This window comes from Citrus sinensis, chromosome 1 (genome assembly GCF_022201045.2).
Source record: "Citrus sinensis cultivar Valencia sweet orange chromosome 1, DVS_A1.0, whole genome shotgun sequence".
Classification (NCBI taxonomy): Eukaryota; Viridiplantae; Streptophyta; class Magnoliopsida; order Sapindales; family Rutaceae; genus Citrus; species Citrus sinensis.
Window position 1 is genome coordinate 1056476 of NC_068556.1, and position 56158 is coordinate 1112633.

The following is a 56158-nucleotide window of genomic DNA, read 5'->3' on the forward strand; positions in this document are numbered from 1 at the left end:
TAATTACATTATAAGATATTCACAAAATCATATCATTTTAATGAAACAATGGATGAGCCAAGTGATCCTGTTAGTGAACGTATAAGCAATACTGCATCTCATGAAGAAAGTTATGATACAGATGATAACACAGTTTAAGATATAATAATTTTAAGAGATGACATTTCTGCAAGTTTAATTGAGGCATGAAAATGGAAAAAAAATTGTAAGAATTTTGTAATTAATTTCATTTAAGTTTTGATCATGTTATGTTACATGAACTTTATTAGACATATTTGGTATAATTTATTTCTTCAATCAACGTGTAAAATTAGAATGTATTTATTTTCATTTTGTATTATTTTGTTATATAAACTATTTATTACAACTTGTGCGGAAAAAATAAATTTGATTAGTTAAATATTAACTTGATTTGTCAAATTGATAAACATAATCATATGTTAATCAACACTAAAATTAAATGAAATATAGAAAAATAATAATTCAAAGTAGGAAAAATAATTTAATTGGTTAACAATTAAGAAATAATATTATTTAAAATTAATCATTATCAATATTTATCAAACACGATAAGCTTTTACTCTAACTGTGACTGCAGTTTAAAAATTATAATACCTCACTACTAAACGCACCTATAATTGGATTTTTGGTAAGCTGGTTTCATCATCCTAAAGCCAGTGATAATTCATTCGACAACCAAACCCATTTAATCATAAAATAATAATGATGTTTAATTTTTTTGTTGGATTTAATTGCCTTTGTGAGTGAGAGAATCAAAGGATTAATTATATTCAATAATTTTCGTTCGTTGGAGCCTAATAACAATAATAAATATTATGGTTGACTTTTATGTAAAAAAGCAGTTAATTATAACTATACTATAAAAATTAAAAAAAGTAGTTAATTTAAAGCGCAGGGACTCTGATTTTAATTTAAGAATGCCATGTTGCTAAATCACAACCAAAAAGGGTAACTTAGTCAAATACTTTATACATCTTAGTCAAATACTTATTACACAACTTTCAAAAACTGGGCTGGATCAGAGTCTTAAGTATATCTGATGGGCTGGATTTGAAGCGTGGTTCGACATGGGCAGATATTTTAGACACTCCAATTTGATTCTCATTACACCTCTTTTCACGTGCACATATTATAACATCCTGAGTTGGGTACGAGCGAGCGAGGACGACGTCCCTGTTCTCTCTGGCCCTTGATTAACCAGAGAGCATCATCAACACTGCAGGAGAAAGAAGAAGAAGAAGAAGAGAGAATGGACGAGCTGCAAGTAGTGGAATTCGTAGCAACGTACTTGAAGAAGAAAGGATTCAGTGAAGCCGAAAACGCATTGCAAGCTGAAATTCAACGAAACAAGAGCAGTAACAACACCAATCCAATCGACATCCTCAACGACCCCGAACTCTCCAAGTTCTTTCGCACCTTCTCCGAGTACACGCCTCTCTTCTCTTTCTCTCTGCTAATGAGTTTTTTTATTTTTTATTTTTTGGGACTGAATTTTGTTTATTACTGAATTTTGTTAATTATTGAAGTTACATTAATTGTATGGGTTTTAGGTTTTAGGAATTTTAGGACCGAAATAGTTTTGAATTTTTAAGCTACGGGAGATTTTTTTTATTGTATAGGTTTTAATTATCTGAAACTAATTGCTACTGAGCATTTATGAAGCCCTAAATTTTACTTGTGAAAGTTTGCAACTTCAGTCTGCTTTTGGTTGTATTGAGGCTTGTTTCTATTAGCTGAGCTAGTATCTCTATGAATAAGCTGAACTGATGTCATAGAAATGGGAACCACAAAAAGAATTCCCCCCCCCCCCCCCTCCCACTTTTTTGGCTTTTTCTTAACCACAAGCCTCTTTCCTTCATTGATCGACTTGATTCTAGTGTTAAAGTCTCTTGATTTTGGATTAAGGGATATTGCCAACTTTCTGTTTGGTTAGTTTGAAAAAGTATGTTTTTTTCTAAGAGAGTGAGAGAGTGCATTCACCTTAGTTGGTTGATATGGAAATACATTGTGAAATCACTTAACTTTCTTCCTAAAAAAGAGGATTGAAAGTTACTTTTGGTTTACTTGTATTGTTGTTGTTAGAGTATTTAATTTTGTTCTTAATGAATTGTCTTGTTTTCCAGATCAGAAGATGGTCCAGCTCGTTACCAGGATGAATATAGCAAGCTTAGGTCATGGACTTATAGCTCCCTGGATCTCTATAAGGTAACTGGTTATTGAGTTGCCTTTAGTGATGATATTGTTGTAGGTTACTTCTATAGTAATGCAACTTCTCTTGCTACCATGCAGCATGAGTTGCTTCATGTGCTTTATCCAGTCTTCATCCATTGTTTCATGGATCTGGTGGCAAAAGGCCACATCCAAGAGGGTATAATTTAAAACTCTTTATCCTTGTCTTTTCACCTGAAATTTCTGACTTTCTGTTTATAAGGGCAACAATCCTTATGCATCTCCAATTTTATTGTTATTCAACCAGCTAGAACATTTTTCAATAACTTTCGTGAAGACCATGAAATGATGCACTTACGAGATCTTCAGAAGTTGGAAGGTGTTCTTTCGCCCTCTCATCTGGAGGTTTGTGACCATCCAAATTCTTATTATCCATGGTTAAATCTCTGTATAAAAATTCTGAAAATTTTTCATTAATCAGGAGATGGAATTTGCTCATTCTTTAAGGCACAGCAAAGTCAACATTAAGATATGTCAGGTACTGTATTTGTTCTTGTTCACTTCGTTACATCAAAATACTTATATAGTTAAGAAAAGTAACCATTGTCAATCTTTTTACCAGTATTCATATGAGCTTCTGCTTCAGTATCTACACAAGACACAATCCACAAAAATGCTTGGGATTATCAATGAACGCATTAACTTCCAAGGTAAAACAATTTAAGTTAATTTAAACTATATTTTGAACTATGGTAATATTTTCTGTACTTCTGGTTGACGCCTTTACCCCACTTGTCGGCAGTTTCTCCTGGACAGCCCAGCTCAATTTCTGATGATGCTGAAATTGTTACCCTTATTGGAAGCAATCAAGATGCAGCCAACCAGATAAATCAGAAAGAAGTACATTGGGGGGTGAGTTATGGGAGTTGATACTTCATAAGCTACTGTTCTTTCATGTCTTGTATGCACTTTCATCTTCATGTGATTTTTTATCCTGTTTTTGAGTACTGGAAACAATTAACTGTTTCATTTAGAAGTTGCAAGAATGATCTCTTGACTTAGACAATATTTTGTATGTATTTCTGAAGCATTAATTCCACACCCTCCTTTGTTCTAAAAGTTCGAGAATTCATCTGATTGATTATTTAAGGTGGTTATGGTCATTATTATCAAAGCTTGCTGTTTAGTTGTTCTTTTTTCTGTGAAGTAGAAAATTATTGACCATATTTCACTGTATCTTATGAAATCTTATAATCCCTGGTCAGAATTATCTATATCAGCTCAAATACATCTCATTTGAACTTAGCACATGTCTGAGATTGGCGAGCTGGTTATAAATAGTTGCTTTCCTTTACATTTATGCTACCTATGAAGCCATTAATTTATCATTAAATGTAGTTTACAAATGTTAGATGTCATAATGGCCGTAGAGTTATATATCTGATGTTTGTTTGAATTTTGAACTGTTGTTATATATCTGTTACAGTTGCTTGAAGATTCTTTAGAAAATCGCTTGGAGAAGACAGGTTTAATCTCAGATTCTGAAAAAGCAGAGGGAGAAAACAAAGAAGCAGAAATAGATGAGAATAAGGTGCATATATTCCTCAATGCTTGTAATTTGATACAATGTATACCATTTTCTTTGGCAACTATAACAAACTAAGTTGAATTAATTGCAGAGGTATTACTGGTTTCATGTTTTATGTATGATTCTTTTGCCCTCTCTAATCGTAAAGAATTTTTTTCTTTCATGATAAAATGCTCTCCCTCTCTGAAAACTAATTCCGTGCTATGTGTTTCCTCTTTAGAAAAGACCAGTAGAAGGTGGAAAGCAAGGTGCTTCAATTAAAAAGTTGAAAAAGGACAAAGCTATCAATGCAACAGCAAAAACTTCGCGTCTAGAGGCCAACACTGTGTCTACAGCACCACGAGTCAAACCAGATCTTGCTCTCCCCGTAATGTATTTTCAAGAACCTCTGCATTTTTTCCTCATTATATTTCACATTCAACGTTGAGCTGAAATTTTATATATATATATACAATGTGTGTGTTTGTGTGTGTGCGTGTGTGTGGGTGTGGGGAATAGGATAATGAATATTTATGAGGTCAGTTTAACCATTTTATCACATTTTAACTTGGGGTCATCTATTGTGATTCTTTTTTTCAAAAAAAAAAAAAAAAACCGAAAGACTGCTTATATTTTATAGAATGAGACAAACACACAACAATCCACCTATCATTATTCAACTGTTTAAAGAGTTACAGAGCCGCATGTTAATTTCTTCTGTTATTATTAGTTTCTTGAAGATGTATGAATTATTAGTTTCATGAAGTTGTACCCTAGGATCACGCTAGTACATTATTTTATGAATTGATTGTTTCAGGCCAACTGAGGTGGAGCAATCTATATTAGAAGACTTGAGAAATCGTGTACATTTGAGTAGTGCTGCTCTGCCATCTGTCAGCTTCTATACATTTATCAACACACACAATGGGTAACAACTCTGATTTTGTTGGTTTATTTGTCAACTTTGAATGAGCATTTTTTGTATATCTTTTACAATCACTTATTTTATAATATAATCTTTCCCAGATTAAATTGTGCATCAATATCCCAAGATGGATCTTTGGTTGCTGGTGGATTCTCAGACTCATCATTGAAGGTTTTATCTTGTCTCAATTATCAATATACATCTGGCTGCTTTTTTGGTTGTTAATTTTAAACCTTACCTCCACAGGTTTGGGATATGGCAAAGCTTGGGCAACAAGCTGTCAGTTGTAAGTTTACTCGAACAAGTTTCACTTTGCTTGTGATATTCTTTCTCTTAGCTTTCATCATTGCTTTATATATTTATTAGGTCTGCAGTCTAAAGTGTATACACCTGTACTTGAGGTGTAGGTCATCTCTCTTCTGATTAGATAGTGTTAACATGCCTATAAATAAGTTTGTTTATGCTCAGTTATTCTAATAGAGAGATTGTGTTGTTAAACATTATTGTTGTCAGCTGGTTTGCAGGGTGAAAATGATACTACTCCAAGAGAAGATATTATAGGGCCAAACGGTAGAAAAAGATCTTATACTTTATATCAGGGTCATTCAGGGCCAGTATATTCTGCCAGTTTTAGTCCGCTTGGTGATTTTATTCTCTCCTCCTCAGCAGACACAACAAGTATGTAATGCCAGGCTTAATTTGATTGCTACTCTCTCTCTCTCTTATTTAAATAAAATAGAATTGTTGTGCTGCAGTTAGATTATGGAGCACAAAGCTGAATGCAAATCTTGTTTGCTATAAGGGTCATAACTATCCTGTTTGGGACGTTCAGGTTTGTTTTCAATCTTCAGAACAGATTTTAAATTATCCACCTTGTGAAGCATTAGACATCAAGTTTTCTAATGTGTCTGGGCTATTTGGTTTTAATTTTGCTGGTTAATATTTTCTGCCTATTACACATTCTATTTCCCTTCTTTATCTATCTTTCCTTTGTTTATCCATACTCTTGTTTGTTCATAGCTATGGATTTGGTTCTTAAGAGTTGAATGTTGCTTGCAATAATTTTTAACTTGCTGTGCTGTGCTTCTATGTCAACTTCAGTTTACAATCTCTGAAATTTGTTATCACTTGGTGCAGTTTAATCCTCAAGGGCATTATTTTGCTAGTTCTTCCCATGATCGGACAGCAAGAATTTGGTCTATGGATAGAATACAGCCTTTAAGAATAATGGCAGGACACCTCTCCGATGTTGATGTGAGTAACTTTGGTTCTTTTGCATTTCTTTGTTTCATATTGAAATTCATAATTTTTAACTTGAATATTTGATATTAATTTGGAAACCCTTATTCTGGCAAGAAGTCAAAACATTCTTCTTGGTTAATTTTTTTTTTCCAAGTTATCTGATCCATTGTATTGATCTTAGAAGTAAATATTCATTTTCAGTGTGTGCGATGGCATATTAATTGCAACTACATCGCCACTGGTTCTAGCGACAAAACAGTTCGGTTATGGGATGTATCAAGTGGGGAGTGTGTCCGGATTTTTATTGGACATAGGAGTATGATTTTGTCATTAGCAATGTCACCCGATGGTCGGTACATGGCATCTGGTGATGAAGATGGCACGATCATGATGTGGGATCTTGCTAGTGGTCGTTGTGTCACCCCTTTGATGGGTCACACCTCATGCGTGTGGACACTAGCCTACAGGTTTCTTCTACTGGTTACCAATGCATACCTAAAAATTTCGGATAAAGTATCTACTGGATTTCTTTTTTATTCTTTAACAATAATTTACTTTGGCTGTGCCAGTTGTGAAGGTTCGCTTCTCGCATCTGGATCTGCTGATTGCACCGTAAAATTATGGGATGTCACTACTAGCACGAAGGTGCTGAAAACCGAAGAGAAGTAAGTTTATCAATGGGCAAAATAACTCAAGACATTGTTGTTTTTATACTGCATTTGGAAATTTACCTGCTTATGTATTGGGCTTTGTTTACTCTGCAGGAGTGGAACAAACAGACTGAGATCGTTGAAAACTCTGCCAACCAAGTCGACGCCAGTCTATTCTTTACAGGTACTCCGCTAGAATGTTTTCACAGTTAATCTCATTTTCTTCCTCCAAATGTCTATAAAGATGATGAGAATGCATAATATTTGGATATATTTCTGGAAATAGTTTTCTCGAAGAAATCTCCTATTTGCTGCGGGGGCTCTCTCAAAAACTTCATAGAAGATTTATGCTGAGCGGGATGTGCGAGTTCAACAACAGCAGTGCAGGCAAAGTCTTGGATGTAAAATCAGAATCCTTTGTCCCCATTTGGGCTTGATATCTTTCTGTATTCTATATTTGTAACACGTATTTAAGAAACGAGAAAGATGATTTGATGATTTTGCTAGTCCGTCTTGGAGCAGTATTGTTTTACTTGATTGGCAACTTCACCTTGTGAGAGCCATTTAACACGACATTTTGGCCTTTTCAGTTTTCGTTTTACAGAGAGAGTAAAATGCAAGCGAGGATCAATAATATTTATTAACTACCAATCGTATTAACAAAATAATTTGTTTAGATGAAGATCAGATCACAAAGTAAAACCTTATTAAAAAAAAAAAAATGCAAGTGAAATAAAATAGCTGTCATTACAGCCTGGATGGTGTGCTTAAACGCCAATCAACTGGCTTTAAAAGCACGCCCGACGAAAGTATGAATGATTAATTTTATAAATAAAAAAAATAAAAAATAAAAATCGACGATATTTTGAATAAAAGGTTTGAACTAGGTGAAAGTTTTGATGTGAAACGCGATGTGGACTGTTGTGGCATGGCATATCCCCCCTTGGAGACTCGTTATAAAATATTCCCTTTTGGTACCAGCAATTATCTCTCTCTCTCTCTCTCTCTCTCTCTACGTGGGGACGGGCGTCTCTTCTGAACTGTGCTTCTAAAGAGTAATATGAACGTAGGTATTCAAGCTCCCAGCATACCATAATTGAAAATATATTTATAACCCAAAAAAAAAAAAACCACCAATAGGGGATCATATGAGTAAATATGAAAGAGTAACGAGTGTACAAGCATGAGATTAAAAGGAAATGGATCTAAATGTTTCGGCCCGGGCACAGAGCCCAGCAGAATTCAATATCTCCAAGACGAGTAACCAACAGATCGAAAAGCCCTCAATTAGAATTCAAGTTATAGAAAACAAATAAAATAGCATTAATTGCACGAATACTGCACTGTTCAGATACGGTTACACGACTGGACATTTTTTATTTCCCGCCACCACACACTACATAGTACATTTTTGTCACATCACCCCCTTTTTTTTTTTATGAGTTGCCAACTAAAAACTATCCATGACAGGTACAGCTTTTACTTCAGCCAAAAGAACCAAAATTGAAGGGACAGCAAAACAAAACAAAACAAGAAAAAAAAAAAAAAAAAACATATATTGAATCAAACGTTGGCTTCTTGAAATTCAAGTGGGTAAAAATTAATCTGATCAAAAAGCCGTGTCCTTGGTGCTCCATATGCAGCAGCTTCTCTTCAAGCACCAGCTGAGACTGCCGCAACTTGCAAGTTCCAGACACGAGAAGCAATCTCTCCTTTTTGATCATTTAAGAAAATTCCTTGGAAGCACACCACTGCACTGGATAGAGGCACCTGCAATGGCATTGGGGCACCCGTCATTCACAAATCTCATGTAAGTAACTGAGCACAATCTTCACACAACTCAATTTGGGATTTGGTTCAGGTTTAATACATGCATTATCTATGTTATATGCTATATCCAATAAGCTCTCAATTCTTCAAAATTCAAATATGGAGCTAGATTCGAAACAACTGTAATGGAAACTGTAACCAAGTCTAGGAATTCTTAAGCCCGTTCAGACAGAAACACGGACATCTTTCTATGAATATGTTGTTTATTGCTAACTGATTTGAGAGTTCACTTACTTGGGAAAAAAACTGTTACTGAGATCCTTATCTCCAAACAGTTATCTGATCAATAATTCGCTGCCACACATTTCTGCAATTCCCGATCCAATAGATTGCTCATGCCACTTCAGTAAATCCTTTAACACTGACATAATATGTAATAAATAAGAAACTGAAATGGACTATCATGACATCAAACTTTTACAAGTTAAAACTAAAACTAAGAGCAGTGAAGCAATGATAAAAATGGCATGCATATTGGAGGTAGTAGAAGTAAACTACAATATCCTAGAAGATAATATATGGTCTATGCATTCATTAAATTCATATGTAGCTTATCCTCAATTGTCTTCAGAGGCCAGAAAGAGGTTGAGAGCAGAACCAACTCAGGGAGAGTAGAATAGCGTGGAACAGAAAAAGAAGGGGAGAAATAAACAGAATAGTATTTTCATTCATTAGATCATTTGAAACATAACTTTGACATCACAACTGTATCATGACCAAGCCTTTAACATCAAAACTGTCTGCATTTCTATAATTGTGTACAACAATTTTACCCAAAAAACTTGTTCTAACTAAAGTACAATAGGAGAAGAGAGGCTCAACGGACAAAGACGATTGCTTCGATTAGATAGGATAGAGCCGAAATTAGCGATTAGGCATAGATTCTAGTATCAGTATAATCATCAACACAAGGGCGTAATGACATTGGATTAAACAAAAACTCACCACTCTAGAGGATTACAAAGGGATACAGAGAATTCACCATCTAGGGAGTCCTACAAGATATACATCGCTTCCTAACCCGCCACTATAAGAAATCCACCTAAAAAATATAGAGTTTAAAGAAGGAACTTTAAACAAGACCATTCTTCTAAGTTACACTCTCAAAATCACACACATTATTCTAAAATCACTGCCTATTACCTTTACATAAACAACTTAGAACATCCCTCGAAGCTTAGGACATGATCTCTTTCATTTTAGAACTTAAATCAAATTAAAATTAAAGATCTTAGTTGTAATGAGATGAAAGAGAACAAAACAAAACACAATTTGACTTCAAATTTAGTTTCAACAACAAATCTGAGTAGTTTAACACTCATTCAATCACATTTTGATGTAGAAAACTTCAAATCGAACATTCTAAAATCCATTAAACTCCGGACTCACTGAACTTTCCAGTGATATGACGCTTGTTAATCAATTCTTGAAGCATTGATGCCAGTAAATTCAAAACTTTCAGCCTTGTGCAGAATTTCTGATGGTTATAACCTTTGTTGGCAAAGAAATCTGAATTTGACTTCGTAAGATTCCACAGAAACTTGGCAAATTTATCTTTTCAACAATATAGAATACACAATTTAACTATTTTTTAAAACAGTACAGTTAATTTGAGGAAGTATAGTGTTAATCTTGATTTTTGCTTCCCACATTGACTAACCTGACCACATGCATGTTCCCATTCTACTTCATTGTCAATCTTCAAACATGAAGAGTCTCTAAACACTCCTGTGTCACGTAATCACCAGGAAAAATAGACCTCGGGCTTAAAGAGACAAACTTCCAATAATTGAAATTTCAACAAAATCCAAATTGTTCAAGAACCCAACATAAATCTACTCAATTATATTACCATGCTGTATACATGTGCAAGGTAAGCATAAATAATGAAGGAGATAGTCTTAATCGAGAGGCATCTATTAATTGGTCATTCGATCTCCTAATTCTACCGAAAGTATTAGCCAATTCATGTCCTTAAAAATCCAGGAAGGACAAGAAAATATATTCATACCCTAAATTCATTTTAAATGCTTGAAGCTACATCTCCAGGCAGATCAAATACCAATTATACCTAACTGAAACCAAGTGGAAGGACAAACTCAAAAGAAAAACATTCAAAATTTATCATTCTTATTCAACAAAAGACATTAAACCTAACAAAAACAAAAGTTATCACTCATTTCCAACTCAACTCAGTAAAACCCTAGCCCCATCTACACAGAGACAATTAACAGTGTGGTGAGTGTTATCCACTAAGAACTTATCTAATTACCTGAGATTTTGAAATCCACCATATGGGATCTGAGAAGACCTTCTTCTTTCTTCTTCAGTGGCCAGAACAGCTAAAGGCATAAATAAATAAATATTTAAAAAATAAAATGCAACAGATACCAAGGCTTCAAACTAAGCTTGCAACCTTGTTTATCATTTTAACCCTTCATTTTGTAAACAATGATCTAAATGAACCACAAATAAAAAATAAGAAACATGTAATTATGCAGCAAAAATCAGAACTACAAACAGTTACCAAGCAGGCAAGACTACAAATTAAATTGCCCATCTATAGAGCAATTCTCTGTATTACCCAAGAGCAATTTTCTTGATTCTTTGGCTGCTTGATTTTCCAAGGATAGCAAATACAGTTTGAAACTCTATGTTCTTGGGCTTTACCCAGCAATTTCTTCCAAAAATATCCACCGCCTCTCATAACATCCAGATTTTTCATAAAATTGTTTAGTAACTATATTCTATTATTTCATTTCGTAGATCAATAAATTATATTATTTATTTACTGCAAAGACCAGAATTCACTGTTTAGACCCATCAGTTCATGCATTGTTCCACACATATGACCTAAAAGGATAAGACATCGCCTTCCTTTTGTCTGTAGATGAGAGAGATTATTTGATAATAATAAATGTTATGTCTAATATCGTCAAGAGTCAAAACACTAAATTTATCTTTAACTAATTTCATTTAAAACTAGTTGCAATATACTTACTGATTATGTTGAATCACAAAAGGGTTCATGCATCAGATCTGTAAGATCCTTGCATTCAGCTTCAAAGCCTAGGCAACTGCCTTGTATTCTTTAACAGCCAGACATATGAAACAGTAAGTCACTCAATGTCTTTTTATTTGCACAAATATTAATTTTCTTTGAAGTTGTTGTTAAAAATATTGGAAGGATCTAATTAGGCTGAGAAGAAGTCATTGTTTTAGTTCACATAAAGAAATGTCTTCTTACATTTAGAGATACAAATGATAAAATTTGTGAAGGCATGAAAACGAGAAAATGCTAATACTTATCAAGATCAGCAATGTTGAAGAAGATGTTAAAACTTTTTTTTAATAATATATTACAACTTCACAAAGAAAAAAATAACAATAAAAATAAAAATAAAACTGAAAACAAATTACAAATCAACTTATGGTGACTCCAATGGTACTCAAATCAGCTGGCCTCATCAGATGTGAAGTCTAAATTAATGATATAACACCCACATATTGATAATTAAGAACTTATAATGTCAGTGCAAGAAACCACATTACTGTTATGTTGTATTTACTTGCTTGAGTGATAATAGAGAGTGTAGTTTCCTCATACTCTAGTGTTCATTTGCTTATTTGAGAAGGGTGAGTGTCCCACTTCATGGGTCCCACTTATTTTTAAAGTGTCGGGTGGAATTGTCACTCATGGGGGGAGGTCGGATTCACTCCCTTCTCTTCCTTTTTTATCATTTTTTTATTAAATATAATATAATTATATTTATAAAAATAAAATAATGTTACAATTACTTAAAAATAATATTATTATATTTATCTAAATAATATTATTTAATAATATTACATTTATTAAAAATGATAATATCAAACTTATTTAAATATAATATTATTATATCTAGTTAAAAATAATAATTTATTTAATCCAAGTTAAAATTCATGCTAGTGTAAGTAAATAATTTACTCTCACTCCCACTTTGCACTCTCAACCCCAGGATTCCCAATCCAATTCGAGAAATAAACACTTCCTTAGTGATTTGTCACAAACTTTTAGGACACAATGAGGCATTCAACAGCATAGAAAGAGACGATTTTCTCTTACATGTGTATATCTCCAAAAAATAAAATAAAAATGAAAGCTTTAAACATCATATCCTGTAGTGCAGTCATGCCATGAGGTGATTCCCAAATCCTTAGTATCTTGTCAAAAATCAAAGAAAAATTAAACTAAGTTATATTTATTGCTCAGAAGACACTTTTAAGGCATATCTACACTTTAATTTAACAGAAATTAATGTAATAACCAAAGTAAAAAGAACCAAATGCATTGGTCCAATTGACAAAACCTCAAGTGGTACTAGAGGTCGGAGAGGTTTGGGTTATATTTATATAATATTTAGGAGAAAATTAATAAAAAATTAACTAAAAAAGCAACTGGTAGAAAGGATGATCTAGAACGAGACACTTGAGGGGAATTATCTCTCACACATCAAAAAGATTTTGTTGACCAAAAAATTAGACTTTCAGATTTAATGATGTAAATGTAATAGCAGTCATTAGTGTATCAATCGCAAACAATTACTGTTGAATCCATTTTAGAACTTTCTTGAAAAGAACTTGTCAAGAAAAACTAAAAAAATAAAAATCTATCTCAATATAAACCACTCAGATGTACTTGTCAAAGTTTCAAGTCAGTGGCCAGTTTTACGCTAATGATCATGACTTGCTAGAATAGGAAGATGAATCATGACTCTATAGGTTGATGTCGAAATTAATTTGCTAATCCCAGTAACATTAGATCCTTAAGGTATTACTTCCAAAATAGCAACAACAATGAGAAGATTATGGAAATTCCTAGATCATGAACAACCATTACAAAGCAAAAGTTTTTATAGTAATATATCTAATTTATAATTTTATCAACATATTTAATATCTTAAAAAGTCAATATATCCTTTTTTTTTCTAAAATAGAGAAATGGAAAATTCATTCCATCCAAAAAGATAAATCAAACATCTCAATGAAAAATATTTTGATCTATTTACAGAAAATCTATCACAGTAACCGGTTGGGAAGACAGTTAAACTCTTACTCATGAGCTAAACATGTAAAGAAATATACCTTCACCCAATGTGTACAAAACACGCGTAACAACTCCATCAAGAATATTCACTTACAAAAGCACCCTCTACCTTCAGCGTCGGCTCTACCAACTGATAGTACAATTTTTTGAATGGATTGATCTACAACCTGTGGTTCTCAGATCTGAAACTTGGGAAAAGAAAATAAAAAAAGAGCATCTTTTAACATACAAAATAAAAGAAAAAGGGGGAAAAGCCATAAATCTATATCTAAATGGAGAAAAATCACCATAGCTCTAGATATATAGAGAGAATATGCCTTCACATAAAAACAAATAAAAAAGATAGAAACTGAAAATAAAAAAAAATTAAGAAAAAAAATTCACCACAGAGTGATTCTTATGTCGATAATCATTAAATTTACACAACAACAATTAGTAGATTAAAAATAAATAAAATATAAAATGAGGCCTGCTCAAAGCACACATAAATTCATTAGGAAAAAAAAAATAAAAGCAGTTTTTTTTAATATATATATTTTTCTTTTTATTAATTTTTCATAAAGGACGAATACGAGAGCATGCATAGTCACAACGGTATCATAAACATTCCTGAAAGGAAATACAAACACGAAATAGGCAATCACCTTTTTTCCCTAGTTTCTCCTTGGCAACTTAATGTATGTATTACATCAAAAAGATCCATGCAATAATTCAAAATATAACCAATAGCCAAGATTCAACTATTGCCATAGCGACTCCAAATCTTTTGTGAATGATCAACATATAATACTATGACTTTTATAGTTAATTGAGGACTGAATACATTCTATAAGAAATAACAAAATAGAAAGAAATATCCCCACAATAAACTTAACTAGGCACAAAATATGATAGGAAATAAAATTTGTTAACTTCCTAAAGCCATGCGTTAAACAAATTCAGTTATACAAAGAAAAGTGCAGATACTTCTCCTCGTGTATAATGCGTTGAAATACTCGAATGCATCAACACAAATAATTAGCCAAAATGTAAAGCAAGCAAAACCTCAAACATATGCATTTAAAAGTCACTTTCCAATCTATTGAATTCAATCAACCTCGTAGATGCAAGCAATACTTTGAGATTCATTAGATTGTACAAGTTACAGAAAAATTTACTAGTTAACTATTAAATCATATTGATTGTAATTTTGTAGAGCAGTGGAATGACATTTGATGGCTGAACTGCTAACAACATTTAGTCTAATTCAACAAACTATGTGAAAATACATTATCAAGTGAATTGAGATCAGAAACAGTACCAATAAATTGAATTATTAAGTACCCAAAGACAACTTCCTTATTGTTCCCAGAAGTATTTGAAGGTAAATCAACATTTGAATCAAGTCATCTTAGAACAATGAAATAATTTTCCCACATAAAATAAATATCCAATACCAGTTGGTACAACATTTCTTACATTATTTATAAAGAAATTTCATATAATTATATAATTTAGATAAGATATTGCAATGGAGTGATTTCATATCCACAAGTAAAAACAACTCAAGAAGAAACTGTGATGCTAAAGTTGATAACTATTTTAAATTCCATGTAACATATATTCAAATAACAACTCTCACAGTCTCGCAACTGTTTCAGAGTTTAAGAATCTCGAAAATATTTAAATTAACCTGTGATAATAGCAAGTAAAGAAAGAGTTCCAAGCAAAAGTAGCAACAGAATTGTAAGCTAAGCATAGGCAGCAGCTACAGTGTAAGAGATGAGAATTAAAGAAATTCCATAAAATAAACTGGTTCCAGTGCTGCAAGCTTTAAAAAAAAACTAGCTCTTGAGAAGAAACCCAAACCTATTGGATATGATTTTTTTCTGAAGAAAAGTTTCTTCATCCTAAAGGAGTTGATCTACCTTAAAAGGGTCTTGGCCTCTGCAAAAAAAGAAAAAGAAAAAAAAAAGGAACAAATACACACCATAGCAACTATGTTAAAGGAACACTAACTTACTGAAATCAGAGATTCTTTATTGATTTTGATCCAATTCATGTTAAACCAAAGCAAAAGACAAATTTTTTTGAGATTTTGACTATATTAGGGTTTTTAAACCCATTAGGGGAATGAAAAAAAAAAAAGGTGCAGGCAACCAGAGGCTCGTTAGATTCAGGTGAAAAAGAACTCAGATCAGAAACAATTCCCGATCGCGCATCATCGCATGCGCAAGAAAATAATAAAAAGGAAACGAATCAGATAAAAACAACAGCAAGAAACCGCCTGAAAAGAGAAGTTTAGTGAGGACCATTCTAGTTAGTAGATAATAACGTGATTAATGGTCCCATGCTAAGCACTGTTAATTTTGCCGTTAAATCCGCACAGTATTAATCACTAATCACATAAAAATATGTCATCAAAAGTCACGCTTTCAAGCTACTAAACAAACATTTAACTAACAATAATAGAATGCATAAAATTAATCAGAATTCAAGCTGAGTAAAGTCGAAAATGAAATAGATACACTATGAGTTATCATCACCATTCACCTTGTTTTTCATCACCATCGTCAGTTTGAGGGGATGTTAATGGAAAACTGACCGGAGGAGAGGGCCAAGTCAGATTCCGGTACTGGAAGCTGACAGAAAGAGCAGTGAGCACGCAAAAGCAACATGTATACAATTATACAACTGCCTCTGTGTGCTCACTCTCTTCTGTCAATTTCAATGTTCCAAGAATTAGAATGAGAAAAAAATAATAATACTAATAACATATACATAACAAGCAACGAGTAAAACATAATGCTTTTTTTCCATTTATAGGAAAACCCTGCCGTTCAACCTTTACCAAAAAGAAAAAAGAAACAATAAGCTGCAACTAAAGAATTAGTCAGATCTGAAGGTTCTGTTGACACCCATTAAATGAAAGAACCAAAAGCTACAATCTACATTAATTCTTACCCTTTTCGGTTTCACTATCACCTTTATTTTAGTTTTTTTTTTTCTTTCTTTCTCCTTTTTCACACCAGGAACAACAACAATACACTATACCCACTGAATAAAATAGAGAAATAATTTTTTTTAAAAGAAAAGAAAAAAGAAAAAAAAAAAAACTTCACCACACTCTATCCGTGTGGATTGATCAAGATATTTATTGCATTGCTATTGGCTGAACATTGTTCAAGTGTTTGAATTCTTTTTCTCTCTCTCTCTCTTTCATGCAGAACGTACAGGTGTCGGTCATGACGCGTACAAAGTGTCTTATCCTCCTTATTTTTACTGATCATCTCCAACAGTGCCGACGGCGACTGTACATATACGAACAACTAATCAAAGCAAGCAGAGACTTCATTTCGCTGCCATGTCTACGCAACCTCCCTTTTTTTTTTCCGTGGCTTTGCTTCGCCTTTTAAGCTCGTCTATTATTACGGCAGGGTAATTATCACAGTCCTCCCTTCAGATTTGGTATATTATTACTGATATGACATCTTTCGTTTTATAGCGCACTTACCTCTCCCGCCGTCAAGTCATTGTTTGAGTCTTTTTGCGGAAGCTCTCAAAAGACCGTTTGTTTCACGGGTGTAATTAATGCAAAGATTTTAAATAGTTTAAGTTTATCAAATAATTATATGGTAGATTTAATCTTATGAGAATTTTTAACTGAATTTATAAATATTAATTACTAAACTCTTAAAGAAAATCTTATATTTATTAGTGTTGAAGTTGTAAAAAATATCTAGTATTTTCTTTGTTTAAAGTTTAGCATTCAAGTGACTATTAAATGAAAAATAAATAATTTAAACGATGATAATATGTCAAAAGCTAGGGGAGGTATGTGTTAATTCCTTACTAGGGCGTGGGGGTGTTTTTGGGAATAACGCAAAAGAAGATTGTACGACGCATATTCAAGAAAGGGGAGTGCAAAGGAGATGTTGTGTATAGAGATGATTGGCTGGCTGTGGTGGTTCGACGGTACGTGTTCCTTTCAAGGGCCTGTGTGTTTGATCGATTTCTGGCCGTTGATTTGACTATTTTCCTCCGGCCAGTTTGCTGTATCTGCCGTCGGATTGCAATAATAGTACTACTCTCGTCGTTTTGTGGTCTTCTTGGGAATTGGGTCATCTATAGACTGCGTCATTCAGGGAGACAAAAAAACGAAACGGTGTTTTTTCACTTGATTCTCTACAACCGTTTCCACTTAATTCTGCAAGCACCAATGAGCTGTGGTCAAAGTTGTCAAACTCTAGAAAAAAGAATGACATGGCAGGCGTTTTGTCAAACTAGGGTTCCGTCCCATAAGACGTAAACAAGGCGCGGTGTCAAACTATGATTGGTTGTTTTTTTGATTGATATGTTGTCGTTAAATCGTACGATCGTCCCTTAAGGCTTACGAGAGGGTGTACTTAGTTGTGGGACACATGCGTCAGACCCCTTTGAAATTAAAGGCATGTGGCCAGGTGCATTAAAGTAAACGGAGGTCTACAGGACGCTAATCTGCAAGTTGCAGCAGAGATTTGGTCGAGTTTCATCCATTTTTCTATCAGCTTTATATTGGATTCAAGAGTTTGAATTTTCGGACAGGTAGAGATTTAAAAAAATTATTTGAACTCATTTATATATATATATATATATATATATATATATATATATATATATAAACAATTTGCAAGTTAGCGATTGAAAGTTTAATTATAATAAAATATTTGTCATTTAGTCTGATGTTTGAGTGGATGTTTTTCTTTTTGGAAGAAGAGATTCGAATTTTTTAGGGCGATCCATTCTTCTCTTGTAATTATCGTTAAGCTTTGGGCTGTTCTCATCTCATTTATAATAGTGTCATAAATTTTTTTTAGGTTATAGTTAATGGCAACATAAGTCCTTCTCCACTCATGTAAATAGGTTCCTAATATCTTATTTTCATTTGAGAGCCCACAAGTGATCTTTTCTTAATACGTTCATAGTGCATTTGGTATATTATATTGTCCTATGTTATATTAGTTATGCTACATTATGATGCATTATATTAAAATATATTATATTATTTTGTAATGCAATACTATATTTGATGTACGTGATGTTTGTTTTTTAGTCTAAAGTCTGATTTTAACTTTTTTTTTCATACATTTATTTATTTTAAGTTGTTTGTTTTCTTAATTTATCACTTATTGTCAGACAATTTTATATGAATAGAAAAAGTAGAAAAAGCCCACTTTAATAATCTGAAGTCTAAATGAAATTTTTTTATTTCAAATATCAAAAATACCCTTAACAATTCATGTATTTCCAATATTATGTATAAACCTAATATTTTTGTATTATTCTTGAAGTTATTTTTTTAATTGCTTTAATTTTTTATTCACATGATAACATTAACTAAACTGAAAATTGAACAAATCAAATTATGTCCATTGTGATTAATAAAAAATAAAATAATAGTTTTGACTTTATAATAAAATTTGATGTTATCTTTACATCTTTTATTAAAAAATTAAATTAAGATCAACAATGATAACATTTTTTTTAATACTACCAAACTAATCAACCTGTGAAAATTATAAATTGTGACGAATAAATATATGCACCACTTAAAAGGATATTTATGTCAAACTACTAGCTTTTAAGTTTTTCCCTTCAGATGTTGAAAAAAAAAAACATGTCATTCAGATATTTTCATTCAGACCTATTCAGATTTCAAATAAAAAAAATAAACGCAATCATAGTTGGATTGTATTATATTAAGTAATATTATTTTATATTAATGTTAAATTTAAATTAATACTATTTAAATTTATTAATATTTGAAGGTTTTATACTAATTATTGAAATTAAGTATTAAATAATTATTTTTATATATCAATTTTTAATACATTAATGATTTAATAATGTACTATTGTCAAATAATAAAATATTACAATATTATGTTATATTATTAATAATATTATAATATAATATAGTTTATTTCTATATGTTAGTTATTATAATGTAGTATAATTTGGTATTGTGTTTTATAATATAATATAATATAATAAGAAATTATAAATCTTTTTTTGGTTAATGTATAATATAATTATTTAACTTAAATTAATTTTTTATTTTAGTAAATAAAACTAAATTATATTTTTTGTGCATTTAAAGTAAAATAATCAGAATAATTTTATGTAACGAAAAATAAAAATAATGTATTATTATTTATTAATTAAATTATAAAATACAATACAGTGTAAACTGACAGCCAATCGTATTTAAGTACAAGAATTTAAGAGATACAGTACATGGGAGTACGTGAGGTTGTCTCTACATCCGCCATGGCCAATGGCCATTAAAATCAATTTGAAAAACCTGAAGAATTTGGCAGACAAGGACGGAGCCATTAAATGACGGATATGTGAAAATTCATTTTCCTTTGCATTTTCTTCGATGACATGACAGCATAGAATTGATTGCATTTATTTATTTATTTTTTCAGAATGAACAAAGCCCAGAACATAGAAGGGACGATTTTATATATTCAAAGCAAGTCACAAAATTTTTGTTGCTTGTTCCAAGAAATGGATATCATCTGTCGTCACTCGATCATAACCTCAAAATAAAAGAGAGATGAAAAATCGACTGTCTCCTTTTTTCGAGGCAGTAGCTACTGGTTATAAAACGACATTTCCAGGAAAATAAAATTGGATCAGTTTTCCAAATAGTTAACATTAGTGTTGCGTTTTACTTGTCAGTAATTGAAATAGGCCGAAATCGAAATAAGTTGAAATATTAATGAAGAATAAGAATTAGAATAAGTTGTTTACTTGACCTACATGAATCGAAATCGGAATGGATTGAAATTCCATTAATATGTTTATTTTATCTTAAAATCAAAATTAGAATGAATTAGATTGTAACAATTACTAATGAATACTTAATGAATTATTGTCATAATTATTATTTTATATTTTAATTATAATGATTATTTATTCACAAACTATAATAATTAATATATTATTGTTAATAATATACTAGTATATTAATTAATTAATAATATATATGAATTAATTAAAATAATTATATTAGTAATTATTATAATAGTATATTAATTAATTATAATAAAAGTGTATTAGTTAATTAATTAATAATTATATTAATTAATTAATAATAATATATGAATTATTGTGATTATTTATTCAAAAACTATAATTATTAATAATTATTGTTAATAACATACTAGTAAATTAATTAATAATAATAATATTAATTAATTAATTATAATATATATTAATTAATTATAAATTAGGACAATATGATTATTTTTAATTTTGAGGCAGGACAAAATAGTCATTCCTGGGAATTGGAGACTTATTCTCATCTCCCCCTTGGGAATGAGTCTCTCATTCCTCATTCTTAAATTGTGGTGGGCCCCACAATTCCGATTCCGATTTTGATTCCCGACTCTATCTTGCGAAGTAAACCATGTCAATGATTTTGATTCCGAATTCTGATTCCCTAATTCGGGAAGTAAACGCAACATAGGTGGAATTTATTAATTCAATTACCATGAGACGGGTTTATTTACAATTTTTAGTTTTTATATGGGCTTGTTCACATTTTTTTGAACATGATTATACGTTTTACCTATAAAATAACCGTTTCAATTTATACATTGAACTATATAGTTCGATTTAATTGAAATAAACATTTGTCAACACATGTACATATCAACCATTAATTAATCTAATTAAGTATGCCTGAACCGTAAATTCTAAACTCTAAATTGGATAACAATTTTTATTTTTCAATCGAATTAGATAACATGAATACATGATCCCTCCTTTTGTAATAATAATTTCACAAATAAACATTAACGTGGCTTGTGGATAATGTATTTTATCTAATAGGTTCTAGAATTGATAAATTATTGGTTGTACATTGGAAATGGGAGGTAAGAATTTAAGTGAAATTTGATGGCGGATGAGGATCATGACCCCATTTTTTTTTTTATCAATTTATCATGATGCTCTAAGATATGTACAAAGATTGTTGTTGTTTATATGCCAACTATTTCAGTTTCTAAGTAAAGACTTTTGAAAGAAAAGAAGGTTACAAACCAAGGGACACATATATTCTTACCAAAGTTTATCGTGTTAGCATTTATCTGAAGTATAAAATATTCAATTAATATTAGTTTGTTTACATATTAGTTTTGTTTCATTAAAAGATATATTAAATTAATTAATACAATAGTGAACTTCCAATTTTTTTTTTTAAAGCATAACAAATTAAAGCCTTTCTCCTCACCTATGTAAGTAAGGTTTAAACTTCAAATCTTTCATATCAATTCAAGAGATTTTATCCAATATATTAAAGTATATATCCCTTTTAACAAAGATTCAAAAGAATAAGATATGATCACAATGAAAATGAAATTGATAAACTAAGGTACCAACAGTCTGGAAAGGTTTGATTTATGGGAAGCAGAGACCACGCCCTTAAAGTCTTTAATGTCCCACTTTTTCTAACTTTTCTTTTTCTCATTTAAAATCATTTAAAAATATTGAAAGCATAGCTTGTGGCTTTGGTTCTGAGCCAAGGGGTTTCTGGAACTCGATCACTGATGATGGTGCATGCATGGACCACTTATTTATATATAATTCCAAGGTGGTGACCCCAGCCATAAACTGGAATTATCCGTAGCCACTACTCTAGGCTGCCGAATTGTTCAGGAAACACACAAAAAAAAAAAAAAGGAGCAAAATTAGCGAACAAAATCCATTACTCACGCTCGAATTAAAAAATAGTGTTATTTTCTTCTTGAAGATGTAATAATTAATTATATTTATGTGTAGGATCTTGATTCTTGAATCTTCCTCCAGGCGGGCCTGACTCATTTCAACGGATAAACACGGAAAAGAAGCGAAATTGAAAGGGGTAGCTTTTATTTGTTGCGTGCACAACATTTGTTAGTGAAGGTATCCTTGTTAAATTAACTATGGTTGGATATTTTAACTGAACCGAAGGGTCGACTTAGCTTCTGAACTCTATTATCCAAAAATATTCATCCCTGTATGAAAGTTTCTTGGGTACGTGATCGCTATCAAAACTCTCACAGAGTTTTGTCCCCATTTTCTTAACTAATATCATGCCAATCCTTTGACTTTTTATTATTTATATTTTCTGCATACATCTCTGAATACTTCTCAGTTGATTCCACGACAAATTTAATATCATCTCTTGTAGTCTCTGTTGTGCACAAGATTTATAATTAAACTGCTTCTCTCCTGGCCTTACATTCCATGTTACGGAGAGCTTTTGTCAATTGTTAATTGGCATTTGGCAACCCGGGGATTCTCGTTCCACGTGACAAGTGTCAGTTCTATGCAATTTGCATGCCTAAATTCTGGGGAACGGTTTTAAAAACTTTAAAGATTAGATGCTTCAGGTCATTTTCCAAGTTTCCCATCTCATGACTTTGTGTGAGTGTAGGTGTTTGTTAGATGCTTATAAAAATTTAGTCACCATACTAATTTATTGAATAATATATCTTTCTTGCATTCCAATTACAAGCATTTGGAACAATATATTTTGTGAAGAAAATAAATAATTTACCTTATAATTGTTAAAGAGTCATGCTTAGGGCAGATGTCAGAAAAAAAAAATTCATTTGAATAAAATTAACATATATCAAGACACAAACTCTAATACACCATTTTGTGAATTTTTTTTCAACTTTGTTTGCGTTTTAAATTCACCTGGACATTTGTACATGACAAAGACATCTCTAATTATAGTCAAACTAGACGGTCGCCTGTGGTCGCCTATACTAGGATGGTCCCATTGTAATCCCCTATATAGTGGGATGAGCTTTTTCTTTTGGTGTTTCCTTTATATACTGAAATTACTAGATTTTTAATGTTACTTATAATAGGAAAACCTATTTTTTAGTCTCTCTTTAATTAATAATTATCTTACAATTAAAAATTTTTATACAAATTCTATATTTGATATCCTGAATGCTAAAGAGTTATAGTATTGTCTAACTGTTGATTCATTACTAGTTTTTCTGATAAAAAGATTACATTCTTTACCTTTTTAAAAAATAATTATTTAACATTATAAAATCTTTTTCATTTTTCTTTTTAATGAAAACAATAATGATTGAACCACATATAATTTATCCAAAATGATGCGTATAAACTGATGTGCCATGAATAGATTACCTGAAGAGTGATAAAAATTATTTTTTTCAATTATGTGGTTCTATAAACGTTTTATGCAACCAACTCCTCATGTCACACCAGTTTGTACACATTTATTTGTACAAAGTGATTGTGGCTCTATAATTACTATAAAAAATAAGATGTTAATTACTAATTAGTTGTACAAGGTGATTGTGCCTCTATAATTACTAAATGAACTAGACATTTGAATTATGAATTTGTGTGAGTGCAGGTGTTTGTTTGATGCCTATAAAAGTTTCGGCACCATACGAATTTATTGAGTAATATATCATTTCTTGCATTCCAATTACAAGCATTTGGAACAATATATTTTGCGAAGAAAATAAATAATTTACATTATAATAGTTAAAAAATTCATGCTTAGATGCAAACATTAGTACCCAAAAAAAAAAAAAATCTTTTGAACAAAATTAATATATATCAAGACACGAACTCTACTACACTATTTTTTGATTTTTTTTATTTTTCAACTTTGTTCGCGTTTTAAATTCACCTAGACATCTGTACATGGCAGAGACATCTCTAATTATAGGCGAACTAGGGGTTGCCTGTGGTCGCCTATACTAGGATGGTCCCATTGTAATCCCCCAGATAGTGGGATGAGCTTTTTCTTTTGGTGTTCCCTTTATATACTCAAATTAATAGATTTTTAATGTTACTTATAATAGGAAAGCCTATTTTTTAGTCTCTCTTTAATTAATAATTGTCCTACAATAAAATTTTTTTTATACAAATTCTATATCTGATATCCTGAATGCTAAAGAGTTATAGTTAATAATATTGTCTAACTGTTAATTCATTACTAGTTTTTTGATAAAAAGATTACATTTTTTACCTTTTTAAAAAATAATTATTTAACATTATAAAATCTTTTTCATTTTTCTTTTTAAAGAAAACAATAATGATTGAACCACAGATAGTTTATCCAAAATGATGCGTATAAACTGATGTGGCATGAATAGATTACCTGAAAGTGATAAAATTTATTTTTTTTCAATTATGTGGTCCTATAATGGTTTTATGCAACCAACTCCTCATGTCACACCAGTTTGTACACATTTATTTGTACAAAGTGATTGTGGCTCTATAATTACTATAAAAAATAAGATGTTAATTACTAATTAGTTGTACAAGGCGATTGTGCCTCTATAATTACTAAATGAACTAGACATTTGAATTATGACTTTGTGTGAGTGCAGGTGTTTGTTTGATGCCTATAAAAGTTTAGGCGCCATACTAATTTATTGAATAATATATCATTTCTTGCATTTCAGTTACAAGCATTTGGAACAATATATTTTGCGAAGAAAATAAATAATTTACATTATAATAGTTAAAAAATTCATGCTTAGATGCAAACATTAGTACCAAAAAAAAATCTTTTGAACAAAATTAATATATATCAAGATACAAACTGTACTACACTATTTTGTGATTTTTTTTTTTGTTTTTCAACTTTGTTCGCGTTTTAAATTCATCTGAACATCTATACATGACAGGGGCATCTCTAAGTATAGGTGAACTAGGTGGGCACCTAGGGTCACCTATACTAAGATGGCCCCATTGTAATCCCCCATGTAGTGGGATGAGCTTTTTGTTTGGTATTTCCTTGATATACTCAAATTAATAGATTTTTAAAGTTACTTACAATAGGAAAGTCTATTTTTTAGTCTCTCTTTAATTAATAATTATCCTGCAATTAAAATTTTTTATACAAATTCTATATTTGATATCCTGAATGTTAAAGAGTTATAATTAATAGTAGAAATATTATTATTTTATCACTAAAATTATTCTGACATATCATGTCAATAATATAATTTGCTGAAAAGTGTATTTTACCACCAAAACATTTGCACCATTATCAATTTACCACCCTTCCGTTAAAAATGTTAAAAAATTACTGATATTTTACTGATGTCATAAGGGTATCAAACATATTTCCTATTGAAGCCAAAAAATTGTGTTGCAAATGTAAAATAAACAATAAAACAAAAAAAATCAAGGGAAATAAATAAAGAATTACGAAATTGGTAACCCTAAAATCAGCCCCTCTCTCTCATTAATTTTTCTTAATTAAATTGTTATTATTTTTAACTGTGATTAATACTTGAATTTCATAAATTACAATATTAATTTTGAAGCAAATTTTTTATTAGTTATTTTCTTTGTCGTTTTCTTTTTTTTTTATAATAGTAATTCTGCATATTGTTCATTATTTTTTATTAATTACAATTTTCAGTTGTTCTCTAGATCTTATTTTTGTTCATTGTTTCTTTCTTTTCAAAGGGTAAAATTATATTTTATTCTCTTGGGGTAAAATCAACTTTTAACACATTTTGAGTTAAACATTAACGTTTTTTTAACGGAATGGTGGTAAATTAATAACAGCACAAATGTTTAGTGGTAAAATACTCTTTTCAGCAAACCATGGTACTGGCATGATATGTCCGAATAACTTTGGTGGTAAAATGTAATATCCCTTAATAGTATTGTCTAACTATTAATTCATTATTAGTTTTTCTGAGAAAAAGATTACATTCCTTACCTGTTTAAAAAATAATTATTTAACATCATAAAATCTTTTGTGTTTTTCTTTTTTTAAAAACAATAATGATTGAACCACAAAGAGTTTATCCAAAGTTTACAAACTGATGCATATAAATTGATGTGGCATGAATAGATTAGCTGAAAAGTGATATTTTTTTTTTCAATTATGTGGTCCTATGATGGTTTAATGCAGCCAACTCCCCATGTCACATTAGTTTGTACACACTTGTTTGTATAAGGTGATTGTGACTCTATAATTATTATAAAGAAATAAGATGTTAATTACTAATTATTTGTACATGGTGATTGTGACTCTATAATTATTATAAAGAAATAAGATGTTAATTACTAATTATTTGTACATGGTGATTGTGTCTCTATAGTTACTAAATGAATAAGGTATTTGTACACACTTATTTTTACAAGGTGATTGTGGCTCTATAATTACATTTATTTGCTCACTTTTGAAGGAAATTTTTTTTTTCTTGAAATAAGATTTATAGAGGAATTAAAAAAGACATCCTCTTAATTATTTTTCTTTTTTTAAATTTCTTAATATCGTTTTTATTGTTTATATTCAATATATACGTAAGAATTAATTTAATTTTGGGTTCTTTTATATTTCTTTGAGTGTTGAAAGTGCTGAATGTAAGGAAGTCTCATAGAAACATTCAGCCTAAAGCCCCCAATACTATAGAACCGGCCTTGGTACCTGAGCATAACTCAAATATTAAATGTTATATTGCTTGCACATATTTTATTGATCACAATTTTTTTTAACATTTATAAACTTATACAATAAAACTTCTATGTACTCATATTATTGGTACCAATTACTCTTATTACTATAAGGAGGTTATAACTTAATAGAGTATAGTTATAAAAAGTATTGTTTTGACTTAGGGCTTATTTGTTAACTTATGAAGTTTGAAATTTTATTAAGTTCATAATCTTTTTCAAATTTACTTGTTTGTTTTCATAACTTATGCCTATTTTCAAATATTTACATCTTAGTAGAAAAGTAAACTTTTGCGACTTATTTGAATGAGAGTAAATATTATATCCTAAAAATATCTCTATTAAATATATTTATATTTTCAAAATTATAAAACATAATCCCTTGTTCCATTTTGACTTATAAAGGACGTAAATATTAAATAATCATGTTTAAGACATTTTTTTTAATTTATAAAAATAAAAAGATACCATTTATATTAATATATTAAAAAAGAAAAAAAAATATATGCCATTCATACATTTATATTCAAATTCATTCAGATTTCAGTTAAATTTAGACCCTATTCAAATTTCAAAGGAAAAAGAAACGCTATCTTAATTATCCTTGGTGTAAACAATATAGAGGTAAAGTATATGATATATTGACAATTGATGAATGAAGTATATCAAATTCAATGTATATAGATTAATAAAAGAGAGAGATAGTTTAAAAAACTAATATATATTTATCCGAACTTCAAAACCCTGAAGTGATTAGAAAGTACTTGTGATAAGAACCTAAGGATGTTTATCCGAGCTTTTTTATTAAAAACTGGAACAATTGTACATACGTCAATTGTAATTAATTTATCCCCGTTTTTAATCATCTTATAAAACTGATTAGAAAGCATTTATCTGAAAACAATTTCTTGAGCTTCAAAACCCTGAAGTGGTATCAGCCCAAAATAGAAAGACTTCCGAATCTAAACCCCATTCAATGCTGGAGTATCATTAAGAAACATGACAACCAAGAATTAAAAACAAAGTCAGTATACTGTAGTAACCTAATACCATTGGTGTTTGTGCATGGTAGACTTTTATGTTTATTTTCATAATGTTCTGTTTATGGAGAAGCTCATGCTGATCTCTCGTGCACTTGGAATGTTCTTTCATTCATTTTTGCCTTTTATAGTCTGTTAATAAACATGGCTTGGTTTCATGCATGCTCTCTAAAATAGCCATTTTAGTTGTTCTCGGTTTTGTGAATATTATAGCATAATGATGATCTAATTAAGCAGTAGGTTATTCATTTTTTGTGTGCCTAGAAATGCTAATACAAGAATCTAAGCACCAAAAGGTTAGCATTTTAATACCTTTTTTTTTTCTATTTTTCATAGGTCTACCTGATCTGACTTTTATGATTGTATATGTGTAAATGAATGTAATTATCTTTTACTAACAGCACACATTGAAGTGATCATTGCAGATCTCACTCTTTTTGACTACTGAATTATTATCTATGCAGCAAAATTGCAACCATAGAATAATTCTTTTGCAAAAATTTTCCACTTCTTCTGCTGGTCTATTCCGAGGACCCAACTTCTCTGCTAATCTATTTTGAGGATCAAACTACTTTAGAATTATTGTATGTTACAATAATTACAATATTTTTAAAATTTTGCATTATTCACATTCAAATTATGGTAGGACTCCAAAGATAAAACGAAAACAAATAGAAAGCGCAAAAAAAAAAAAAAATAAAAAATCGTAACTGTTAGATTTACATTATAGAACTTAAACTGATTTTGATTTTTTATTTTCAGCATAGGATCCGAATCAAGTTCTCATGTACGAATCACTTTATCTTTACTTAATTTACATTCAATTCTTATCCATTTGCATTCGCTATCCCAATCGTAGCCTATTAACAAACCTTCATTTCCATATGTTAAAATCATACCCCTATTTTAAGGGAAAAATTTTTGAGTGATGATACAGTTATAAATTCTTATAAATTTATCTTGTATAAATTGATGTGACATTAATTCATTGATTGAATGAAAATATAAAATAATATAAATAAATTATGTGGGTCAAAAATATTTAATTCAATTAATTTTATCATGCCACATTAATTTATATAAAATAAATATATATAAAAATTTATAATTGTATCGTTACTCAGAACGTTTATTCGACGGGCACATATACAACCTTAACATGCAGGGGAAGTTTGCCCCGTTTAATGGCTGAATGGCGATTCTAATGGTCGGAATAGGAGTTGTCACATCAATTATAATATGTGTGGAACCCACTAATTACAAAAATATAAAATTAATGTCTCATTATAAAACCCACCTACACTGTACAATACAGAAAGTGACATGATTAATTGGATACGTATGGATCCCTCTCATCTTTCATACGGGAACGGGAGCATGTTGCATATTTTAATAGAATTGCCAGACTTAGATTTTTAGGTTAAGTATTTTCTCAAATATGCATTTAAGAAAAGAGAAAAAAAAGAAAAAGAAAAAAGAAAGCTAAAACAGATGCCTTTGGCAAACTAGTGGACAAAAGGAGGTTGATAGAAGATCTGTTTCTCTTCTAGTCTCGAAAGCAGTAGGCCTCCTTTCTATCAAAGACGCAACTGCAGTCACCCCCTGGCAGTAAAATTTGACCGAAAAGAGGAGGGGAAAGAGTATGAAAACTAAATAAAAGAAAAGAAAAAAGAGAGAGAGAAAGCAGCAGCCGATCATGAAAAGATAGTTGGATTTTGAGTTTCAACAACCAACAAACAAGATCTCAAAACACTATCGAGTGGGTGGGCAAGCAAATTACTAGAATTTTCCTGTGGGGATTGCGGCCATTGTCACAGAAGTTACAGCTAATTAAGAGTATAACTAAAAGATTTATCTTCAAATGCTTTTTTATTAGCCTATGTAATTAATAAAAGAGTAAAAATATAATTTTTTTTTCTATAAGACACTTTAAATAAAAATAAGAACAAAATTTAATTACCTTTCGTTTTTTTAATAATAATGTGGTTATAATATTTTTCTCTCTTTAATAATGATATTATTAAAAATAGTATAATATTTTTTGAAGTAGAAAAAATTATAAATTAATATTTAAAAGAGAGAAGAATAATCTCAATTGAAGAATCTCGTTTAAAGGTTCTTTTAAAACTCATATTATTAACGTGGCTTTTTAAATAAAAAATAAATTTTTATTTTAAATTTTTTTTTGGAAATGTTGTAACCACCTTATAATTTATCCCAAAAAAAAAGTTTAATAAAGACCAAAGGGGAAGCAAGTTGAAAACTTGATGCATGCACGGGCGCGAGCAATATAATGAGTGGCAAAAGCGCTTTTGTTAACAAAATGATTGCTACAATTTGATGGTGGACATTATAAATTGATAATGATAGTTCAATGCAACTAACACAAAGTCATAAAATCATAATTGTATTTGCCTCTTTTAGGGTGGGCAAGGGGGTCCAAGCCTCCAATGTGCTTTCACTTGGAATCAATTAAAGAGTACGTTAAAATATAGGAAAAAAAAATTATGGTATCGAAAGTAACACATCGAACTACTGTATGTATGACATGTATAGTTAAATCTAATATAATTATCATTTATATATTGATTTTTTAAAATAAATAAATACATAACATAATATTATTTACTTATTGTGTGACTGATATGACAACTCTGATATATTTTAAAATTTTTCTACGATAAGATGATTACGTTATATGATACTTTCACTGATATGCTCCAGAACAACCGCTGGTGAAAGTCAACTATGCTTTTAACTTTAATTTACTTCTAACAATGAAAACACAGACTCCCTTTGTTTAGTATTTTTCGTCAACTTAGGGCCGTAGAGCATATACTATCAGACTCAAATTTTTAAAATCTATTCAAAGATCAAATCGACTTTCGTGAAAAGAAGAAGGAAAGAGCCGCAAGTGCGACAGCCCAAACAAAAAGAGGGTTTATGGTTCCAATATAAAACATCGGGGATTTACACGTACATTAAAAATAGACCTCAAAAAGAGTTTTGGCATCCTTTTCCCTTAATTTGCTAACCGTTTCCATGCATGCGACAAAGTTGGAAGTTTTAGTGCCCTTTTCCCTTAATTTACAAAACATTTCCAGGCATGCTAAAAGTTTGGAGGTAACTTGATGGTAAAAATTTAAGTGATAAGTTGACCTTTGTTTGGTGTGGCTTGTTTAAATTCTGTTTCCTTTCAAGGAATTAGGGTTTGATTAGTAACATTGGAAATATTTGCTGAAGCATTTCAACATTAAAAAAAAAAAAAAAAAGTTTAAGCATTCAAACACTGAACCTTTTATCTTCCGTAAAAAAATCAACACTGAACCTATTAGGCCCGCAGCAAACAACACGATTTGAATAGAGAATTCCTTTTCCCTTACTACGATCAACAGTTTGCGCGCCCAAAACCGCCATAGCCCATCTTCATACTTACTCTGCATCCGAATGCTATCAGGACTCGACTGAGAAGCTTTGTGATTGTAAGGCTTTTGTTCACAAACTGCAGTTTTATATAGGTCTACCGTATGGTCTGGCAATCAAGAGGCTTTAAATCAATTGACATTTATTTTCACAAGTGCACTTTGCAGCATTTATTTTCCAAGTAGAAACTTATTCTAAGCCATACTCTGAAAGCAGTTTGAAGCATGCAGAAACTACATACTTCTTTGGGCTTTTAACTCTGCTCAAGCAGGAGTGCTTTCATGCATTCTTCATCAGCCAAACAAACAAAAATATTGTGCATCTAACAGAAACGAAAAGTGAAGCCCAAGACTCGAGTCAGAATCAGAAGAGATGCCTTGCTGATAGCAAGTTTCTTAATCTATTACATTATCTATCAAAAGCAATATTTTTTTTAACAAAGCTAACCCAATGTATTCTACTGTGGCTTAGACAATATAAATCCCAATTAATTTAACAAAAATAGGAAGAAAAGCTAACCCTAAAACTGCTATAAACTTAGACTAGACTAACTGTGAAATCTAACAATGCGAACCATGACCCGGAATTTATCCCAAAAGATTGCAATAAATACCAAAAAGCATGGCTTACTGTGGGCGCAGCATGCACAGCGCATCAAAGAAAGCTGCAATAAATAAGGTGCTGGGTTCCAAGATGATTCAAACGTGACAGATGAGACGTCAAAGCTGAAAGGGTAAATTTTCAACTTTTAGATCCTCTTCGTCGCTTTTTCCCTGATTTCACCTCACTTGCCAGTGTCTTGGAAGGACTTGATGACTTCCCCTTGGTACTTTCAGGCACTTTAGCAGAATCCATCAAATCCTTGACATCATCATCCTCTTTCACCTTTGTTGAACTAGACTTCAACTTGCCGGTTCCATTTGCATTAGATTTGCCAACAGTTTTTGGGGATTTACCCTTTGCATTGGATGATATCTTCGGTGTTTCTTGCTTTGACTTCTTGGTCTTCGGCGTCTCTTGCTTGGATTTGGAGGAAGTTTTTGGTGTCCCACTGCCACCCTCTTTTGATTTTGCTGACTTCGAGGCGTCCATGGCATCATTCTTGGATTTGCTAGCTGATTTTGAAGCAACATCAGCTGACTTAGTACTGTTTTTCACAGTATGATCTTTATTTTCTGATTTAATCTTAGAACCATCTTTAGATTTGCCATCAGATTTACGACTAGATTTCAAATCTGCAGTTTTGGCTTTGCTTGAGGAAGCCCCTCCACCCCTAGCAATCAAGTGTTTAACTTATCAGCACTAGAGAAATGATTGATCCAATAGCTAGGATGTACAGATTTACTCACTTCTTTGTTGAATTCTCTGACCTCCCTTGCTTAACTGAATGTTCAGCACTTGTTTTTGCCTTCTTCTTCAGAGGGCTGATTAAAACATTTGCACAAACAAGGTTAAATTAGATTAAGAACAGATATGTTCCCTAAAAGAGATAATATCAGACAGCAATAAATTGAATTAAAGACGTTAGAATGTAATAAAGTTTCACTAAGTAGACAGCACAAAACTTACCCAACCAGCTCCAGAACCCCCCCCCCCCCCAAAAAAAAAACACAAAAAGAAAAAAGAAATCTCTTAACCCAGAAGCAGTTTCCTATAGTTCTTAACATAGCAGCACTTTTCCGCAGTTCGGTTGATCACAGTAAGAGTTCAGATAATGCACACCACACAACAACCAATTAGACAGCTCAAGAAATATAAACATGCTATTGGAAACTGAAATTGGTAAAATTCTTTCAAAGGAAGTATGAAAGTACAAAAACCACATCCCAGGATCAAAACGTAAAAAATAGTTGGAAAGACGAAGTAAGAATACAGCTTTCAAGTCAAAGCCAAACCAATGGCTTTTGTACCATAAAGCTGTCACAAGTCAATCCACATCACACAAGAGTAAGGACCCTAGATTTTCATGTTTATAAATAAAAAATATCATGAAAAAGAAGAAGGGGCAGTCTTAAGTATCATATTTGGGAGTGAATTGGCGTATGAAGTAGATTGTCGTGCTTAGAAGAGGTAGTTTGGGTTTAGCCTCAAATCAGTTGATGATAACTTTAGAATAAATGTCAAGAGGACTAGAACGACAAGAATGTATAAATTGTTTGGGGTAAGCATGGTGAAAACATTTCATTGAGCCGTTAGCAGTGATGGGGGGAAAAAAAGAAAAGCACAATGATTTAAGAAGCTAAGAATTTGGAGGAGTGCCCCTTGCTTAAAACTTTTTTCAAGAAGGTATAGTGCAAAATAGCAGAAAGCTGAAAATCCTTATTTATTGGTAACAGTGGATATAAATCAACTAAAAGGAGGTTACACAATCGGTCAGCTGATCCAACTATCCCAGCGTCCAAAAAAAAAAAAAATCTCAGAAATACTGCCAATCCATCCCAAACTAGATGCTAGGTGATCACTACCAAAAAATTAAAAAAATAAAATAAAATAAAATAAAACAAAAGGTCAATTTGGGTTGCGACACTTGGGGAACATAATTATGTCCATATGACAAGAAGCTCATAAATAACTTTGGGAACATCTCACTTTTGAAAACTAGAAGAAGCAGTTCCAATTCAGAACCTAAAATACACAATACTTACATTTCAGAGGACGCATTGGGACTTTCTCGATCAGCTGCTTGTTCCTGTTAACAACACTTATCAGCAAATGTCCATGACCGTAGACATTCATATATTCTTGAGTTTCTTATCCAAAATATATCCGACTGTAGATAATTTTTGAAATAACATATCAAGCAACCACATACCTCGTCTGAGTCAGAATCATCTCCAATAAATTCCCACCTCTCCCTTTTAAGATTCAAAATTTCTTCATCACCATCAACATATGAAACCTATTTAGGAATGACAATATAAAATAAGCACCTTTCAAGTAATTACTTGGAAATTGAAATAAGTTTCCCATAGTGGGGCAGAGAGAGAAAAGGAGGAGGGGTTAAAAAGGTGGACAAATGAACCAAAAAGTGTCATGAAAAGGCCTTCAAAATAAGAAAGGTAAACCGCCATCAATAATGGATGTCTCACCTTATGCTTCTTTTTAACAGGGTCAAATGACTCAATAACACCTTCATAATACCTGTACGTGACAACACAAGATTAGCATTTCAGATTCATGGTGCCATGTATAACTAAGCTCAAGCATTGCAATAGAACATTTGAGAAAACATTATTAAATAACAGAGAGCTTCATAAAAAGCCGGCATTAAGGTTTTAGTACAACCAAATAAAACAAACACTAATTTCACCAAAAGGAAAAAAAAATTACTGAAGAGGAAATATCATTAATACTTACATGCGATCCTTCGGCCACCAAACTTTAACCTTTGAACCAACCAGATTCTCTCCAAGATCTTCAGTATCAGAAGCCTGAAACAATCACTTCATAAGAAATCAACTAAGAAAGTGAAAAGGTAAAAGCAGATATCAGGCAGTAGCATAATACACATCTCAATTCCCAGACCATGGTTAGAAAAGGTGCAATTCTTCAGGGAAAAGAAACCTAACCAATATAACACAATCGAGTGCAATACCAGCAACCACCTTATTAAGAAGATTTAACTTGATTGATGATATCCCAACAACCATAAATGGTATCGCCAGCGAAAATTATTCAAATAGTGAATCTCAGATAATACAAAAATAAAATTGCAAAGAGAAGCTGTATCATTACTAACACTTTATACATAGAAGTTCCCCCCCCCCCCCCCCAAAAAAAAAAAAAGATATACAACTCTAACAAAATGCAACCACATCACAATGCACATGCTTGTTACCAACCAGCACTCACAGTTATTCAAAGTAAGGAGGACTTCGATCCACTTAATAGAAATATGGTGCAAAGAAGAAGGATACTGTCACAAAATGCAAATTTTCTAAAGAAGGTTCCCCCACCAGGCAAATGATAATATGCAACCAAAATATCATAGAGCTAAACACAAAAGAACAGATCAGAAAAAAAGGCCACTCTTTTTCTTTCCCAGGAGTACACTCTCCTGGATTCTTTTTCTTTCCCGGGAGCACACACTCTTGGAATTTGACAAGCTCATTGGACCAATGAAAATAGGATAGCAAACAGAACAAAAAAATAATTGGTACTAAGAGAACATACTTTTTCTTTCTCTGGAGTACGCCTTCTCTTGGAATTTGACTTGGAAGTCGCTTCAAAGTGCTGTGCATCTTTAGTTGGTTTTGCAGCTGACTTTGGCGAAGAAGCCATTTCCTAGATCAATAATGAAATGACAACAATTCTTCAGATTAGCAAATTAAATTAGAAAATAATTTATGAAGAATACCAATAACACAAGGCAAGGTTGCATTAGTAGTCAATTTGGCAGTACCTTATCATCTTTAGTCAACGATCTTGTTGCATCTTTTCCCGGAGTAGCTTTTTCCCGCCTTTTCTTCTCACGTGATTGTTTCCAGGAGGACCCCTCCCCATTGTTATTGCTGGCATCAACCTTCTTGGCTGACTGCTTCAGCAGTTTTACTTCTGAATCACTAGACGCACCGCTTTCTTTCTTTGATATATCTGCAACGGGAATTTTATCCTCATTAGCAGACCCAGCAGGCACCTTTTTCCCAGAGCGTTTAGGTGGTTTCGCTTCTGAATCACTAGTTCCTTCAGACGCCTTTTTGGAAAAATCATCAGCAGATGGTGTGCCCTCTGTAAGCACGAGGTCCTTTTTCTTTGAACGGCCATGCCTTTGGGAACGACTTTCATTTGGGACACTCCCGCTTGGAGACGAAGGAGCAACATCCATGGATCCACTTTCTGTTGCTTTAGGAGAAGAAACCTGAACACCAGTCTCCTTTTCATTTTGGGCAGACACAGCCCCCTCAGCAGTTGGCTCCTCATGAGGTGAACTAGGATTCTCCTTGTCATCACTTTTATGATCCAACACAGCCTCAGTTTCCTTCTCGCTATCAATTTGAGAACTGTCAGATGGTTCTTCTGATTTCATCAAAGAATTAGATTTCTTCCCTTTCCTATTGGTTGTCTGTTCTGGCTTATCTTCTGCAGTTATTGCTTTATCAGCAACAGAACTATCAGGTTCTGCATTGCTTGCTGTTTCTACACCTTTGGACTGATCAGTAAGATTACCAGGCTCCTCCTTCTTCAAAGAATTTGAATCTGCCAAAGAGTCATCTTCTCCTGTCTGAGCATTACCATTGTTCACAATTGCTTTAGGAGATCTATTATCAGCAAGATCAACTCGTTCTGTAGAAGGCCCTTCTATGACAATCTCTTTGTCAACCTGATAATAATTATAAAAATTTATAAATGACCATTTCCAATTTGAAATGTGCAAAAAAGAAAAACATGGAAATGAAGGATTACATAAACAAAAGAGAATTGAGAGCTAGGTTAACAGAGAGAAGAGCACAATAAAAAATAATTCAAAACAAAGAACAAAAACCTGAGCTGTTTCATCCACTGGAGCCTTCACTGACATGCTCTTGTCCTCATCAGTCTGCAAAAAATAATACACAGTAAAGAAATGAAATCAAATCAAGCTTCAATCCACATCCAATAGAAAACAATAAGTCCATGACAGCAAATGACTACTTTGCAGGCTCTTTCGAAGATTTCAAATGCACAAGATCAAGGGAAAGTCTAAATAGGCACACAAAAAATTGGACTCAAGCACAAGATTAACAAGCCTCCATATACGTTCTCCTGTGACTCTTAATAATTTCACCTTATGTTTGTTAGAGACATGTACATCATTCTGCTCGACAGCAACAGATGCCTCCTGGCATATAGAAGCAACTACTTCACTGTAATCATCCAAAGAGATGCCTGAGGATTTTACTGCTTGCAACAAGTATGGTTTAACCTTTGCTGCACAGCTTTGAAGTACTTTCTCCGCCAACCTCCGAGCAATAGGTAACACTTCCTGAAAATATTAAAAATACCTTAAGAAATCACAAAAATGGAAGACAAACTATTAACACAAATCATTATATTTATGATTACTGACCTCATTGTCCTTTTTCACACAATCTAATATTGGAGATAGTAGCTCCAGAGGTATATCTTCACTTTCTTCTAAGACAAGACTTATAATTGTCTCCATGGACGAAAAGACATTGTCAGGGTGGTCATCCCTTAAGAAAGAACAAAAGAAACCATCAGAACATGCATTTCATATCTCAAAACTAGTGCTCTCAATTGTTCACCAATTATAGATATTAAGCTAACACTAAAGAAATATGCGGGATAGAATCATTCAATAGGCCCTTTCCACATAAAATATACATCAATAAATGAGAAAACATCAGCATGGGCAAAGGTGACTATCAACCAAAGACATTCTTTTCATACCTTATTGCCTCAAGAAAATGCTGGAACATCTCGATAATCAGTGCATCACATTCAAGATCCAACATAACAACACACGACCTGACCTTGGCAACAGTTTCAAGGATTGAGGTTCTCTTAGCATACGAGCGGCTTGATTTGTCAGACAAATTTTCAAAAGATGATACAATCAATTGAAAGACTTCCTGCAAACAAGCACAAGGGGGAAAGGGGGAAAAAAGAATTGAGGAATTGTGAATGCCAACAACATGCATGAAAGGGCAATACAAGACAGCTAACTGTGTAAAGATTCTATAGAAATCCATGCCCCGCAGTGTACCTTCATCTGGTCATCCTCATAAGGAGCTTCTGGTGCAGTTATTCTTGTTATCTCACTGATGCATGCAGCCACTGCAACTTTCACATCAACATCTGAATGCCCAAAAAGTTGGTCCGCAACCAATGCTTTCTGCGAGGGAGTGAGTGCATTTTGCATTGACTTGGTAGGTGACTGTTCCACCCTAGACAGATAACTCTCAACTTGCTACATTCGGAAGGTAAAAACAAAGGCTGGGAATTAAGTGAAGTCATTCGGAATGGATGAAAAGGAAAGTAACAACTCGTCTCAGCTCGTTTTTGAAAAACCACCATTTATGGAACAAGTTTGTTAATTCGCATAAAAACCTTCTATGTAATAAAAGCACAACGAAAGAAAAGGTACGCAATCAGTTGTTCACAATAATCCCAATTAATCCTTATCTGGGAAAGTTTTACAACAAAATCTACTGAACCCTTAAAACCATAATCCCTCCAGGAAAAACCCGAAAACAGCGACAGCAAGAAATTATTCATTAAATATCTTATCTTCTCTGACAAAACCCACAGCTAATGTAATTAATTTATGTAAATGAAATCAGATATGTTAGCCGGCAATCAATTTTCCCATTTCTGGAAACCACTCACATAAAAACGATCTTGTCAACAGATCCTGATATCGCACGTCATCTGCGTTTAATTAACTATGCAAACATAATGGATGCTCCTAATTACATCATTCAACACTAACATCAAACCAAACACTGTTTATATATATATATATATGAAATTCCATAAATAGAGATGGAAAAAGCCATTCATGCCCTCGTTTAATTCAAAATTTTCCCTCGCATATCTAAATGTCCATTCATGAACTCATTCAAATATTCGCGCGCAATTCAAACACATGAGAACTTCCCAGAAGTCCAATAGCAAAAAGGAGCTCTTTAAACTAAATTCAAAACCAACTTGTCCAACAAGTTACCTATCTCATAATATCATCAAAGGGGGGAAAAAAAAGGGAAAGAAAGGACACTGGTTTCCACAAGCTGCTTTTTCAAGACATGTGTACAGAGTCCACTGAGTTTCACATGTTGTAAATTCCACAAACTTATAGCAGTATGTACATAAGCACTGCCATCTGTGCGCTAAGCTCAATCAAGCGATACACAAACAAGGCAAATACAACGTTTTAAAAATAAAAACATCAACAACATTACTATGAAGTCAATATAGCTCGTAAAAGGACACTCAACATGCATCACATAAGCTTCGCAATTACTAAAAACATCATAAATAATTTCAAATAATATATATATAATATAAAAACTAATATAAGCAACAATATACGTGACATTAAATTTTTCAAATATGGAATAAATAGAGTAAAGCTTACATCAAGAAGAGGAAGGAGTTCATCAACGGAATCTGGAGGTTCTAGAAGCTTATTTCCAGCGTCCATGAGCTGTTGCTCGAGCTCCTTATCAGACGAAGCCATAATTTCTCTCTGTACGAAAACACCAATAGATCCTTCGATTTCAGACGCTCGAACTTCGATTTCACACCATTGAAAGCCTAGAAAACGACACGGAAACAAAGAATTGAAGATTCAAAAGCGAGATTCGAACGAGAAATTTAGAGAGAGAAAGTTAGGGTTTCTCTCGTCTTTGTTTTTGCTTAGAAAGAGCGAGAGAGAGAGAGAGAGAACGAGTGTGTGTATTTTTTTTTTTTTTTTAATTTCGTTAGACTTTGAAAATATTTATAAATAAAATAACAATATAAAAACAGGGATCTTTTTCGCGTCTCTTATACTTTCTGAAGGGGGTGTTTTGGTAAACGAAAATTTATTATTCGTGCGCTTTAAAGGAGAATCCAGCAAAGTCCTTGCTCGGATACCGCCGTGTTTATGAGCTCCAGTTAAATATGGGGTTTCAAATCCGCTTTCGGATTTTCATGACTGTGGGTTCAACGTGGACATACTCTTGACCGCTTGATTTTTTAATTGGCCTTTTTCTTTTCTAATTTTGAGAGGGATTTTGATGGACAGTACAATATTTTCTTAATAATTTAATTACATATCAACAAATTATATAAATCATATAATAAAACCTTAAGACGTATAAAGCATGCCCCAAAATTTTTCTTTTATATTTTCAATATGTCTGCTATATTTTAGAGCACTTAAAAATCTTAAAATCATATTGTAGAAAACGTGAGAAATATATATATTAATATAGACACACACACATACATATATGTTTTAGAGAATACGTAAATTCGCCATACTTTATGGTATATTTCATCCCTTTATTAAAAATTTAATCAATTTGAGAGGATGAAGAGATAAGCACGTTATTAAATGTGAAATTGAATACTATGTATATCGTCCAATGACCATATATGTATTTACATTTAAGGACATAAAACAAAACAAGCAAAAAAAAAATCATAAATAAAAAGTATCACTGTCATATGTGTATTTACGTTGAAAAAAATATTAAATAAATTTGTAATTACATTAAATTAAACTACTGTTTGTATTATAATTATTATTTTGAAAATGTTGTTCTAATATATAAATGTATGCAAATCTCAAATCTACCGGTTGTACGTATTACTTTGGATGCATGAAATATTTTCTAATTTTTTTTTTATTAAACATGCAACTCATAAATCTCAAACCAAATTATAAAAGATTACTGTTATAATTGATACATGCCCCTAAATGGTATGTTGAAGAAAGCCCAACAAATAATTGCCTTTTCAATAACATATAATGTATTTACATCCATAACCTTTGTTTCCTCAATGATCTTATCCCTGCATGGTGTTGTTACATATGGAAAGAATCCCAATAAAGTAGGGCAGCTATAATTACAAATACCTTACCATAAATTCAATTTGAAAAAAAAAAAAATCAAATAACACTCCATCATCTTTACTTATATAACCAGAGCCAATTTAAACAATAAGATAACCACAAGAAACTTGTGGGTACATGCAAGTGCCGATTACTTGCCCGTGAAGGCAAGGAAGATAACATACAGTGATTTTATTTTGCCAGTTATATACTCTAGGTAGATAGATAACATGTACTCTATAAGGTGAGTGTAGCTCGATGCTCCTATTAATTATCATCAACCTACGGTGTAAGACGGGGTTGGTAAATTGATTACAGTGCTCTTGATTTTCGTCATCATATTGATGCTATTGGTGATTCCCTGTGAACCAATTCCGCTGTCCTTTAAGCCCTGCCGCCATAAAATGCTCAATAAGTTGAGTCAATAGCTTAACAGTTTATACGGATTGAAAAATGCTCAATAAGTTGAGTCAATGGCTTAACAGTTTATACGGTTTGAGGTTGAATACTTGAATAGCAATTTGTAAGTACGGCACTCTAATAAAGATTAACCTGGAAAGGAAAATGATCAGGTCCACGAGACGGAGCTGAATTAATCTGAACCGTTCCTGTTTCCATCGCGTCACTGATTAAAATTGCTTTGTTTATATCCCTAGTAAATACACATCCCTGAAAAATGAAATTTGAGCACAATTGATCACAGCGGTCAGTAGTAATTTAAGTAGCAATACACATTTGACTTTCCATGAACTTCAAGCTGGTAGTTTTGCAGATGGTTGGCAAAATAAGATATATGTTACCTGAAGACCAAAGTTGCTAGCATTACAATGGTGGATTCCTTCTTCGACCGAGTTTATCCTAATAACTGGCAGAACAGGACCAAATGGCTCCTCCCATGCTATCCGCATATCAGGTCGGACATTATCTAACAATAAAGGCCATATGAGGTTGCCCTCCCTCTTGTACTCCTGACAAAATGTTGCGGCCTTTTGCTTAGCATCCATAACCAACCCTTCAATAAAGTTAGCAGACGACTCTGTAACAACCGGGGTTATATCGCAATCATCTTCAGGAGCACCAACCGTCAGTTTAGCAACTTTAGCTTTTACTTTCTCCACAAGAGTGTCGGCTACTGATTCCATGACCAAGGCAACTTTCACGGCTGTGCATCTTTGACCACTGGCAGAGAGGATTATCAACATAATCAACATATTTATTACTAAAACTTCATAGACAAAACTGTCGAAATGATTGAATGGTTATTTACCAGACATTTTTTAAAGAACTCAATAACAAAAAAGGGAAAAAACAATGATAGTGATGTAAAATGATCAAGCACGCCACAAAAAATAAAAACATGACTTAATCCACAAAACAGGCCATCTATTAGATCACAAAGGAAGATCTTATAATTGATGGATGGTCGCAATTCACCTATAAGAAAAGCCTCCTTTAACGATATTGGCTGCAGCCAAATCCAAATCCGCATCTTCAAGTATGATACAAGCATCCTTTCCACCAAGTTCCATCTGAAGAGGAATCATGCCTGCCTTCTTTGAGATTGAAATTCCAGTATCCCCACCTGTGAAGCTGAGCATGTATGCTTATTAGTCGATGATCGATCTGTAAGCTACAAGGGGTTCTTGAAATTCATGTAAATTCCAATTCCAGAAGCAAAGATTAGTAAAATCTAGAACATGACTCTTTTGGCTTTATGATGGGAGGACATTTATCCCTTTTCCCTTTTTTCTTTCACAGGGTATAATAAAAAATCATAAAAAAGCAATACAAAAATGAATGATAAGCAATGAAAACTGAAACTACGTAGTAATAAGATCTTGAAACATCTAATAGTTACCTAATACAATTGATACTGGGATGCATGGTGAGGAAGTCACCAATCTCAGAACCTTTTCCAGTGACACAACTAATTAGACCTTTAGGAAAACCGGCCAAATGAAAGCAATGTACCATGTGAAGTGCAGCCACAGCACCCTGCCCAGCAATAAAATCATTACTGCTAGAACTGCCCGAACTTAAAAATCAGCTAAACTGAAGTACATTTTGGTGGAAACCAGATATAGGATGGAAATTGGTAAATTAGATCATCGGTTTGAAACCTTACCTGGGTTGGAGGCTTGAGCACAATGGAATTTCCAGCAATGAGTGCCGGAGCAATTTTTGAAACAGCGAGATTAACAGGATAGTTGAATGGTGGAATGGCTAAAACAACACCCAGGGGTATCTGCAAAAGGTGCAAGTCCAAATAAATCATCCATAAACAACATACAGAGTAACTGCACCATTCTTGCAAGTTACTTACAGAGCAGGAATTTCAATCAATGTCACAAGATGATGAAAATTATACAGAGAGACACCAATTAATCCACAAACGAGGATTGGGGCAGGGGAGCTAGAAATGAATTTTCTGATGGTATCACAAGTTATGAGTTAGTCAGGGTACTGGCAAAACCAAAAAGCATAAGCTTTCCTGTTACATTAGATGTTTCCATTTCAACTATTATTTAAAAAATTATATTAATCTGTGTCCAAAACTGACAGAAGCAAAGTGTTGACATCCGCTACTTAGACATGTGGCTCTCCGTTCATTCTTTCAATTTTTTGTAATACTTATTGTTACCCATACATACATATCTTTTTAGATCCATTTGCAGCTTAGACATGTTACATGCATGCATAATGAACACATTCTTGATTCTTCAGCATTTGTTCCAAAAATGTGATATATCCTGAACATAGGTGTTGTTGTTTAAGAGGTTTGCAATGTCTATAATAAAAGTCCCTGGTCAATGACTCCATGGATATTCCTTGTAATATTCCTCTTAGAAAACAGTGAAAAGAACCTTGTTCTTTATGAGAAAGTTGCATAATGAACAACTCTCTCAAATGCCTACATCAGCAGCAGCCACACAACACAAAACAACACAAAGCTCCTTTTGTTTTAGCCGCATCAGGATACCAAACAAAGCCTTTGCTTACACTAAGACTAATTTGTAAAAAAATTTCAGAAAGGAAGCAGTGAAGTTACCTTTGAAGTGAGGCAATATTTAGTTCTCTCATTTCCAGGGAAACTATCAGAGACCAACAATTTCCCTTCCCCAAGAATTCTAACACCTTCCTCAGCGCAATATGAAACCAGATCACCAGATCTCACTACCTAATTAATCAAGGGCAAAGAAAATAAAACTCAATTCACAGCAAAGTAACTCTTGCAAAGAAAAAGATTTAAAACAAAAATTGTTAGTTGTATTTACTTCGGTGACTGCATCCTTAGCAGGTTTAGCTATTTCTTTAACAAGGCACTCAGCAATGGGAGCTTTTTGCTCTTTTAAGATTGCAGCTGCCTTGTGAAGCAACTCTGCTCGCTTCCACAGTGGAGTCTTTGCCCATGATTTTTGTGCTAACTTTGCTGTTTCCACGACCTTGTTCACCTCTTCCTGAGTACAAGCTGTCAAATTCTTACACCCAATTAGCTTAACCAGAGGGACAAGAAAACCGGGTTTCCAACTAAAATATTTGAAAAAAAAAAAAAAAAGTCTGTAGAAGCTTAAGTTACCTTGAACTCTGAAGTGGGGTTTTCTAGTAGTGGGATTGATGATGGTAACTGATTTGCCAGAAGATGATTTTCTCCATACACCGTCGTAAAAGAATTTGTAGACACCATTTTCATCAACGATCTCTTCAAAAACTGCCATATTTGGTTCTTGCTTTGCTTGCTAGCTACCTGCTTTTGATCTCTGCTTTTGACTTCGACCTTGAGAAGCACCCCAAGCTTTAATTAAATAAGAAGAGACTGCGATCCTGTTCTTGGAGAAAGAAGTGATGCTTTGATGGCTTCGTTTATTCTGGGATAATGCCACGTAGATGATTGTTGTGGAAATGGCGCGAACGTGGGGCCAGTTACCTTCCACGGTTGATGTAAGGTGGCCTCCAAATTTGACACGTTGCTTATAATTTTGCTTTTTGTCTTCCGTTCTTACGCCAGTTTATTGTTTTCATGGAAAATAATGTATTATAAAATGCGTGAATTGAGATACCTAACCGAAGAAATTTTGATTTTGTAAAAATAGGTGTGGTTCATACTTCATACAATTTGTTCAAAGCCTTAGACTTGGAATGGATTGAAAAGACGATAATACCCTTCGAATAAATTTGAGTAAAAATAATAAAATATAATGTAATGAAACTACTACAAAATTATCTAAATACATACTTCCGCTCGCTTAAGTCACATGTGTCATATGATTTGGAATCTCGTCTCTTCCCATCAATTTTCTTTTTTTTTTTTTAACACTTTCTTATGATTTTGCTCTCATTTCTAGATGATTACTAACACTCATGGTATCTTTATCAATTGATAATTGGAATGAGCTTGAATTAGAATGAAAATGAATTAGAATGGGAAAAAATAAGAATGAAAAATAAAAATAAAAATAAATTGTTTACTTGAACTATAAAATTCAAAATCAGAATGTATTGTATTTTCATTAATCTGTTTATTTTATCCAAAAATCAAAATAAGTTATTTTAAGTTACTAAAATACTCTTAATTAATATTTTAATATATCAAGATGAGAAATGGTGATGTCACGTCACCTCTTCAAGTTCCAACTTTATATATTTATATAGATAGATAGATAGATTTCAATTGATGTGCCACCCATCAATTAAATAATAAAATATAATTAATTTTTTTTATAAATATTAATAAACGAGTGGCAGATAATATTAGAGTTGTTAAAATTTTTAGCATTATTATCATTGAATTACTGGCAGAGCCGACGTCGGTGATAGCAAGTCAAGTCAGGAGTGCCTGAGGGGCATGCTTGCTTAGGCAAACACCGAGGGGTGGTACGTCAAATTAAAAAAACGTATTGACCTTTGACTTCTCTAACCTCGTTTCAGTCCAGAAGAGAGTGTTCGCTCCAATACTCTTCCCCCACGTCAACTAATATCCACGTGTCTCATTTCTATTCGTCGATACCAAGTCATCCAACAGGTCACCATCTCCTCCCTCTCTCAACTCAAAACCATTTCGATCACAGATCCATTCGACAATCCTGCTGATCCCCAAAACCAAAACTCACCAAAGGCTCTCTCCGTGAACTCTGGATAGATCCCCCGATCGCACCGTGGCTTCGTCCGGGGCGCCGCCGACGACGCAATCCCTCACTCAAAGAAGAAAACAAACATCATCAACCGAAAACGCTAACCGCAGTAGAGATTCGATAAGAGGTTCGCGAGCGAGACCTCAAAACGACTTTCCTTTTTGGCAACAGAACTGGTTCTTAGGTTTGCTCTTTTTCATGGCAATGGTATTCTTCGCTCTCGCTGTCTTCCTCTTCCTCGGCCTCAATCTCGACGAATCTTCTCCTTCCTCCGCCTCCGCCGCTTCCCCTGAAACTGTCGAGGTCGGAATTCAACTTTTTAATTTCTTGATTTTATAGCATTTTACGGGAATTAGAAATTTGTTACTAAGTTCATTATTTTGTTAGGGCGTAATTCTCAATAACTGATGTGGGCTGGAAAATACGATTTTTAATTTGTTTTTCTCTTTATTATTTTTGCTTTGACAGATTACTTATGGGACAGTTCTCAAGTTGATGCATGAGAAGACAAAATTCCGGCTGCATTCACATGAAGTGCCATATGGTTCTGGCAGCGGGCAGCAATCTGTTACGGGTTTCCCTGATGTTGATGATGCCAATAGCTATTGGGTACTCTCTCTGATTTTATGTTATCTGAAGCAATATAGATTTTGTGGTTTGGAATCAGAGCATTGCACCTCTTAGAATTGATTGGATCAGTATTTAACATAACTTGTATCGAAATGTTCATTTAACAGGGAAGTAAAAGTAGGCTCAGGAAACAATTTTTTTATTTTATATCTTTTTTTTTGTTTTTTTTGGTTGCGGCCATCCCTAATCTTTTGTTTCATATTTAAAGATAATTGTAGCTACTAGTTAGCCAATGTTTGTTTATTAGAGTTTAGTTGGTCATTTTGTAGTTGGAGTTTGACATACTTGATATAAATTTGGAAGGTCACTTCTATGTTAGTGAAGTTAATATTGCCGTATGATTTTGCAAGAAAGTGTAATCGGCAAGTGTTTTTTGTCTTCTGATATGATATAAGTTTTTCTTTTGCAGATTGTTAAGCCTATTCTAGGGGCATCTGCCAAACAAGGCGACACCATAAAGAGTGGGACTATTATCCGGTTGCAGCACATGAGAACTAGAAAATGGCTGCACAGCCATTTGCATGCGTCCCCAATTTCAGGAAACCTTGAGGTTAGTTTTTCTATTTTCCTTATGTTTCTGTAGCACTTCATTTTGTACAAGACCGTGATCTCAGCTTCTATTCTGTGTTCGAATTTAAACTAGATGGAACTGCTAATTGATTGAGTGTTCATTTTTTATTTTACTTTGGGCTGTAATATCGAATTGCCCTTATTGACCTTTTAAAATCTATATTTATTCTTTATCTAAATTACAATGTGCTGTGTGTAGATTAGCTGTTTCGGAGGCGAAGAGGAATCTGATACTGGTGATTACTGGAGGTGAGACTTTACACTAACTCTATTTCAAATTGTATCTACCTGTCATAGTCTTTCCACTGACTGATGCCATACTGGGCCAATTTCGATTAGGGTTATGATTGAGGGTAGCGGAAAGACTTGGAGGCAAGATCAAAGGATTCGGCTTCAACACGTTGACACAGGTGGCTACTTACATAGTCATCCCAAGAAATATCAGCGGATAGCTGGCGGACAGCAAGAGGTGAGAAAGAAACAATATAGTTCCATTCCCATTTAAACAAACATTGATTCAAAGTCGATCTGAAGTTCTAATGTCATTTATTTCAGTTTATATGTAGAACTTGCTTTTCAGTTCTCCATTTAACCATCTCTTTGTTTTATTAGGTCTGTGGCGTCAGAGAAAAGCGTGCTGATAATGTGTGGTTAGCCGCTGAAGGTGTATACCTCCCTGTTACTGAGAGCAAGTAGATTTTGGTGACATTATGTGAAGTTACCCTGTAAAAACAGGTGCTTGGGTTTTGGATATTTAGGTGGCTGGTGCCTGTTCTTATAGATATAGCTATTAGTTGTTGATGTTCTAATATGATGAGGGGAAAAAAATAACTTCCAGGGACTTGAAATTAGATGTTATCGGATGTAGTTTGTGTGTGCAATTTGTGCTACTGGAGGAGCACTCATGGTAACATAACTAGCAGTTTGTTTGATGATCTTTACATTGATATAAAGCATGTTTATTACCTCTTTCTGGCTTTATGTTCTATTGAAGTTGAACAAAATCTTTCAATTTAAGGATGTCCCATCTGCAAATCCTGTCACCTTTATTGAAACGCGCACATGGGATTGATATTATGCACATTACTATGAGAGTGAATCCATATATATAGATGATAATCTTGTTGGGAAATAAAAAAATTAGAAAGAAAAAGCAACTTGCAGTTGTGAGTATTCTACATTTTTCTATTCCCTCTTTTTATTTATTTATTTATTTATTTATTTTTAATTAAGAAAGCTTGTAGCAGGGGTGGCCATGTTTCGTGATTTGTTCAGAAACTTTAGAACCGATATTGGTTCAGTCATCGATTTTCTTTGTACTTTTCTCTTTTTTTTTTCCCTGTTTCGTCCCTCAAATAAATTTTGGTATCACAAAAGTTGAAATTGTTTGGTGGATAAATTCTTTTATTAGTAGTTAATACGCAGGAATTATTGTTTGTTTATACGGCTGTGGATTGAAAAGAGGGGAAAAGGAATAAGAAAAGGATGCGTGCGTATTTTGTTTATACGGTTTTTGTAAATGGTAAAAGTAGGAAGTTCCGGTGTTTTGCGCGCAATGAATTATTGGGCTGAAGAATGGGCCTACCATGTGCCCCAGCTTGAAGACTCTTTTGTTTCCGCCTCCTGCTAAAGAGGCCCACTTCTTTTGCCTCCAAGGACCTCAATTGATTCGCTATCTTATTCTCAGTCATTCCACTTCTCATTGTGGGGAAGGAATACCTCGGCACAATTTTTAGGAATAGTCTAAAATTTTCTATCAATTTTCAAAATTATAGCGCACTTTTTTAATTTTAATAGCAAAGAAATAAATAAATAAGATCATTTTGAGCATAATTGCTCCAAAGTATCTATTCATCAGTTAGGCACTCGATATGTTGATTGCATCTCAATTGCTCATGAATTGTCTCTTAAGCACAATAAATTATCAAAGGATATTTATGTTGGACATACTCATTTTTTTAACTTTAGTAAGAAAAATTTAAGTGGCATTTTTTTGGAAATTATTCCTAATTTAAACTATTTTTGCAAAACTTGCGGTGCTTGTAATACTTTTACATAATTGTTTAGACAAATTTTCCACCACCAATTAGGGATGGCAATGGGGAGGGGAGGGGAGGGGAGGGGACCGATCTCCCCGTACCCATCCCCGATATTTTGCGTATGTCCCCATCCCCTCCCCGTCTCCGTCAGAATTACTTGAGAGAATCATCATCCCCTCCCCGAATAATAATAGGGGATCCCCGAGGGTCCCCGATCCCCGAATAACTAATACATTTTTTTTTCGATTTTGAGTTAATCATATTAAAATAAAAAATTCAAATAAAAGTAAAGTTCGAAATATATCTTACATTAATATCTATTACAAAAGTCACATACATTAAATTAGTAAGTACCGCAACATGCAAGGGATACAAACTTCTTTTACAAACTATCATTAACAAATTAATAGTCTAATACAAAATTGTTACAAATAAAATCGAATTTAGATTCAAAATTAACTTTTTCAATGGTAGCGTGGGCACTTTATAAATGTGGACTATTCCCTTTACAACACAATAGTTAAATCAGAGCAAATCAAAAGCAAATATTATATTAGATTAGATTAGATATTAAAATTGTGATTCGCTGTGGGCAATTATAACATCTAAAATTAAATAAAAAATAGATTTAAGTTTAAAATATTTAAAGAATATTAAAATTAAAAAAAATATTTGGCTAATAGAATCTACTCGGTCTTTTTAATGTCCTAAATAAAAATTTAGAACTTTAATTAGCTAATTAGGCCTAAAAGTTTAATAATATAAATATTTTGATATTTTTTATTTTTACCAATATTTATAATTTTATAATTTATTTACTAGTAATTTTAAAAAATTAAAATAAAATAAAAATAAAATTAAAAATTAAAATGGGGAAATTGGTAGGGGATGAGGATTCCACCTCATCCCCATCCCCTCTCCGAATAAGAAATTGGGCAAAAAAATTTCCATGTCCCCTCCCCGAATAAGAAATTGGTATGAAATTATTCTCATACCCTCTCCGAATGGGGAAAATCTCCGAGGGTATCCGTCCCCGTGGGGATTTTTACCATCCCTACCACCAATATATATATATATATATATATATATATATATATATAGAATTGAGGGTTTTTTTTTTTATGGGTCCCTAAAAATATATAATATGGTAGGAATTGTCACATTCAGATCTCACTTCCAAACTCAAATTTTGAGAATTTTTTAAAATACCAAAAAACATGGGGCAGGCCGAAATTTGCAGTCCTAATTAATGCTGATTGCTCCCATATAATTAATTTCATGTTCACCAACACACAATGTGTGTCCCATTTCTAGCTAATCGTCTACCCTTACCTACCCCTTTATGGTCTCTCAGTTTTGCGTTGGGTTTCATTTCCTCAGACTTACATCTTGTCCTTTGTTTTAATATTTTACCGGCATTTTTCTTTTCTTTTCTTTCTTTCTTTTTTTTTAATAAAAAAATAATAATGACTTGTCGGTGAGTTAAATCTCTGCATATTCTGTGAGTAATAATAATATGAAATGATGTGATACAAAGTTGATATTTTGGACTTTGGAGTATATAGTTCGGTTTGGTGTTCTAATTTTTAAGAAAATCGAATCGAATTAAATTATATTCGATATTTTTGACCTGAATCAAACTAGTCCGGTTCATGAGATTCTTTTATTACTACTATTCTCATTCATTCTTGAAGACCTAAACTAAACTCTTAACTGAAATCCAAAACCGATGGTTCCCTAAGAATTGCTCATCCAATCCACCATTCAGTTCGAGTTAAATGCCCACCTCGACAGTCTCTCTTTCTTTCTTCTTTGTTACTAAGTAATCTCAAGCTTTTGATTTAGTTAACATATAATTTGGAATTTGTGACCGAAAGTTAAAACTGTTAACATCATTCGTGGGTGTGTATTGGTAGGCCTGCCGCTAGGTACCACAGTTGACAAAGCGAATCAATTCTCTCCTTAATCAAAGCAAAAGAAATCGATGGCCCACCCAATCGGACGGTTTAAGCTACCCCACGGTTACATCATGGATCACACTATGCTGTTTCACATGAGAGCGCAGTGTAGGGTCCACGTTGTATAATTGAAGACAGAGCATCGGATCACATGTTATTTTTTATACAGCATCATCATTGTCTTCCACGTAACGTACCATTTTGGTGCTAGTGTCTTACAAAGCTGGCCTTGTCTATGGCCATTATTTGACCATTTTGTTTAATTTGCATGAAAATGAAAGAGTCTAAACCCTAAAACACCCCTCATTGTTTACGGTTGAGTCCTCACTTCTCACAAAAGGAAATTTAAGGCATCAAACATATCAACTATTACAATCTTGTTATTGAAAGCTGACAATGGTGGTGGCAACATAATTGAATTTTACAGTAAATGACAGGAGATTTCTCCATTATGAGCCCACATACCAACCAAGTCTTAAGTCTTAACTTGCCGAAATGGAACATAATTAGGGTATTTGATTAAAGAGGTCTTTAATGTCTCTGCATTGCAGAGAGAAAAATTTTCTTCAATGAACAAAGATAACTTGAGAAGTTCTTTTCAGCAAAGGTCACGGCGCAGCATTGAACTCGAAAAACTTGCATTGGTTACAGCTTACTACTTATCTTATTGCAAAATATTTACAACAAAATCAGGCTAAAAAAAAGAAAGTAAATACATACAGGCCAATTTGTCATAAACAAGTCACAAAAGATTACAAACTTATTATACATATATAATATATATATATACCTTAAGAGGGGTAAGAATGAGAACGGTTTTTATTCCTGCCCACCAGCTAAGTTTCTTGTTTACTCTCTCCAAATTGGCCCCCTAATCTTCCTGATCTGTGAATAATTAAATTGCAAACAGCCCATTAAACAAGGTCAATGCATTTACTCATCGGTTTGTTAAAATAATCAAAAGTAATAAAGCTTGATTGTCCATGTACACACTACCACAAGCATAAAATAAAATAAATTAAAGCCTGTAAATCCAGAGATTCCCGATGGAAGCATCACATTCAGAGTTGAAATTTAGGTAAAGGAATAGATTCCCATATGGAAAAATTGCAGTTAACTGTCATTTTTTTTTCCCTGAGAGAGAAAATGAACCAACACCTCTTTTAGCAAGCAGGAATATAAAATTACAGCTAAGGGACATAAGGTTGGACAAAAATGTACAAATGGTTTGAAAGTGACTCCATGTTCGTAGGGATAGTCTTAACATTATTCAGCCCTCAAGAGTTTCTGATTTGGAATGCCATCCCACTGACAGCGAAGCATCTCTAGACAAAATACTAGAGAATAGTCTAACAGCTTTCAGCATGATTAGATCTAAGGATATGACAACGAGGATGAACTATCTAGATGATATTAAACTAGCTGATATGGGGTATATAACTATAACACATAGGAATTGTTTCGCTACATACATCAACAAGAGCTACAAAAAACCAGAACAATTTGCAGTAGTATTATGAAAAGAAGACTAACTTCGAATTGGTCTCTTTAATCAAAACGGTAAGCTCTTGGAAGTTGAACTGGTTGTGAGGGACTTGAAATGTTCTGATGGGACAAAATCCTGCGGCAAATTGGCCCTCTTCACAATTCTCTTCATATTGTTCTGTAAACTTTGTTGGACTAATTGTTTCACTGCTTTCTTTTCCTCGCTCATCATGTCTTCTTCCTCTTCTAAACACTCCTTTGCAACACCATTTGGATTTGTAGATGTTGATGATGAAGACCCGCAAATAGGAGCAGACACTGCTGCTGCTGCTACCAAATTTCCACCATAAGTCCCTGAAACTTGCTTCCCTTTATCAACTCTCAGGCATTCCAAAATCCTTGAAGCCCTCTTCTGTGCCAATGTGCTACCCAAAAGTGTTAATTCAAGCAATGCGGATGCAATGCCAGCTTCTATCATGGCCTGTCTATCTCCATATGATTTATGTGCCATCACCATCAAAACATACGATGCCTTCTCCTGGCAACCCGGTGAGTCGGTCCAATTCAAAACATCAACTAAAATCGGGAAGGCATCAGGCACCCTGCTAATTGCTTTTCGACCTTCTGGCGTAGATACTAAATTGCTCAAAATGGACAAAATTCTCTCACTTAGTTCCATGTCTCCTAACATCTCCAAGAGATATCGGATCAAATCGGTTTCTAATATAAAGGAAATATTCGATGGAAAGATTGAGAGATTGTATAAAGCTCGTAGAGCATCTTGTTTTGCTTGTGGACTAACTTTTTTATCCGAATTCTTGAGGGTTTTAACCAAGAATGGGACTGCACCTGAAGATCCAATGATAGGTTTATTAGAGTCCAATGCACTCAAGCCTAAGAAATTCGCTACTATTGCTTCTGAAACTGATGGGTTAGGAGCAACAGGAGATTCTATAAGCTTTAGCATCTTGTGAACAGCACCTGCTTTCACAATGGCTGCTTTGTTCCTGCAAAAGGGATAGCAAAAAATCAATCAAACTTTCAATTCTCCCGAACGGAAACACATTCAAGGATGAAATAATAGCCACAAAAATATGGAAAGTGACTTGTCCTAGCTAATTCCATTCTACATCAAAACTATACATGCAAATACAAACATAACACAATTTTTTAAACCCAAAAAAAAAAAAAAAAAAACCAGAACTTACAAATCATTGCCGATTCCAAGATTGAGAAGAGCATAAAGAGAAGAAATTTGAGAATCAGCAAGTTGAAAATCAAGCATCCCAGCCAAAGGAGGAATGGCACCTAGCATAGCAAGAGTGACCCTTGTTTCAGAATTTTCTTTAGCCAAACTCCTCACTTTACTCGCAGCTTCTCCTCTTTGCTCTTCACTCTCACTTTGCAAATCCTTAACAACAATCTTTAACTCCTCCAAAGCTTCCTCTTTCTTCTTTATCTCACTCGCAGCTTCACCCTCAGCCAAGTTCAAGAGATCCAACAGCTTCTCCGATTTCGAAACGCACCCTTTTGCTTCTTTCTGCTTCTCTGGCTTCCGCCCGTTTCCTTTCTCCGAGTCCACTCCTCTGCTCTCCATTTCCGTTTTCGCTTTTGGCGTCGGGAGAGAAATCCCCTCGTCGTCGAGAATTTCCCGACCGTAACGTGAACTCCCACCACAACTCACGGCGTCAAATATTTTCCGACGGAATGCAGAACCGGAGAAGGCCGTCCATAACCGGAAGTGATGGTGGCCGTCAGCGGCGGATGTGGGCCCGTCGTTACGCTCGAGGATCAAGGATCTGACATTGTTTTGATGAATCTTTGCCATTTTTTTCTTATTTTTCTCTACATTGGCGAGAAAACCAGACACAAGTGAAGTGAAGGGAAGTGAAGTGGAGAGTTCTGCGTTTGTGTGGGTGGGTGGGTGTGTGTTGGTGTTCTTTGCTTTATTATTTATAGGAGCTGATAAAAACAGATGAAAGAGGCAGAGGAGTATTAGAAAGTGACTCTAATACTGAATAATTTAAGCCTTGTTTGGATGGACTTTTTGGAAAATAGTTCCAAGTGAAGACAATTTATTCACCAACTAATTTTGTCCGTCTTAAACAAAACTAAAAAATTAAAAATAAATTATATATAAAAAAAAAAAAAACAGCAAAGCACCAATCTCCTTCTCTCTTTCTATCTTTTATACTCCAACCAAACGAGCCTTTGCCGCATAAATAAAACCTCTTAGAATGTTAGATTGATAATCACCTTTAAGCTTTCTACAGTCAGCCATAAATGTATAGTTAGGTTATCATTGATTAGAATTAAATTAATTGTATTTTGTTTAATCAATCAATTTCAACTTCATTAAAGTTGCTAACAATTAGATATTTAATTAAATCAATCAGTGATGACACCCTGAGCCACAATACCACATCACATGTTATCTGAGTACAAAACGTGTATAATTAATTATATTCGTGATTTTACTTAACAAAATATATTTTTCATACAATATTATATTAAAAAGAAATAAATTTTAAATAGAACCAATCTAATTCTAATACAAAACAAATATTGTTTGATAGATACCAAAACAAATGCCAAATACATCTCTTCATTTTTCATACTAAAAGAATACTTAAATTAGATCCTCTCTCACACACTGTGAGAACTTGAGTTCGAGTCTCCGTATAGTAATATGAGGACTTAATTCCACTCTCAAAATTGAGTAAAGACTGGTCTTTTCGCTTACGAAATGTGAGTGAAATAGACATTCTTCGATTATAAATAAGAGTTAAAATATGGATAGTGCTTCATATGAGTGGAGTAGATATCCCTCAATTATTAACGAGGGTTAAAATTTGGGGAGTACTTCATATGATGTTAATGTACTCTTGTCACAGTAATAGTTTGATTTATAAATATTAATTATATTCTCATGTAATATGAGTTGTATTCTTGAGCAATAGTTTCATGTAATTAAAAAAAATTAAACCCTCTCTAATTTTATAATTTGGTGTGATGGACGGTTATAAGTTTCAGAAATAGCAACCAAAACTCATTTTGTTAATAAATTTTTACTATACTAAATTAGTATTTTTTTTTTAATCTCATTTTCACCTAAATAGATAAAGTTCACTACCGGATGACGTCTAATATTTTACGTTTATCACTGTCATAGTGAAGTGTATATTTAGAAAAAAGAAAAAAGAAAATCTAGAGAGAGAGAGAGAGTATGCATAAGAAGAAGCCGTTTTTGTGGAGAGGGGCTTGCCAAAGAAGCCACGAAGACCATGGTCCCGTGGGTTTGGTTGCATAGGAAAATGTGCAAAATTGTACTACGGTGTGATGCATTTCACAGTACAAACACATCTC

At 33.0% G+C, this 56158-nt stretch overlaps 5 protein-coding genes, 1 long non-coding RNA gene and 1 other non-coding gene across 18 annotated transcripts; 2 read left to right on the top strand and 5 right to left on the bottom strand.

Annotated features, from left to right (window-relative positions):
- The first annotated feature begins 1151 nt into the window (after window positions 1–1151).
- On the top strand, window positions 1152–7163 carry LOC102624994 (transcription initiation factor TFIID subunit 5). 2 transcript variants are annotated; one of them, XM_006483402.4, is made up of 19 exons: window positions 1153–1446; window positions 2145–2226; window positions 2311–2389; window positions 2498–2595; window positions 2672–2728; window positions 2813–2900; window positions 2993–3102; window positions 3677–3781; window positions 3999–4150; window positions 4575–4685; window positions 4784–4853; window positions 4929–4968; window positions 5196–5360; window positions 5438–5514; window positions 5820–5936; window positions 6126–6391; window positions 6494–6589; window positions 6689–6758; window positions 6861–7163. In XM_006483402.4, exons 1-19 carry the CDS (start codon window positions 1271–1273, stop codon window positions 6912–6914), a joined length of 2013 nt encoding a protein of 670 aa, XP_006483465.1. In that variant the 5' UTR covers window positions 1153–1270; the 3' UTR covers window positions 6915–7163. The 2 variants fall into 2 exon arrangements, with proteins under 2 accessions (XP_024956669.1, XP_006483465.1); XM_025100901.2 differs by having other exon boundaries at window positions 1152–1446; window positions 2672–2900.
- A 710-nt stretch (window positions 7164–7873) lies between these two features.
- On the bottom strand, window positions 7874–16680 carry LOC102624428 (uncharacterized). 11 transcript variants are annotated; one of them, XR_008052636.1, is made up of 7 exons: window positions 16434–16680; window positions 16023–16187; window positions 15339–15416; window positions 13529–13672; window positions 10677–10746; window positions 8639–8765; window positions 7874–8344 (listed from the first exon to the last, which is right to left on the bottom strand). It is a non-coding gene; the product is annotated as an uncharacterized LOC102624428 (long non-coding RNA). The 11 variants fall into 11 exon arrangements; XR_371148.4 differs by lacking the exons at window positions 16023–16187; window positions 16434–16680 and adding exons at window positions 10065–10132; window positions 11406–11493 and having other exon boundaries at window positions 15339–16010; XR_008052634.1 differs by lacking the exons at window positions 16023–16187; window positions 16434–16680 and adding exons at window positions 9350–9446; window positions 10065–10132 and having other exon boundaries at window positions 15339–16009.
- MIR156B (microRNA MIR156b) lies at window positions 16081–16223 on the bottom strand. The gene has a single exon (NR_161481.1). It is a non-coding gene; the product is annotated as a microRNA MIR156b (primary transcript).
- Window positions 16681–31792: 15112 nt separating the features above from the next.
- Window positions 31793–39890, bottom strand: LOC102624143 (sister chromatid cohesion protein PDS5 homolog C). The gene is made up of 14 exons (XM_006483400.4): window positions 39518–39890; window positions 38147–38350; window positions 37831–38012; window positions 37487–37613; window positions 37205–37402; window positions 36923–36976; window positions 35843–36760; window positions 35614–35724; window positions 34798–34871; window positions 34530–34581; window positions 34253–34339; window positions 34086–34129; window positions 32790–32864; window positions 31793–32713 (listed from the first exon to the last, which is right to left on the bottom strand). The coding sequence occupies exons 1-14, from the start codon at window positions 39617–39619 to the stop codon at window positions 32182–32184; spliced, it is 2760 nt and encodes a 919-aa protein (XP_006483463.1). The 5' UTR covers window positions 39620–39890; the 3' UTR covers window positions 31793–32181.
- Window positions 39891–41038: 1148 nt separating this feature from the next.
- Window positions 41039–44982, bottom strand: LOC102623854 (NADP-dependent glyceraldehyde-3-phosphate dehydrogenase). The gene is made up of 9 exons (XM_006483399.4): window positions 44559–44982; window positions 44257–44450; window positions 44031–44159; window positions 43107–43226; window positions 42840–42976; window positions 42416–42571; window positions 41782–42160; window positions 41534–41650; window positions 41039–41372 (listed from the first exon to the last, which is right to left on the bottom strand). Exons 1-9 carry the CDS (start codon window positions 44695–44697, stop codon window positions 41259–41261), a joined length of 1485 nt encoding a protein of 494 aa, XP_006483462.1. The 5' UTR covers window positions 44698–44982; the 3' UTR covers window positions 41039–41258.
- A 993-nt stretch (window positions 44983–45975) lies between these two features.
- Window positions 45976–48279, top strand: LOC102623567 (stromal cell-derived factor 2-like protein). Its single transcript, XM_006483398.3, has 6 exons — window positions 45976–46413; window positions 46579–46719; window positions 47150–47290; window positions 47510–47559; window positions 47650–47779; window positions 47923–48279. The coding sequence occupies exons 1-6, from the start codon at window positions 46309–46311 to the stop codon at window positions 48004–48006; spliced, it is 651 nt and encodes a 216-aa protein (XP_006483461.1). The 5' UTR covers window positions 45976–46308; the 3' UTR covers window positions 48007–48279.
- A 3388-nt stretch (window positions 48280–51667) lies between these two features.
- LOC102623267 (U-box domain-containing protein 12-like) lies at window positions 51668–54761 on the bottom strand. Its single transcript, XM_006483397.4, has 3 exons — window positions 54001–54761; window positions 52841–53799; window positions 51668–52192 (listed from the first exon to the last, which is right to left on the bottom strand). The coding sequence occupies exons 1-2, from the start codon at window positions 54618–54620 to the stop codon at window positions 52860–52862; spliced, it is 1560 nt and encodes a 519-aa protein (XP_006483460.1). The 5' UTR covers window positions 54621–54761; the 3' UTR covers window positions 51668–52192; window positions 52841–52859.
- Window positions 54762–56158: the final 1397 nt, after the last annotated feature.

What these genes read in the sequence shown, in the direction of transcription:
- LOC102624994 (XM_025100901.2), top strand. Translation starts at nt 1,271, where the DNA reads ATGGACGAGCTGCAAGTAGTGGAATTCGTAGCAACGTACTTGAAGAAG. An exon ending in AAAAGGCCACATCCAAGAGG is followed by an intron (nt 2,390 to 2,497) that starts GTATAATTTAAA and finishes TTATTCAACCAG; the next exon opens with CTAGAACATTTTTCAATAAC. An exon ending in ATCCTGTTTGGGACGTTCAG is followed by an intron (nt 5,515 to 5,819) that starts GTTTGTTTTCAA and finishes CACTTGGTGCAG; the next exon opens with TTTAATCCTCAAGGGCATTA.
- LOC102624143 (XM_006483400.4), bottom strand. Translation starts at nt 39,619, where the DNA reads ATGGCTTCGTCTGATAAGGAGCTCGAGCAACAGCTCATGGACGCTGGA. An exon ending in ATGAGGATGACCAGATGAAG is followed by an intron (nt 38,013 to 38,146) that starts GTACACTGCGGG and finishes GCTTGTTTGCAG; the next exon opens with GAAGTCTTTCAATTGATTGT. An exon ending in CTGTTAAAAAGAAGCATAAG is followed by an intron (nt 34,340 to 34,529) that starts GTGAGACATCCA and finishes ATTCCTAAATAG; the next exon opens with GTTTCATATGTTGATGGTGA.
- LOC102623854 (XM_006483399.4), bottom strand. Translation starts at nt 44,697, where the DNA reads ATGGCAGTTTTTGAAGAGATCGTTGATGAAAATGGTGTCTACAAATTC. An exon ending in CTAAGGATGCAGTCACCGAA is followed by an intron (nt 44,160 to 44,256) that starts GTAAATACAACT and finishes TTGATTAATTAG; the next exon opens with GTAGTGAGATCTGGTGATCT. An exon ending in CTAGCAACTTTGGTCTTCAG is followed by an intron (nt 41,651 to 41,781) that starts GTAACATATATC and finishes TTCATTTTTCAG; the next exon opens with GGATGTGTATTTACTAGGGA.
- LOC102623567 (XM_006483398.3), top strand. Translation starts at nt 46,309, where the DNA reads ATGGCAATGGTATTCTTCGCTCTCGCTGTCTTCCTCTTCCTCGGCCTC. An exon ending in ATGATGCCAATAGCTATTGG is followed by an intron (nt 46,720 to 47,149) that starts GTACTCTCTCTG and finishes TTTCTTTTGCAG; the next exon opens with ATTGTTAAGCCTATTCTAGG. An exon ending in GATACTGGTGATTACTGGAG is followed by an intron (nt 47,560 to 47,649) that starts GTGAGACTTTAC and finishes AATTTCGATTAG; the next exon opens with GGTTATGATTGAGGGTAGCG.
- LOC102623267 (XM_006483397.4), bottom strand. Translation starts at nt 54,620, where the DNA reads ATGGCAAAGATTCATCAAAACAATGTCAGATCCTTGATCCTCGAGCGT. An exon ending in CTTGGAATCGGCAATGATTT is followed by an intron (nt 53,800 to 54,000) that starts GTAAGTTCTGGT and finishes TCCCTTTTGCAG; the next exon opens with GAACAAAGCAGCCATTGTGA.